The 72089-nt window shown below is 45.8% G+C and overlaps 1 protein-coding gene across 1 annotated transcript; it reads left to right on the top strand.

Moving 5' to 3' along the window:
* Window positions 1-18777: 18777 nt before the first annotated feature.
* Window positions 18778-56836, top strand: MDFI (MyoD family inhibitor). Its single transcript, XM_068265525.1, has 5 exons — window positions 18778-18859; window positions 20422-20490; window positions 32289-32396; window positions 43930-44559; window positions 56151-56836. Exons 1-5 carry the CDS (start codon window positions 18820-18822, stop codon window positions 56405-56407), a joined length of 1104 nt encoding a protein of 367 aa, XP_068121626.1. The 5' UTR covers window positions 18778-18819; the 3' UTR covers window positions 56408-56836.
* Window positions 56837-72089: the final 15253 nt, after the last annotated feature.

Here is a 72089-nt window from a genome sequence, read left to right as displayed (position 1 = left end):
CACCTCTTCCCTTGCCCCTCCCTCTTTCACCGGATTTCTTCCTCATTTCACTTATCCTTACAGTACACGCTGACTGGCAGCAGTACAGTGGCAGTACAGAAATGCTATACAGTACCACTATTCCCAGCAGCGACACAGAGCACAATGCTATACAGTGACGGGTGAGCGGTGTACCACTATTCCCAGCAGACACAGAACAGTACACAGAATGCTATATAGTGTGGCTGAACGAGCGGTGTACCACTATTCCCAGCAGACACAGAACAGTACACAGAATGCTATATAGTGTGGCTGAACGAGCGGTGTACTACTGTTCCCAGCAGACACAGAACAGTACACAGAATGCTATATAGTGTGGCTGAACGAGCGGTGTACTACTGTTCCCAGCAGACACAGAACAGTACACAGAATGCTATATAGTGTGGCTGAACGAGCGGTGTACCACTATTCCCAGCAGACACAGAACAGTACACAGAATGCTATATAGTGTGGCTGAACGAGCGGTGTACTACTGTTCCCAGCAGACACAGAACAGTACACAGAATGCTATATAGTGTGGCTGAACGAGCGGTGTACTACTGTTCCCAGCAGACACAGAACAGTACACAGAATGCTATATAGTGTGGCTGAACGAGCGGTGTACTACTGTTCCCAGCAGACACAGAACAGTACACAGAATGCTATATAGTGTGGCTGAACGAGCGGTGTACTACTGTTCCCAGCAGACACAGAACAGTACACAGAATGCTATATAGTGTGGCTGAACGAGCGGTGTACCACTATTCCCAGCAGACACAGAACAGTACACAGAATGCTATATAGTGTGGCTGAACGAGCGGTGTACTACTGTTCCCAGCAGACACAGAACAGTACACAGAATGCTATATAGTGTGGCTGAACGAGCGGTGTACCACTATTCCCAGCAGACACAGAACAGTACACAGAATGCTATATAGTGTGGCTGAACGAGCGGTGTACTACTGTTCCCAGCAGACACAGAACAGTACACAGAATGCTATATAGTGTGGCTGAACGAGCGGTGTACCACTGTTCCCAGCAGACACAGAACAGTACACAGAATGCTATATAGTGTGGCTGAACGAGCGGTGTATTACTGTTCCCAGCAGACACAGAACAGTACACAGAATGCTATATAGTGTGGCTGAACGAGCGGTGTACTACTGTTCCCAGCAGACACAGAACAGTACACAGAATGCTATATAGTGTGGCTGAACGAGCGGTGTACTACTGTTCCCAGCAGACACAGAACAGTACACAGAATGCTATATAGTGTGGCTGAACGAGCGGTGTACTACTGTTCCCAGCAGACACAGAACAGTACACAGAATGCTATATAGTGTGGCTGAACGAGCGGTGTACTACTGTTCCCAGCAGACACAGAACAGTACACAGAATGCTATATAGTGTGGCTGAACGAGCGGTGTACTACTGTTCCCAGCAGACACAGAACAGTACACAGAATGCTATATAGTGTGGCTGAACGAGCGGTGTACTACTGTTCCCAGCAGACACAGAACAGTACACAGAATGCTATATAGTGTGGCTGAACGAGCGGTGTACTACTGTTCCCAGCAGACACAGAACAGTACACAGAATGCTATATAGTGTGGCTGAACGAGCGGTGTACTACTGTTCCCAGCAGACACAGAACAGTACACAGAATGCTATATAGTGTGGCTGAACGAGCGGTGTACTACTGTTCCCAGCAGACACAGAACAGTACACAGAATGCTATATAGTGTGGCTGAACGAGCGGTGTACTACTGTTCCCAGCAGACACAGAACAGTACACAGAATGCTATATAGTGTGGCTGAACGAGCGGTGTACTACTGTTCCCAGCAGACACAGAACAGTACACAGAATGCTATATAGTGTGGCTGAACGAGCGGTGTACTACTGTTCCCAGCAGACACAGAACAGTACACAGAATGCTATATAGTGTGGCTGAACGAGCGGTGTACTACTGTTCCCAGCAGCGACACACAATGACTGGGGGGGACCCTGGCTAGCGTGGCTGGAGCGCGAACTACCCTGCCTGCCTACCCAAAGCTAAACCCACAGACAAATGGCGGAGATATGACGTGGTTCGGGTATTTATTTACCCGAACCACGTGACAGTTCGGCCAATCAGAGCGCGTTCGGGTCCGAACCACGTGACCCGTTCGGCCAATCACAGCGCTAGCCGAACGTTCGGGGAACGTTCGGCCATGCGCTCTTAGTTCGGCCATATGGCCGAACGGTTTGGCCGAGCACCGTCAGGTGTTCGGCCGAACTCGAACATCACCCGAACAGGGTGATGTTCTGCAGAACCCGAACAGTGGCGAACACTGTTCGCCCAACACTAGGTTGGAGTGAGCTCGAGATGTCTCCCAGGCACCACTGCTGAATATATGCAAATTAACCATTGTACCCTTAGAAGCTAAACACACCTCCAGAACCGCTGGAATGCAATGATGTGTCAGCTAGTGTTGTCCGGATCATGAACGATTCGGATCTTTGATCCGAATCTATTTTATGAGTCGATCATCCGAATCATCAAAATGAGTGATTCGGATCGCAAAAGGGGCGGGGCCAGGAGCGACACGCCCCCTCTCAGCGGGCAGCGGGGTCTTGGAAGCAGAGCAGAGATGGATCGCTCTGTTGGAGGGGACTCAGGGGAGCCAGCCTTGCAGGTACAGGTAGAGAGGACATGGGTGCCACTGCCAGATATGTGTAGAGCACACATACTGGCTGCAATGTGCTGCTCATTATAGGCTGGCTGTTCCGTAGTGCTGCACAGTGATCACATTGGAAACTTTTGGCTCAGCACAGCTCAGTAACTGTTTGCAGACAGTGTGATTGAAAGGCAATATAATCCTCCTGCACTGGGCACTAAACAGCTGCACTTATCTTCTGGGAATGCTTTCTTTCACTGTGCGACCTTTTCTTTCAAAGTGTACAGATGAACATATAGGTGAAATATATGTAAAGCATATGACTTCAGCATGTGGGTATTACGTGCAAACATTTCTGCTCTCTGCTCGTCCCTCCTCCCTTCCCTGTCCACTCCCTGCCCTCTGTCCATCTTCTCCCCTTCTCTGTGTGTCCACTCCCTCCCCTTCTCCTGTCCACAGACCTGTCCTGCTGTTCATTTCACCCCCGAATGCTTCTGGTAGTAAAATGATCCGAGATTCGGATCAAAGATCCGGATCTCTTCAATGATCCGATTCGAATCATCCGGATCATTGAAAAGATCCGAACTTCCCATCTCTAGTGTCAGCTTGTTAAATTGTACAGAGCCATAATAATCCAACATGCATACAGACTGTTTCGGATTGTTTGATCCTCATCAGTGCATGGCATGGATTAATTTGGCTCTATGGAGTAGGGCTTGTAAACCGAGAGGTACAGACTAACCAGCAAGCTCATGGTGACCCAGAACTCATTGGAGTGTGTAAGGGACTACAATGGTCCTAAAAGCCCCCTTACTAAGATGTTAAGAAAAACAAAAATTTGCTTTCCTAAAACAGAAAGAATTTGCGATAATTCAAGTTGGAGTGAGCTCGAGATGTCTCCCAGAGCATCACTGCTGAATATATGCAAATTAACCATTGTACCCTTAGAAGCTAAACACACCTCCAGAACCGCTGGAATGCAATGATGTGTCAGCTTGTTAAATTGTACAGAGCCATAATAATCCAACATGCATACAGACTGTTTCGGATTGTTTGATCTGGGCGAGGGGAGGTTAAAGGCATGCGGGTAAAGTGTGAGGGGTGTGTGGGGGAGGGGACACTATGTATATGACCCTCTTGCCGCACTTATGAATGATGACTCGGGTGCAATGCGGCGGGGCAGAGAATAACCCCGCAAACAAACTGGACAAGTATAAATCCGCCCACAAACTGAAATGCAAAGTCCCAAAACAACAGCTCTACCAATCCAGCGACACTCCCTTTATTACTATATAGTAGCATAGAACAGGGGAGAGGCCAGTATGATGCCTGGGCCATTCGCCAGTTACCAAGCTCCCACTTGGGCATAGCACTGACCTATTGCTTGTTCTTAGCCTCCATACTTTCCTCACTATAAGGTCATGTTAAATGTGGTGAAAATATTTTAAATAAAGCTCAAAATAATAATGCAATAATACACTTGTTTTATATAGAGTGTGACTCATAAGTAATGGCTCACATTAGTCTATGAGGTTAGTGGACAATGGGGTTTATCTGACCTTGGTCACCTATAGACAAGAGGGACAGCAGGAGCCTAATGGTGCAGTATTGTTTAGTACATGCGTAGTAAGTAAATTGTTAATGATAATACTCATAAAAGCAGTCCCTGCAACCACTGTATAGGCTTATGGGGAAATAACATTGGCTATCGGCTTTCCAGATCTTCTCAGGAGCTGGACGGCTGCACTCCTGGGAGTTCTTATGGTCAGAACTATTAAAGCTATCACCTCCTTGGGAGGTGTGAACTAACTGACACCGGGGCTGGAGACACCCTAAATATTCTAATGGTAATACATACATATAAGACGTAATTTCAATTATTACAGAGGGAGAATTATTGGATTTCACTCTTTAATGCTATTGGACCGTTGGGATTAAATGAGAAAAACAATCGCTCAGTATTTATTTAGTTATCTTATGCTTTTTCCCCTTCTTATTCATATGTGAATTTATTGCACATTTTTACATTTCTAGATATGTATTCTTGCATTTTTAATACGTTTTCCTGTATTGATTACAGGTATGGACTGCGTATTTTGCCACACTGGGTCTTTTCTTTATTGTGGGGTGGTGAGTTATTTTTGAGTTTATTATTTCTATACTAATATTTAATATCATTATTTTTGCTTTTCTCCCCCCGCAAGGATCCAGTTTACTGTCAATAAGCGGATATATTATACTAAACTCTGAGGCAGTAGCTCCATTTCCTCCTGTTTATTATATATTTAGATCACTCTGTAATATGTTTAAAATTCTCTAGATGGCACTGGAGCGCATAGGAACATATTGATGCGCCTTTTTGGATGCTTCACTGTTTTGGCCGCTTCTGCGCATGATCATGCGACGTTAGCGTCGCTCAGTTACATTCTTTACTAATTTCCATGTTTCACGCGTAATTGTATGCAACCCAGATATGACGTCAGGCCAGGCTTCGGATATGCGCTCCAGTGGGAGGAAATGGGTTCCCAAACTCTGGGCGTGCGTTTCGGCGGAATGGCGGATCCGAGAGGATGGGTGACAGCTACTAGCCTCAGAGGGTAAGATACTATTTAAATGGATATTTGGGTGCAGGGCGGGTTGTCCTGATGATGCTCCACGTTGGCTCGAAACGGCTGTAGATCTCTTACACTGCTTGTACCTTTCTCCATTGTATTGGACTATGCATTGTAACTGGATTTTTAAATGACCAGAATAAAGGTGAAGTTTTAGCTGGATGTGCACCGCCGCTGTTTCTTCTTGCTACAATGCCTGTATTACTGTGTATGGGAAAGGATTTCTTAGGGTTCTGTTGCAAAGACGCCAGTGAATTCTAGTGACTGGAAAACGTACTGGTTAAAGTAAAACTGAAGGCAACCGCTGGGCCTCTTTCCAACCGCTGGGCCTCACTAGAGTTCTTCGATCAGCTTGGTCGAATACGCCTTTGGGAGTCCAAGTGAAGGCTTCGGAAGTACTTGCAACCCCAAGAATATCCGAAGACTGAACTGTGCATGTTCGAGTCTAGACTTATACATGCGTAGTACAGATACACCTGTCTTCAGAAGCACTCGGGGACGCGCGTGCTTCCAAAGTCGTGGAATTTAAACAGGGGACAGCTGGGGACTGAGGGCACAAAGAGAGGACTGGAAAGGTTCTATGGGATACAGAGCTTTCCCTCTCTATAGGTGCTTGACCTGATTGGCCTATACTCGTTATAGCATGTTTATTTAAATTAGAAACACAGACAGAGACTCCACAGAGGTGTGGAGCCATACTTCTTAAAGAGCCATACAAGCTTATTCACTCTTTTCACCACTAGCCTAACCTGTAATCATTATGGAATGTTTTATTGTTACGCATATCAAGGTAAAATGATGTTAAGATGTGCTATAAGCTATTGGATTGTATTATAAGATTGTGATTGTTAAATTTTGTTTTCTATTTTGGGGTAAGAAGTATACTTTATTTCATGCTGTTACCTCTGTTTGAATCTCTTGTACCTTTGTCCAAGTCCTAATATATGCTCATACTCCTGACACCACTAAGGCATTTAGAAGGTTTTACTATGCTTGCATCTTGGCAACCCAATGGGTGATTGCTTACAATTGGAAGTCTACAACCCTTCTCCACTCACAATTACAACTATGCTTGGATATTTTGATGGAAACTGATATTTTGGCCCAAACCTTTTGTAAACTAAATTTTGCTTTGTATGACACAGCAGCATCTTATAGGCAGATTTCCCCTCCCTCAGTCCCCTTCCTCCTGACCGACTTTAACCCCTTATCTCACTCACTGTCACACATTTTCTCCTCCCCTTGTGTCATCTGTTGTGAGGTAAGTCCAACACTAACTTCCTTGTAATGCTGGGGGGCCATACTTTGACCACCCAGCGCAACAAGGCTAAGTAGCTGGATAATGGAAGAGGCTCCACAGATGGACACAGGAGTAATAAACAAGGGAGCAAGATTGCCCAGAGCAACTGCAGCTCTGGGCCGCCTATCAGGCTAGATGCTAAGTGATACAATACACAACAGACCGAGTCAGTAACAGGCTTGGGTCATACACGTTAATTCAGATGTCAGTCGTATTGGAAGGATTAGGCAGATTCGTAGTTGAGAGGCAGGCAAAGGTCGCTACACAATACAATATTACAATAATACGATACTGACTGACTAGAGTACAAATATATCGTGCTGATGTCCATCGCTGGTAACTGTTGCACATAAAGCGGGCACACATGCCCCAGCTCCCTTCTAACGGGTCGGTTCACCGCAAGAGCCAGGAGGGCGCACCCCGACGCAGCCTGGGCAGGCCTCCCACATGGAGAAGCCTCCGCATCACCACCAGGCACTACTGCCGAACAAGCCCCTGCAGCGCTGCACTACCGCTCATCAGAGGAGAGCCATCCATGCAAAGCCTCCCCGCAGCACTACAGCTCATCAACAGTGCCAACCACGTGGAGGAGGCAGTCCGGATCACCGCTCCACTCGGCGGAGGAAGCATGGGCTGCTTCCTCCGCCCCACCAAAGAGCGCCACCCACGTGGAGGAGCCCCGGATTACAAGACAAGACAAGATAAGACAAATAACATTTATATTGCGCTTTTCTCCTTGCGGACTCAAAGCGCCAGAGCAGAGCTGCAGCCACTAGGGCGCGCTCTATAGGCAGTAGCAGTGTTAGGGAGACTTGCCAAAGGTCTCCTACTGAATAGGTGCTGGCTTACTGAACAGGCAGAGCCGAGATTCGAACCCTGGTCTCCTGTGTCAGAGGCAGAGCCCTTAACCATTACACCATCAGCCAACTGCATTACGGCTCGGGGAAGCCGCTCACAGCCTTGGATCCCCGCGACTGGCTACGTGCCAGGACAACGCGGCATGCAAGATCCGCCGGCTGCATCTGGCCCCTCATCCTTTAGCACACGCTGCCGGGAAGTCTGCCGATGGTGTGGCCTTCTGCCGACCTTATCCACCGCTGCCCCCCGCCCTGGATCTGCGCTCAGACCATCCCAGCAGCCGCCTCCATCAGCATACTTTCTGCCACTAGGTTCCTGGCATCGGAGAGCCCTCCTGGGACCATGCAAAGGGAGCCACTGCACTTGGGCTGGTAAGATCCCTCATCACCTGCGTGATGCCTGCACACAGTAACTGCAACTGTCAAATGATCTGTTTGTGCTGCTAAGGCTGCTACTATTGCTACTATTGTGTGCTTGCTAAGGACTGCTTGCTAAGGACTGCTACTACTACTACTGCTACTATTACTTGCTGAGGACTGCTACTACTACTACCTATATCGCTGGGCTACTATTACCTATATCGATGGCCACCGTACCCTTCTGTCCTGCCAATCTGCCAGTTCACTGCCCAACTCTACTGCTGCTGGGGCCCGCGTGAGATTTGAGAAGAAGGGCTTGAGGTCAGCCATCCCCTCGGTACTTCTGGCAAATGTCCGCTCTCTCCCTAACAAACTGGACGAACTACGTCTCCTCTGCGGCAGGTACAATCAAAAAAACAAAAGAACTAGAGATCCCCCCTAAATATGATGATAACAGAGTGAGCAAAAGTACAAAAATGCCAGATGTTTGAGAAGATGCAAAAATCTTTATTCATAAGCCAACTACAAATTTAAAAACAATTAAAAACAAAGCAGCCAGACCTGGGCCAGAAATCCCTAGTAATGCAATAATAAGTGCGAGGCCCTGCATATATATATATAATATATAGAAAAAGCGGAATGTGGCTTGTCCTGGAGTCTCTGCCAACAAATAGGAAAAAATATAACTGTACAGGGCCACAAAAAACAAAATATCAAAAGGTAATATTATAGCGTGGCACTGTGTCGCAGAGATAATCCATGGAAAGCCACACACCAATGGTAAGCAAATAAATATTCACAATCACTAGCTGCCACTAACAATATCGTTAAAGTGCTTGTGCAAAACCAACAATTGATAACATCAAAAAACATGAATATATAAGATGATAGGTGAATACGACCAAATGAGGAAAGTGAGGTAGGTGAAAGAGATGATTGGTATGAGGTAGAGGAGGGAAGTTTCCCATAAGGTGCAAGAATGAAATCCTCTGCGGCAGGTGGGAGCTTGGGAGGAACACCCCAGTACTCTGCTTCACGGAGACCTGGCTACATGAGAACATCCCGGAGAATGCCCTACACCTCCCAGGCTTCAGCCTCATACAGGGGGACCATGACCCTTCCCTCTCTGGGAAGAAAAGAGGGGGTGGTATCTGCTTCTACGTCAGCTCCTCATGATGCCCCACCCCACCCGTACTTGCCAGGTTTTGCTCCCCAGACTTAGAACTTCTACTCGTGAACTGCAGGCCAGCATACTCACCATGGGAGTTCTCCTCCTATGTCCTTGTCGGCAGGGCCGCCATCAGAAATTTTGGGGCCCCTCACAAATCATCAGTCCGGGCCCCCCCCCCCCACAAAAACTGAGAAATGTGCGTAGCCATTACATGTTGGCAGAGCTAGTTGGAGGCTTGCTGTCCACAAATTAATCACGAATAACCACGGTGGATACTCGTGATTCAAGTTAGCTCTAATTGCCACAGCTGAGTGGCTAGATGCGGCGGGGTTAATTACCCAGAACGCCGTTCTCCACCCAGCGTTTCAACGAGGTGCAAGTGTCCGAATGGACGCGTTGCAAGCCTCGATATCGAGCACTTCCTCCTTCAAGCCGGAAGGAGGAAGTGCTCCATCATTTTTTTAGAACCTCCCAGTTTTATTTTCTGTTTAAAAAAGCTAAAAAAGTAGGTTTAATGCTATTGTCTCATATGGTAATGATTCAGCTTTTCCCATAGTCTCGCAGTTAGCAATCATGAGGCCCCCAACAAACCATGAGGCCCCCAACAAGACAAATTCAGCAATCATGAGGCCCCCAACAAGACAAATTCAGCAATCATGAAGCCCCCAACAAGACAAATTCAGCAATCATGAGGCCCCCAACAAGACAAATTCAGCAATCGTGAGACCCCCAACAAATCATGAGGCCCCCAACAAGACAAATTCAGCAATCTTGAGGCTCCCAACAAATCATGAGGCCCCCAACAAGTAAAAATTCAATCATTAGGCCCCCAACAAGACAAATTCAGCAGTCATGAGGCACATAAATAGACAGCATTTCACATAAATAGGCAGAATGCCCCCTTATTATGGTAGACACCTCTCACCTGGATTCTGACAGGGACCCCCAGGTTAGGTAGTGAGTGACATGGAGCCCTTTAGGCAGTGAGTGACATGGAGCCCTTTAGGCAGTGAGTGACAGGGAGCCCTTTTAGGTAGTGAGTGAGTGACAGGGAGCCCCTTTAGGTAGTGAGTGAGTGACAGGGAGCCCCTTTAGGTAGTGAGTGAGTGACAGGGAGCCCCTTTAGCAAGTGAGTGAGTGACAGGGAGCCCCTTTAGCTAGTGAGTAAGTGACAGGGAGGCCCTTTAGCTAATGAGTGAGTGACAGGGAGGCCCTTTAGCTAGTGAGTGAGTGACAGGGAGGCCCTTTAGCTAGTGAGTGAGTGACAGGGAGGCCCTTTAGGTAGTGAGTGAGTGACAGGGAGGACCTTTAGGTAGTGAGTGAGTGACAGGGAGGCCTTTTAAGTAGTGAGTGAGTAACAGGGAGGCCCTTTAGCTAGTGAGTGAGTGACAGGGAGGCCCTTTAGGGAGTGAGTGACAGGGAGTCCCTTTAAGTAGTGAGTGAGTGACAGGGAGGCCCTTTAAGTAGTGAGTGAGTGACAGGGAGGCCCTTTAGCTAGTGAGTGAGTGACAGGGAGGCCCTTTAGGGAGTGAGTGACAGGGAGGCCCTTTTAATAGTGAGTGAGTGACAGGGAGGCCCTTTAGGTAGTGAGTGAGTGACAGGGAGGCCCTTTAGGGAGTGAGTGACAGGGAGGCCCTTTAAGTAGTGAGTGAGTGACAGGGAGGCCCTTTAAGTAGTGAGTGAGTGACAGGGAGGCCCTTTAGCTAGTGAGTGAGTGACAGGGAGGCCCTTTAAGTAGGGAGTGAGTGACAGGGAGGCCCTTTAAGTAGTGAGTGAGTGACAGGGAGGCCCTTTAGGTAGTGAGTGAGTGACAGGGAGGCCCTTTAAGTAGTGAGTGAGTGACAGGGAGGCCCTTTAAGTAGTGAGTGAGTGACAGGGAGGCCCTTTAGCTAGTGAGTGAGTGACAGGGAGGCCCTTTAGGGAATGAGTGACAGTGAGGCCCTTTTAATAGTGAGTGAATGACAGGGAGGCCCTTTAGGTAGTGAGTGAGTGACAGGGAGGCCCTTTAGCTAGTGAGCGAGTGACAGGGAGCCGCCCCCCCCAGCCGCTGCCGCCGTCGTCGTCGCCGCCTCCGCTGCCTCCCCTACCTTGCCAGTGAGTGCTGCCCAGCGTCAGACCTCAAGATCAGCGGCGACCCGACCAGAGCGGGCGCTGGACGCACCCGCTCTATATGCGGAAGTGACGTCACTTCCGCATATCAGTGCGGGCGCTGGGTCCTAGCGCCCGCACTATTGTCGCCGTCTGATCGGGGTCTGACTAGGTGGAGGCGGCGGCGGTTAGAGGGATGGAGGGAGGGAGGGAGCAGCGGTCATGGGGGGTTGAGCGGCGGCCGGGCGGCACCCGCCAGGGCCGCGGCGGGGATGGGGCCCCCCTGCAGGGCCGGGCCCGTGACGGGAGTCACGGATGTCCCCCCCTGATGGCGGGCCTGCTTGTCGGAGTGTATATTCCCCCTGATGCTTACGCCAAATCTGCCCTGAATACACTCAGCAACACCATCTCGCAGTGGGAAATATCCCTCCCAGACTCACTGTTCATAGTCATGGGTTACTTCAACAGGGCAAATCTTCGACAAGAGCTGCCACGCTACCATCAGCATGTTGCTTGCCCTACCAGAGGCCCGAACACCCTCGATCATTGCTACATGCCACTGAAGAATGCCTACAAGGCTATCCCTGGGGCGGCACTTGACTCCTCCGACCATTGCCTTGTTCATCTCATCCCCACCTACAGGAGGCTCCTGGAATCAGCAAAACTGGTCGTGAAGTCCTCCAAGGTATGGTCAAGTGAGGCCAAGCTCCACCTTCAAGCCTGCTTTGATTGCACGGACTGGGAGTCCCTGGCAGCTCCAGACCTGGACGAGTGGGCGGACAACGTCACCTCATACATCAGCTTCTGTGAGGCCTCCTGCGTCCCAACCAAATCCTTCAAGGTCTACCCGAATAACAAACCGTGGTTCTCCAACAGGCTACAGCTACTGTGGAAACGTAAAGAGGCGGCTCATAAGGCGGAAAACCAGGAGGAATTCAGGAAGGCAAGGAACGCTCTGAAGAGAGAGCTGAGAGCCGCAAAAAAGGAGTTTGCTGAGAGGATGAAGCAGAACCTGCGCTCGAACAACTCACGAGCTGTTTGGCAAGGGCTCAAGGCTGCCACCAACTACAAGCCTCCCCCGCAACATGCTACACCCAGCCCTGAATTAACTGAGGAACTAAGCAAAGCCTACTACAGGTTTGAAAGGCAGGCTGAGCCTGGGGGGCACCCACCACCTCCTCCCCCCTCCCCTGCCCCCACGCACAGCGACCCAAGTGAGGACTCACTCTCTCTGGAAGTGAGGGAGGCAGACGTTCGGCACCTCCTGTCCACGCTAAATGCCAGGAAAGCCTCAGGACCCAACGGCGTGTCCCCAGCCTGCCTCAAAACCCAGTGTTCTCCCAGGCTTTTTTAGCCGGGTGCTCCACCCGGCTAGTTTTGGTGAGCACCCGGCTGTCATCGGCTCACCTCCTCCTATGCTGTAAGCAGAGTTGTGCACAGAAGCACCGGCCCTGCATTCTCTCATCACACCCCACCCGGCTACTTTTTCATGCCACCCGGCTACTATTTCTGGCCACCCGGCTGGAAACATTTTCTGGGGAGAACACTGAAACCTGTTCGGAGCAACTCGCCCCCTTCCTCTCCGCCATCTTCAGCAGGTCACTGACAGAGGGCAGAGTCCCTGCGTGCTTCAAGAGGTCCACCATCATTCCGGTGCCTAAGAAACAAGGCATCTCCGACCTCAACAACTACAGGCCTGTGGCCCTGACGTCCGTTATCATGAAGTCCCTAGAGAGAGTGGTCTTATCCACCCTCAAGCTATTCACCTTGCCTCTACTAGACCCACTCCAGTTCGCCTACAGGGCAAATAGGTCCACTGACGATGCTCTAAACATCTGTCTGGAATACGTCTACAACCATCTAGACAGGAAGGATGCGTATGCCAGAGTACTGCTATTAGACTTCAGCTCGGCATTTAACACTATATGCCCACGCACCCTCCAGAATGTTCTGGCCACACTTGGGGTCCACTCCACTCTACGGCTATGGATCACCGACTTTCTCTCCAACAGATCCCAAGTTGTCAGGCTGGGGGACATCTACTCACGAGAAGTGATATCCAACACAGGAGCACCCCAGGACTGCGTCCTGTCCCCGCTGCTCTTCTCCCTTTACACTAATGATTGCAGATCCACGGTAGACTCTGTCAAAGTCATCAAATTTGCGGATGACACCACCATTGTTGGCCTCGTCACTAAGGACAGCATCCAGGATTACCAGCAGCAGGTGGAAAGACTATGCCACTGGTGCAAGGAGAACAGCCTGGTGCTCAACACGACCAAAACCGTCAAACTTATAATTGACTTTAGGAAGTCGGCTCCTACCCCACCTCCCATCTACATTGATGGCATTGAGGTGGCCAGAGTACCCTGCGCTCGCCTGCTGGGCACCACCATCTCCAGCGATCTCAGTTGGAGGGTCAACATCACGTCAACCCAAAGGAAAGGCCAGCAGAGACTCTTCTTCCTTTATGAACACTCTACTGCTTCTACTGAACAGGTAAGGTGAAAGTCAAATGTCTGCACAGCTGTTGTCCATCCAGTGCAGCCAACCTTGCCAAAGGCATAGCAGTTGGCCACACTAGACTATTTTGCATAGTAATTGTTGTATTCCTCCGTGGAAGATGGTTGTTCCCACTTCTACTCCTTTCTCCATAAAAAATGGCCAGCATGCCCAGCCATCTAACGTCTGCAGCCTCTTATGTCAGATCTTTATAGAATGCTCAAATCTGGTTTATGTTCCATGAACTCGTTGACACATTCCGACCACACGGCTAACCCCTGTTTGAACGAGTAAAGTTACTCACACTATCTGCTTAAACTGTAAGAAAGCAAGATGGTATACATAACTTATCTACAGTAGATGTAGCTATCTGGCAGTAATTTATTCATAAGGCTAGAAACAAAAATAATTGCTTATCCTGGAAAATGCTTGGAATGTTTTGAGCGATTGCTAAAGATGAAGCATTAGTCTCAGTGCAGCAGTTTAAAATAGCACCTTGAAATTGTAAATACAAGCATGTATTTATGGAGCTTGATCTCAGAACCTGCTTATTAAGACCACAAAAACTCCCACATTGTCCCCAGAGAGGAAACGCACAGACAGACTCCACAGAGACTTCCAAACCAAGGAGCGAGAGACAAGCAAGCAGTAAAACTAGGTAGAAGAGGGATCCACAGAAAAGGTGAACATAGGACATGCACAGTGAACAGGGAGGCTGTACTCGGAGTTAAGAGCCTAGAAACGTAAAGGTATGTGATGCGGGGAGTAAATTGGTGCAGGCTGCAAAAAATCATCTAATTATGACCAAAATTGTAGGGGGAGGGAGAGATGTCTGACTTAAGCAGGATGGGGGAGGGAGTGCGAGACAGGAATGGAAAGGTTGAAATCAAAATATTGGCATTTGGAGGAATTAGATGGGAAAGAAGAACAGAAAAGTGTGAAGCGAGATGTTATTATCTGCAAATTAGGAAATGCTGGAATGTCCCACAGCAGGAATAAGGGATGGATAGAGGATATGGCACTCAGGACGTGAAAGGTAAGGGGCTCCATACATGGGATACTAATGCATACTGGCAATTTCACATTTTATTTATGGCTGGATGGAAGCACTTCCATATCAGATGTGTGAAATATATACATCTAAAATATTGTGTTAGTACTATTCCTAAAAGTGTAACTTTATTTTTTGTAACGTTGTGTTACTAGTATAGTATTTACTTTATTTTCTGCCCTGATGTCCACAGGTGCTGGAGGTAAACACATTAGTGTTACACAGATTCTGAAGTAGAAACATCACATAAACTGTACCTGAAATATTTTTCTTCTGCTTAAATTTATATGGATACTTTCTGTGCAGGCTGTATAAACAATTCTGTTATTGTAGACTAAACAGAATACATTTTTCATGCATTTCTATAAAACGATCATGAAGCACACGACTTTACAAAGTACAGTAGTACCAAATGTCACATTTTTTCCTCTTCCCAACGGAGCTCATGGTCTAAAACTCCTTGTACTCACAAGAGGGATTTAAATAGAGCCTAGTTTGTAAAAGCTCAATATGTTTTTTTGTTGACTGTAGAAGGCAACAAGAGCACACAGAGGAAACCCACAAAAACATGGGAAGGTAAGGGAAACTCCTTAAACAGACAGCCCAAGCTTAGATTTGAATTAGGGATGTAGTAGATGCATCTAGGATGGGAAGGACAGAGCGTACCATCCCTGTGAGGACTACATAGAAGCCATCATCCTGGACTCCAGTACAAATTCCTCCACCGTCTAGGTCCAAAACAATTAACAATTAACAAGGCCTCACCCTTCACTGGCCCTGAGGAAGCCCATGTGACTAGTGGGTAAAACGTTTGGGCTCCCCCCACTGGCTTGCCTGTCGATCCATGCCTGCTTGGCTGGTATCTGAGCATGGGACCTTTTTCCAATCAGTTAGCTGTAATGTGTTAGGCTGCACTGCAGGAAAAGAGTGGACTTGCCTCGCTACTATAGGCACTTTTTCACATTGCCATTATGGGGTGTTGTGTGTAGAATTCCGAGGAAAAAAATGAATTTAATCCATGTTGGAATAAGGCTGTAACATAACAAAATGTGAAAAAAGTGATGCGCTGTGAATACTTTTCGTGCGATGTGTGCATGATAAGCTGCCATTTCAGCATGAACTTTGTGACCACAAACTCACAATATATTTGAAATACCCGCCTGGATCTGCCAGTCAGCATGTGTGACATGTGTGAGGGTGATGGGATTATGCGTGTGTGATCAACTGGTAACGTCGATTTTAAAAAGGTGGTCAGTCATGTTTATACATTTGTATTAATAAAGAGCATTTATACTGTGATCACTGCTTGAAATTGTTGTTCCCCTATTCCCTTACTATGCTAATATGTATATCCCAAACAATGTACAGTGATGTCATGCAATGTGAGGTCTTTTATTTTCCTTAAAGGGGAACTTCAGCCTAAACAAACATACTGTCATTAAGTTACATTAGTTATGTTAATTAGAATAGATAGGTAATATAATTTTTTACCCACCCTGTTTTAAAAGAACAGGCAAATGTTTGTGATTCATTGGGGCTGCCATCTTTGTCATGGGGGCAGCCATCTTTTTGGTTGAAAGGAGGTGACAAGGAGCAGGAGACACAGTTACAACTGTCCTGTGTCCTGATAACCCCTCCCAGCTGCACACGCTAGGCTTCAAATGTCAAATTCAAAATGAAAAAAAAAATTGCACCAAAACAGCAGAACGAGAGCAACAACATCAGAAATCCCATCATGCTTTGCACAGCATCAGGGGAAAAAAGCCCGGGCAGTTTTCTTCTGTGCAGCTAAAAATGAGGCTTAGATAAGAGAAACAAAGTTCTGATGCTGTGAAACTGTTAAAGAAACACCAGGCCTTTTCAGTGCTGCTGAGTCGATTTTTAGTCCGGAGGTTCACTTTAACTGATATCTGACTAGGCCTTACCCTGTCTGCAAGGAAAGAGTGCAGAACTAGTACTTAAACTACTACTGGCAGAACATTTTCAGAGGGTTTTGCAGCCAATTTAAAGTAGATCTTAGCAAGTATAGAATAGTACACATTTTTATAAGATTCAAGAGTAATTCTGCTCAACCTGGGGCAAGGACATTATTAAAAACTAGGTCCATTAACAGGAATTAGAGAAAAAATGGAAAGCAATTGTGATTTGTAAGGAGCCTCTTTTTCCTGGCTCTAGAGATTCGTCCTGGTTGGTAATAAACTGTTGTGGCTTAAAACTGTTTCTTTGCATAGCAGGTAGAAGGCAGGAGTGGCAGATGGGAATGTTTGTATTGCTGCTGCACACAGTTTTTTCTGTCTGGCTGCTAGCAGTTCTGTCAAATGAATCCATACATATCCCATAAGGATAAGAAAAAGTGGGGGGAAGGCTGCGCATCCCTAGACACATGCTGCAATGGAATGGTTAATCGCACAACCATACACCGCCTCTATTAGACTGAAAAATGCATGCCCTGCATCCAAAACAATGCTAACATATATTACGCTAGGAGGAACTTTAGCTTCCAGTATGGTTTGCATGCAAAGTATGCAGTACTAGACACTTGCGCCACGGTGAGGCAGACCTCCGGGGAAGTGACCTAACCTAAATTTAAAACCTTGGGAGCAGCTAAGCAAAAAAAACATGTAACTTACATTTTGTTGGAGAGCGAGGAGAACGCCAGCGCATACCACTAAGGCTGCATCTGAAATGACCACCAGCTCAGTGTGCAGCACCTATATTTGCATCTGCACACTTCGCATTCAATTCAGATGCAAATCATATGCGAATCTGCTATGCAAACAGGAAACTCAGAAGGATGTGTCTAGGGATGTGCAGCCTTCCCCCCACTTTTTCTTAACTTTGTAACTGTATAACTATCAGGTTAGCTGCTCCCAGCCCCTCCTCCTGAGTTTCCTGTTTGCATAATAAGTAGTAGCAGATTTGCATATGATTTGCATCTGAATTGAATGCGAAGTGTGCAGAGAGTCTATATAGGTGCTGCACACTGAGCTGGTGGTCATTTCAGATGCAGCCTTAGGGGTATGCGCTGGCGTTCTCCTCGCATATCCCATATGGAATTCGACCCTCAGCGGATTATTATCCAACAAAATCCATTTATTTAGTTAATATATTGACTATTACAGCATAACATGACCAGCACAACGTTTCGGGCGAGGTGCCCTTTTTCAAGTGCTCCATGTCCAGGAATACAAAATTTATAGAAACACTTCATACCACCACATCCATCATTGGGGGGCGGGTTCCAAATGTCATTGCATCATCAACCCTATGAACAGCTATTGCTATAGGAAACACTTGAGAGTAAAATCTTTGTTCAGGCCTCCTGGAGACTGCGTCCCCACCTTGTCCATCCACCACGCCCCAGGAGTTCTCTCACATAATCCCTGCCCTCATGCATGTGGTGGTATGAAGTGTTTCTATAAATCTTGCATTCCTGTGATGAACATCGAGCACTTGAAAAAGGGCACCTCGCCCGAAACGTTGTTCTGGACATGTTATGCTGTAATAGTTGATATATTACCTAAATAAATGGATTTTGTTAGATTAGAATCCACTGAGGGTCGAGTTTCTTATGGGATATATGTATAGATTCATTTGACTGAAATGGAGGATTGGTGACCCTTCCTGGCATAGGAACTCCCCGCAATACACTCATCGCCTGAAGCCCACAGACACTTTCTAGTATCGTGCTAGCAGTTCTTCACCCATTCACTATGACATCACCAGATTACAAAAAATGAAAAATTATTTTTACCATATTTTTCATATTGTAGCCCAGATGGTGTATTAAGATCTCTGCCTGGAACTATGTTTTAATAAATTCACAATACAGATACCATTTTTGGGGATTTTTTTTTTGCAAAGGACTACAGGACAATGTAGATAAAGTTGTGGCGTGGAACTGAACCTGGGACTTTAGGGCTGTTAGCCACTTAGGGGCATATTCATTTACCATTGCTTACGCTGATAAGCTAGTGCACATTGCACAGTTAGCATTATGTGAACATTGCTAGGCTAATGCACATCACGCTACTTAGTGCGTTATAAGGAGTGTTGCCAGCAAGGGATTGTTACTTGATTCCTTAGGCATCAGTGCTGGGGCGACACTGTACAGACTAGTCATTAGCTTCTAAGCTAACAATGTGTTCTGTTTCTATGCAGGAAGGCGGAGGGCCGACGGAGCGGCACGCAAGTGACATCACATGGAGGCCAGGGTGAGAGAAGAACAAAGCTCTCAGCCGGGTGAGGTGGGGGCTGCTGTACACATGCTCGATTCTCCACAGAGGCGGTTGTTCACAGCCAGCTTGGCTGAGTTTCATCTAGACAAGACACAGAACATTTACATTGTGCTTTTCTCCTGGCGGACTCAAAGCGCCAGAGCTGCTCAGTAGGCTGTAGGAGTGTTATGGGGTCTTGCCCAAGGTTTCCTACTGAATAGGCACTGGCTTACTGAACAGGCAGAGCCGAGATAAGAACCCTGGTCTCCTGTGTTAGAGGCAGAACCCTTAAAGAGAACCCGAGGTGTGTTTAAAGAATGTTATCTGCATAGAGAGGCTGGATCTGCCTATACAGCCCAGCCTCTGTTGCTATCCCAAATCCCACTAAGGTCCCCCTGCACTCTGCAATCCCTCATAAATCACAGCCGTGCTGTGCGGCTGTGTTTACATCTGTAGTGTCAGTCTCAGCTGCTCCCCCGCCTCCTGCAGAGCTCTGGTCCCTGCCCCTGTCCCTTCCCTCCAATCAGCAGGGAGGGAAGGGATGCAGGCGGGGACTGGAGTTCTGCAGGAGGCGGGGAAAGCAGCAGACTGACACTATAGAGATAAACACAGCCAGCTCTGACAAGCTGTTTGTCAGCAGCATGGCTGTGATTTATGAGGGATTGCAGAGTGCAGGGGGACCTTAGGGGGGTTTGGGATAGCAACAGAGGCTGGGCTGTATAGGCAGATCCAGCCTCTGTATGCAGATAATATTCTTCAAACCCACCTCGGGTTCTCTTTAACCAGCACACCATCCAGTTTGTGTACAGGGATTTATACCGCTCATATTACTTAGGTAACACAGGCTACTTTGTTAATGTAAATAACAGTAAAATTGCCAAGAATTTCCTGCGTACAGCAACTTTACTAAAGTTTACTTAATATGTCTCTATGTGGTTAATAGCCCAGATTCAGTTCCAACACTATCTACATTGTGCTTGCTTAGAGTTTCCTCCAAGTATTTCAGTTTCCTCTCAGCCTCAGAACATGATCCCCCAAATTTGGCTCTAAACTGTGGTAAGGACGTTAAACTGTGAGCCCAGCTGAAGAATAGTTACTGTAGTTATGTTGTAGTTATGTGAATTGTTTGATGTGAAATGCTGTGGAAATTATTTCAGCACTTTACCCATGAATAATAATACGATAATAAGATTATTATTATTATTATGTCACTGCTATTGCTAACAATTAATGCATTCAAGTTTAAACTCTTTTCAAAGTTGTGCCAGTAACATAGAGTTTTTGATGAAGTGATGTATAAAAGTCTGTTTTGACATACCTTTAAAGTTTTTTTGTGTTGATTTCCTGACCATGATACACATCCTACATATTAAATTATATATTAATAATATTAATGAAGCATTCTCTTTCCTTATGCTCACTGCAGTAGAGTTTAGATCATAAATAATATTATGATTAATTAATTAATTATTTACTTAACTTACCTAGTGCCTAGAATCATTCATAACAGTCAAACAGTGTATCATTTTAGCAATTTGTACACTGCCTGAACCAATGCCTAAACCTCTGAATTCACTTTCATTGTAGCCCTTTCCCAGATGTCTTTAAAGACGTATTTTCCTTCTGAACACAACTGCACAGCCAGACTGGATACAGGTGAGTGTTGACTCCTTTTATACTCTGTCACAATATGAATATGAAATTGTATAAACTACTCGTGTGCATAGAACTTCCTGGGATTGATGTGCAGCGTGATCCTCACAAGTGCATAAAGGTGCGTATGCACATTTACCAAGGGAAACCTGGTTGCAGGCATAAATAGTGGGTGGTCAAAAATGGCTCTATGGGAATTCACTAAACTGAATTGAGGCAATGGCGCACCATTTGCCTACTCAATGACAGGTGAAATTGATGTGTCAATGCATTTAAAGCATTTTGTTAGGAAAAATGTTTATAAAACATTCCCACAGTGTTTACAGGTTTTATATGAAAAACATGGTTAAATCAAATCGATTTTAATAAGAAATGTTATTAAAATTACTGTATATAAAAAAAATAGGGGTTGATTCACAAAGGTTACTTATTTTCACCTCAACTATAAGGAGTGCTAATGCAGGAGATAAACAAATAAGGAGAGACAATTCATGAGGTAAATAGTTAATGAGAACTAAACCACGATTTAAGTCAGTTAAGGAGTGTTATACAATGAATTAAGTCAGTTAAGGTGAGCTAAACCATGAGTTAAGTCAGTTAAGGAGAGCTAAATTGTGAATTAAGTTAGATAAGGAGAACTAAACAATGCGTTAAGTCTGTTAAGGAGAGCTAAATCATGAGTTAAGTCATGTAAGGAGAGATAAATTGTGAGTTAATAAATAAAGTGAGATCATTTAACAGCAAACTTTGTGAATCAGGCCCATAGTGTCTCCCACCCAGCCCCATTACGCCTAGTCTTTCAAACTATACCAGTGGTTGTGGAGCCCACCGATGTCAGGATCTGACACCTAAGCAATACCCCCCACATGGTTTACAACATTGAGGAAAAAACAGTAAAAGTGTTTTGCAAAGCCTATCTCCCACTTTGTTACTGAGGGCAGAGGGCTCATCCCCACCTTGTGCTAGGGGAAGTGGGAGTGAATACTGTATCTCAACACATGCAAGGGTTAGCCCCGAAGGCTTATGGTGGAATCTGGGAGCCCCTTTTAATGATAAGGAGACCTCTTGATGTCTGCCTCTTGCATGTAAATAGGTAAAGCGGTCATTGTTGACTCCATGCCTGTTTATATAATAAAGGAAAAAGTGAAAACAATCAAGATTATATCATTAATGGGTACCTAAATGTGGTGGTAGGGGTCTGAAGGGTGGCAAGATACAAGAATCCATAATTGGGCATATCACAAGCTTTCAGTACTGCTACTGCTCCAATATATCTTTCCGCCTCTTTAAGATCAGGTCCTGAATGTTTCAACAGATTAAATAAACTGGATCAGTGGATTATCTCTATTCTTCTACATGAAAAAATGTCTTCATTCAAAGAGCAGTACGTTTGTTTAAATTATTGGGGTCAGCATCAGCCATTCCAAAAAAATCCTGGGTTTAAGTGGAGAATGGCAAAAGTCCTCTTTTAGCTCTGTGCGGTTAAAATGTGCGATCATATCAGAAAGAGGGGGTACTACCCCTGCTCAAGAAACCCTCCCTCGACCCCTCGCTACCCTCCAACTACCGTCCTATCTCCCTCCTCTCCTTTGCCTCAAAACTCCTTGAGCGTCTGGTTCACAAACGCCTGACCCAGTACCTCAATGCCAACTCACTGCTAGACCCATTCCAATCTGGATTTCGGCCTGCCCACTCAACCGAAACTGCTCTCACCAAAGTGGTCAATGACCTTGCCTTAGCTAAAGCTGAAGGTAAATACTCCATTGTCGTCCTCCTTGACCTGTCAGCAGCTTTTGACACAGTAGATCATCCCCTACTCCTCCAGTCCCTCCAGTCCTTGGGCATTCACGATCTCGCCCTGTCCTGGCTTTCATCCTACCTCTCCAACCGCTCCTTCACGACCGCCTTCAATGAGTCCTCGTCCACCCCCAACCACCTCTCAGTGGGAGTCCCCCAAGGTTCGGTCCTTGGCCCCCTACTGTTCACCCTAAACACATCTTCCATTGGCAAGGTTATCTCCTCCATGGGTTTTAACTATCATCTGTATGCAGATGTCACCCAGATCTACCTCCACACCCCTGACATATCCACCACTACCATGGACAAGGTCTCCTCCTGCCTATCAGCCATCTCCTCCTGGATGTCCGTTAGGTTCCTGAAACTAAATCTAGACAAAACAGAATTTATGATCTTCCCACCCCGGCCATCCACGAACCTCCCAGATGTGCATGTCACTGTTAACCACACTACCATTCGCCCTACCTCTCAAGCCCGCTGTCTGGGTGTCACCCTGGACTCCGCACTCTCCTTCACTTCCCACATCCAAAACCTCACAAAGTCCTGCAACTTCCACCTTCGTAACATCTGTAAGATTCGCCCTTTCCTGACCTCTGCCACCACCAAACTCCTCATCCATTCCCTCATAATTTCCCGCCTTGACTACTGCAATGCCCTGCTGTCTGGTCTCCCTATGACTCGAACAGCCCCACTGCAGTCCATCATTAATGCGGCAGCCAGAATTATCCACTGCTCCCATCGCTCCACCACGGCAGATCCCCTCCTAGAATCCCTCCACTGGCTTCCTATCCAGTCCAGAATCAGATTCAAGATACTGTGTCTGACCTACAAATCTGTCCACAAAACCTGTCCAACCTACATTTCCGATCTTACTCAGAGGTACACACCTAGCCGCTCACTCCTCTCTTCCAATGAACTTCGCCTAACCGTCCCCCGCATCACCCAGTCCCATGCACGCCTCCAGGACTTCTCAAGAGCTGCTCCAACACTATGGAACTCCCTACCTCCACCCATTAGGGCAGCCCCCTCCTTCAACATCTTCAAGAAAGCCCTCAAAACTCACCTTTTCACTCTGGTCTACTACCCCTCACAAGTGCTTTAAACCTACAGCTCTAAACCTACAGCTGAACTCTGGTCCCCTACCATTCGTGTCCTTACCTCTCCCTCTAGATTGTAGGCCTTTGGGCAGGGTCCTCCTCCTTTTGTGTCCTACCTGATCTTGCACCTCCATTACTGTGAACCCATACTATGCATCTGAGTGAACCTAACTTGCCTAATCTCCATGCTCCATCCAGTGACTGACTAAGCATTACCTGGTACTCATACTATGGTGTGTGATCTGGTTTTCCTGTATTCCTGTATTGTCATATTGCTGTATGTTAACCCTAAATATTGTCTGTAACCTAAATTAATGTTCAGCGCTGCGTAATATGTTGGCGCTTTATAAATACAATAAATAAATAAATAAATAAATATGTCTTGTTCCTTGAATATAGCAATTTGAATTGCAGCCAGTGGAGTGCCGTCTTTTTTTTCTGTTTTGGGGTATCCAGAGGATAACCTGGAACAGGCCATGGAACGTGTAAACGAGAGACATGTCTAAGGGTCAATAAGAAAAAGAAGAAAAATGATGAAAAAGTGCGACTTATTACGACATGCGGTTCACATTGGTCCCAACTCAGGGGGGTCCTTGAACACCACTGCCATGTCCTCAGGCTGGATCCTGAATTATTGGATATTGTGGGCCCTTACCCATTAATGACACCCAGGAGGGCACCAAACCTAAGGGATTCACTAGTAAGGGCAGAGGTGTATTCGAGGGCACAGGATAAAAATGCAGGTCCCCTTTCAACAGGCATGTAGCCATGTGGGCCATGCAGATATTGTAGGCTGGTAGACAAGACTAAAAAGTTTGAGAATTCCAAGGGGAATAAAGAATTTGAAATTAGAAGCTTTGTAAATTGCAATACAGAAGGGGTCATATATATGATCTCGTGTCCCTGTGGTTTAAAATACATAGGGAAGACAAAAAGAGCCCTAAAAGAAAGCATCGGGAACATGTTGCAAATATAACACAGTTGATGAGAAAAGTCCATTGAGGACACATTTTGCCCTATTTCATAATAGTGATCCGGAGTTCCTTAGATTTAAGGGGATCATTAGGCCTAGAAAAAGTAATAGGGGTGGGGATCATGAGAAATTGTTATATCAGATTGAAAATAGGTGGATCTACAATTTAGGGACATTTGTACCTAGAGGATTAAACACAGAATTAAATTTGATTCACTTTTTGAAAGAATATTAATAAATGGGGTCTGGAGGAATGGTATTTATTGGAAAACTATTTCAGGGTATAATTTATGTTTACATAATTGGTAAAATCTGATTGCATTCCATCTGCTCTTTTCTTCCCCTTCTACACCCCCCTATTAAGTTCTGGGGCAAAAGATCTGGGCAAAGTATGAGAGACTGTGTATGGGTGTTATGTTGTGAGACTAGGTATTAGAGATCAACTATTTATGTCTCCACTTAAGAGAGTATACTCCCAGCAGTTTTCATCTAAATAATGTGGATATGACTTTAATGATGATTCATGACGATGCGGTGGAACTATGTGTTGAAGGAAATAACGAAAATTGAGGAGAAGATAGAATGAGAGACACTTTACCATGCAGATGCAAATAAAAGAACTGTGAGAATCTGATTGAAATAAAACTAATGTAATAAAGCTATTAAAGGGAACCTAAACTGAGAGGGATATGGATGTTTCCTTGTAGATGTCACAAGAGCCCTTAGTGGTCTGACCGCACTTAGCCTTCTAAACGGTGCCAGCGCACAGATCGTGCGAACTCTGGTCGCAGTCAATGCGCAGGAACCGTTAAGAATTAGCCGCAGACAAACCAGAAGGGAGCCTGTGAGATGCGGGTAATTACAACGTACACACGATTCCACGGTATCTGCCACCACCACTGGTATGGGCCAGTGGACCCGATTTACTGACTGACTAGTCCTGCGAATAAAACGGACAGTGAATGACTTGGAGAAAGTCGTTTATTCACGCAATATAAATAATTAATATATACAGATAATTATTAAAATCACAATTATTAAGACAGTAATAGCCAGTATGAAATAAAAAGGGAGAAAATACTTATGGTTTGTGGAAATATGTCCTTTTGTGGGAAAATCAGAAAGTTCAAGCAAAACGGTTTCAAGTTCTTAAAGCTCTTGGTTTCAATCAAAGTTCAGCAGAATTCTTTGTTCCAGGTTACAGAAGATACCAATCAAGATGGCCGCTAGCACATGTGTCCTTTGTTTCAGATGGGTCAGCAAAATGGCCACCAGCCCTATGTCCTCTGGCTGGCCGCAGGATGTTCTCAGATGGATGGAATGGGAGGACTCGCAGCCTGCCTGCTGGCCAGGTGCTTTTGATGAAGCTGGTTTGGGGGTGTGGCAATGCCGGCCCCTCTGAGTCACCAACCAATGCCAGTCCATTCCCTCTGAGAGATTTTAGGGCTAAACTTATGAAATGCTGTAACTCCTGAACCATACACGTTATATTTAGGGGGGTAACAGCTTCATACTTGGTGGAAAATACAGATTAATATGATATCCGACATGGCTAGTGCAGCAGATCAGGGTCCTGGGTAGATTCATACCTGGATTGTAGGGGCCGCGGGCCCCTCTCGACTGGTATCAAGAGATCCAGCATGACCCTACGGATCCAATGATACCGCTCTCATAACCACTCTATTTATTGTATACTGTAAATGGGCAAAAGATTATATAGTAAATTCATTTCTTCCTGCTAAGGCTGGAGCCAGGCTGACTGGAGTCCAGCTGTGTCTGCTTCTTGGGATCTCCCTCTATGAAAGGCCCTGTTGGCTCCTTCAATTAACATCTGAATGTGAGATCAGCTTAGACAAACTTTGAGTTTACACCTCTGGCTTAATCAGCAGTCACAGGGCCAGTCTTCTTGCCAGCTGCTAACAGGGGAAAAAAACTGCCTATTTAAAAAACCAGGAATGTCAGTCTCTAAATCGCTGGCCTGACTACACTCACGGGCAATCGGCGCAATAAACCGATTGCGTTCTCGTTTCTCACGGCTGTTCCGTGACACCTCCCCTTCCTGATGCTGTGTAGGGGGTTGTCAGCAAGACATCCGCCGTAGCAGCCATTGGCGCTGTTGGGTCTAGTTCCCCCTGACACCGGGACAGCCCATCAGCGTTCCGGTGTCGGCCAACCTGGCTGACGGGTCTCGGGTTGCCGGTGCGGCGGGAAAATCTATTGGAGCCTGTGGCTCGGTTCCCCTGGACCGGTCGCGGTCTGCTACCCTCAGGGTTGACCCGACATGGACCGTTCTGGACAGGGCGTTTGCGCCACTGCAGTCGGACGTAGTGTCTGCCGGGACTGCCGACAACGGGCAGTGGGTTGGTTAGGTCAACAGCCAGCCCACGCAGGGTTCCCCTGCTAAGTGGCTGTGGACCCAAGGGAACCCCGCGGGAATCCCTGGACCTTCCCAGCTCCGGACAGACGGCACATGCCCTGCAGTAGTTCGCTACATCCCTGTTCATCCGGGGCCAATAAAACTGTTTCCGAATACCGGCAAGTGTCTTGCGGACACCCGAGTGCCCTGTCAGAGAATTACCATGTGCGGATTTCAGCACATGTCCCCTGAATGCACTCGGGACCACAAGCTATTTGGTATTCACATGGGATCTACCTGTAGGGGGCTGTACAGACTCACTGTACAGTCTCCCACCTTCCCAGTACACCTTGAAAGCGGCCCCGTCTGCGAGGGGCTCAGCGGCTTGCTGCCTGAGCACCTCCAGGCTTGGGTCACTTTGTAGTGCGGCTGAGAATACGGCGCTGTCAATTTCAGCCAACTGGCTCATGTCACACGATGCCAGCGGCTGAAAGGTCTCATCCCTGCGGTCAGAGGAGGGGGAGGAGGCCGGAACCCCCTCCACCTGTTCTGAGCTTGGGTTCTGAGCAGTGCAGCTGCGCGGTACTGCTAGCACAGGTACACTGTCAGAATGGCACAGACGGACATTACTCAAATCATCATTGCATGCAGTAATGACATTGACAGGTATAGACATTTTTTCATTACAGACAGGTTGTACAGTAAACTCAGGTACAGTTACAGCATCATCACAACAGACAGTCTGTACATCAAACTCAGGTGCCTTTGAAGCAGGCACTGTTGAACCGGGTACCCTTGAACTGGGCACATTCAACCCACCTCCCCCTGGTGCTCCCCCAAGTGTATAAAGTACCTGGTGGTGGGTGGCGAGTCCGTCTCCTTCCGTGAGCGACAAGGCGGTCGTGGCAGGTTCATAGTAGGACACAAGCTTGCCCAAATCAGTCCCCAGCAACACAGGGACTGGGAGATCCTTCATAACCCCAACAACCCTTTCTTGGATTCCAACCCCCCAATCCATCTTCACCCTCGCGTGGGCTATGTGAAAAAGGGTGCCCTCTACTCCAGTAAGGGCAAGGGATCGGCTGGAGCTGATGCTCTCCTTTGGCACAAGGTGTGAGTGAACTAACCTGATGTCAGCTCCGGTGTCTCGAAATCCGGTGACAACTTTGCCGTTCACTCTAACAAGTTGCTGCTGGTCGGTTCGGTCGCGGATTTCCTTTCCGCGGGCAAACAGGACAAAATCTGATGATCCAGGCTGTGGTTCGCTGGCGGGTTGCCTCTGCTGTGGGTGAGGTACAGGTGATTCAGATGATCCAGGTGTCAGTGGTGTCTGTCTCCGCTCCGGACAGTCGAATTTCATGTGTCCGGGCTGGCGGCAGTAGTGACAGGTGACCTCTCCAGGCGCTGCAGCCCTGGGTGCAGAAGCTGTGCTGGGTGGCCTCTGTGGCTGACGGCTCACAGGGGCAGGAGAGTCTGCCGAGGTATTGGGCTGACCTCCTCTCCAGCTGGATGGGACAGTTCTGCGGGTATCAGCCACCCGGGTAGTTGCAAAAGTCTCAGCAAGGTCTGCAGCGACAGTGGCTGAAGCCGGCCTGCGTTCTAGCACAAACTGTCGTACATCAGCAGGGCAAATGTTCAGAAATTGTTCCAGGACTATCAAGTCCTCCAGGACATCATAAGACCCTTTGGTGAGGCCTAGAGTCCACTGGCGGAGTGTGGTGAGCAAGCTGCTGACCACATCTCGGTACGAATCAGAAGACTTTTTCTGCCAGGCCCTGAACTTTTTCCGATAGGCTTCTGGCGTCAGCTGGTACTTGGTAATGATAGCGTCTTTTATAGCAGCATAATCATTATCCTTCTCTGCAGGCAATTCTGCGAAGGCATCAAGCGCTTTGTAGCGCAGCAACGGTGTCAGATGCCTGGCCCACTGGTCTTGGGACAGACGATACTGACGGCATGCTTTTTCGAAAGATCGCAAGAACAAGTCAATGTCTGTGTCTTTCTCAATATTAGCAAATTTAAATTTTGCACTTACGGGTGCTGCAGCTCCTTCAGCAGGGAGGCTGGGCGGTGAACTCCGGCTGGCCTGTTGAACCTTTGCCATGTTGAGCTCATGCTGTCGTCTCTCCCGCGCCTCTGCGGCATCCCTCTCCGCGTGGCATTCAGCAGCAGCAGCAGATTGGCGCTCCTCACGCATGTACTGCAGGTACTAGTCCAGGTCCGTCTCCATCAGCTGTCGTAATGCCTGCTGCATTATCGGATCAGTACAAACGGACAGTCCAGTACTGGCCGGTTCCAGGCGAGTACCTTCAGAAACTCTGGGATTGGGGTCCACACTGACATTTTCCTGCGTAACTGTTGATGCAGGGCCCTCAGGATGCACAACCTCTGTACGGTCAGGAGTCTCAGTCTCTGGTTCCCCTCGATTGTCAGATGGGCTGGTATCCACTTCAGCGGACACTCCCGGCTCCCGCAGTTGCTGGGTATCCCATTGAAACAATTCCGTTACCAGGTCCCCTTGTTTCTTGCGGCCGACATCAATGCCTCTCTCTTGGCAAAGATTTTGCAGGTCCGCCAGGCACATTTTCTTGTAGTTCCCGGACATTTCCACGCCAAATAAAATAAAACTTTTGGGGAGGGGTACTGGCTACACGGTCTCTCTGTATATATAAAAAATATATTGCCTTCCAGCTACACCAACGAATTAGTTTGCTTCTTGATAGCGCTAGCGCTATCTTAGATACTTTCAGCACAACACAGGTCCCAACCGCTGCCTAACACTGTCACAAGTCTGACCGCACTTAGCCTTCTAAACGGTGCCAGCGCACAGATCGTGCGAACTCTGGTCGCAGTCAATGCGCAGGAACCGTTAAGAATTAGCAGCAGACAAACCAGAAGGGAGCCTGTGAGATACGGGTAATTACAACGTACACACGATTCCACGGTATTTGCCACCACCACTGGTATGGGCCAGTGGACCCGATTTACTGACTGACTAGTCCTGCGAATAAAACGGTTAAACACACGGTATTCTGTCTAGCCAACAACAAACAAACAGTAGCGTATCTTCAGAGACCCGGGATCAGTTCTGTGTGTGCTGATAAGCAGGGTAGCGGACAGTAAATGACTTGGAGAAAGTCGTTTATTCACTCAATATAAATAATTAATATATACAGATAATTATTAAAATCACAATTATTAAGACAGTAATAGCCAGTATGAAATAAAAAGGGAGAAAATACTTATGGTTTGTGGAAATATGTCCTTTTGTGGGAAAATCAGAAAGTTCAAGCAAAACGGTTTCAAGTTCTTAAAGCTCTTGGTTTCAATCAAAGTTCAGCAGAATTCTTTGTTCCAGGTTACAGAAGATACCAATCAAGATGGCCGCTAGCACATGTGTCCTTTGTTTCAGATGGGTCAGCAAAATGGCCACCAGCCCTATGTCCTCTGGCTGGCCGCAGGATGTTCTCAGATGGATGGAATGGGAGGACTCGCAGCCCGCCTGCTGGCCAGGTGCTTTTGATGAAGCTGGTTTGGGGGTGTGGCAATGCCGGCCCCTCTGAGTCACCAACCAATGCCAGTCCATTCCCTCTGAGAGATTTTAGGGCTAAACTTATGAAATGCTGTAACTCCTGAACCATACACGTTATATTTAGGGGGGTAACAGCTTCATACTTGGTGGAAAATACAGATTAATATGATATCCGACATGGCTAGTGCAGCAGATCAGGGTCCTGGGTAGATTCATACCTGGGTTGTAGGGGCCCCGGGCCCCTCTCGACTGGTATCAAGAGATCCAGCATGACCCTACGGATCCAATGATACCGCTCTCATAACCACCCTATTTATTGTATTCTGTAAATGGGCAAAAGATTATATAGTACATTCATTTCTTCCTGCTAAGGCTGGAGCCAGGCTGACTGGAGTCCAGCTGTGTCTGCTTCTTGGGATCTCCCTCTATGAAAGGCCCTGTTGGCTCCTTTAATTAACATCTGAATGTGAGATCAGCTTAGACAAACTTTGAGTTTACACCTCTGGCTTAATCAGCAGTCACAGGGCCAGTCTTCCTGCCAGCTGCTAACAGGGGAAAAAACTGCCTATTTAAAAAAACAGGAATGTCAGTCTCTAAATCGCTGGCCTGACTACACTCACGGGCAATCGGCGCAATAAACCGATTGCGTTCTCGTTTCTCACGGCTTTTCCGTGACAGTAGACAATACCAGTTGCCTGGCAGTAGTGGTTGAATCACACACCTGAAACAAGCATGCAGCTAATCCAGTCTGACTTCAGTCAGAGCACCTGATCTGCATGCTTGTTGATGGGCTGTGGCTAAAAGTATTAGAGACACAGGATCAGCAGGAGAGTCAGGTAACTGGTATTATTTTAAAAGGAAAAATCCATATCCTTCTAAGTTTAGGTTCCCTTTTAGGAGTTAATGAAATATTGCTGGAACACAGAACACGGAAAGGAATTCAAGGGAGACCTGTCCTTGCAGGCCACCATTGCATAATCATACTGAGGAAGCTCACGTGTTAGTGGGCATAACGTATGTGGGCGGGGCTTGGATGACGTTGGCTGGAGGAGAAGCCTGGAACGTACGCATACCTAATACCCAAGCGGAAAGCCTGGCGGCGGTAAGCAAGCCAATCCACAGGTACCTGTTAGCCGCGGGACCCTGCGGTGGTCTGCACGGATTCTCGTCAGGATCAAGGTAACAACTCTTATGATACCTGGTGATGCACAAGTTATTGAGAAAGCATATGGACTATGCCGGAATAAGTTTAAACCATAGGAGGGAGCACGCTGTTGAAGTCGAAGGCTGTAAGAGAAGCAGTATGCACCTGCAAAGCAGAGACTTGATGCAAGCTAGGTAAAGCAAGTTTAGGGACACTTATGTTAGCTTTTTGAAGTCCCACAAAGACTATTGCTTATAGCACTATTGGTGCACTCTCAGTCGCTTGCACACACGCGCACCTACTAGGATCGGCCAATCCAGATTGGAGTGTGATAGTGAGGAGACTGTTGGTATGCTTGATTCCAGGAGTACTCCTCGGTGTTTGATGCCCACGTCTTGCTTTTAGGGATTTAATTTTTAGGGGGATGAAGGTTACGCTATTTTTTTTTTACTAATAAAGTATTTTGGCATACAGTTTTATGAGTGGTGGTTGTTTGTATTGTGACTAGTCTTCAGATTTTCAACCAACCTTCCTCCATGGTATTCCATCGGGGTGAACCCTGCCTTAAGGGACCTGTGCACCAATTTTGATACATTTTTGTGCACTTCATAGAGCCCATGCATTGACTTCAACCATTCACAACTTATTCAGCCAACCTGAGCATTTAATGTTACACTGTTCCTATGCTTTGATGATAAAAATAAGGTATGATATTCTTCCTGACTTACCTCTGAATATCACAATGCTTCCTCACCTTATTTGTATCAATTTAAATGTGTTCTTCATAAGCAGGTTAATTTAAAGGGAACATTTCTATGTAACAAATCAAACAGGAAAAAATATTTTGCTATTGCAAACATGGTTTGTAAGATTCCCACAGTTTTCCTTCTGTACCTTTTCAGAGTCCAGGAGTGCGGAGCAGGTGGAAGAAATGTCTCAGAGTAAACAGAAGTCATCAATCAACGGAGTACTGCACACATCAGGAATAATGGAGCCTGGGCAAGGTCCATGTAAGAGTTACGTTTTTGTGTGAAGCATACACAATCTTTCTAAAGGCAAACCTGAAGTGAGAGGAATACAAAGGCTGCCATCTTTTTTTCCCTAATAAAGCTGCCAAGCTGAGCTTTTGGCTTTAGTTGCTTTTGAGACAAACACCTGCAACAAGCATGCAACCAGTGGAATCAGACCAGAGTGAAAGCATCTGATCAGCATGCTTATTCTGGGCCAGTGACTTGTAGCATTAGCAGTGGTGCTCATCCGGATTCCGGATATCTGAACTACCCAGATAATACCAACTTTTTCCACTATCCAAACTTTGAATAGAAATTCGGATATTTTTTAAAATCCGAATAGCACTATTCGACAAACTCGGATTTCCCATATGAAATCCGAATAGTTAGTTCAGATATCCGAGCAGAAGCCAAAATCACCTTCAATGGCAAAAATCCATTTCGAAGGCAGTCAGGCCGAGAGAGAGAGAGAGAGAGAGAGAAACACCTCCGAAAGGGATTTTGACCATTTGAAGAGACTTTTGGAAGCCATTTTCAGGTCACTTACGGTTTTCTATCTGGATGTCCGAATCCGGACGGATATTGGGTTCGGATATCCGAGTTTACTCGGATAACAAAAAGTTCAGATATCCGATTCAGATCCGGATATCTGGGTATCCGGATCAATTCGGATTTTGAAAAGGGGTATCCGAGCACCCCTGAGTATTAGAGGCAGAGCATCAGCACAGGAGTCAGCCTTCATGTTCCTCTAACCTTATGTTCTCTTTAAAAATGTTGAATAACAAATATATACCAGTATATACATTGGAGGAAGGTGGCAGAATTTTTGACAAAATAACTTAAAACAACCCTGAAGTGACCTAAAAAAATAATAGTTAGATACTCACTTATGGACAGGGAAGGTTCTGGATGCCATAGAGCCTCCCTGGTCCTCTATCGGTATCCTGATTCCACTGCTGTCCCCCGTTGAACCTTTGGGAGTACTTGAAAGGCTTCAGAAGCACTTGTGTCTCTCCAAGTGCTTCTGAAGACGGGTGCACCAGTACAGTGCATGAGCGAGCCCAGGCTTGCACTAGGGGTTTACTCACCTTTGGAAATACTCAGGGACACAAGTACTTCCAAAGGCTGCCTAGAGAGGGCCAAAGGCATATTCAACCTGCAGGTCGATTAATTTTAATAGGGGACAGAGGTGGAATGAGGGCACGGAGAGAGGACTGGGAAGGCTCTATGGGTTCCAGAATCTTCCCTCTCCATTAGTGAGAATCTATTTTTAGGTCACTTTAGGGTTGCTTCAAGGCTCTCCTGGATTCCAGGATTGCTGTTCTGTTGGGCACAACTATCAGATGGCATTTCACCGAATTATCTCTGATCCGCCCTCGCTTACTGGCTGGAAGATGTATGATGTATAATGATGAAGCTTCTCCATTCCAGTCTTCAGCACTCACAGATATTCTAAGCCAAGGCTTTTCAACCTGTGGTATGCGTACGACCGGTGGTACTTTGCTGTTGGCCAGGTGGTACACACCAGGTTTGCCTGCCACTTTATTGCCTGCATGCCACTTGTCCTGGTCCTGTCCTGCCTCCACAAAGTTTGGCTCCTCCTCCCTCGCTCCTTGCTGTGCTGCTCTGCAGCATACTTCAGACCTCAGATCAGTGGGGAAGAGACAGCCAGGCAACCGGTGCACAGTGATGGTGCAGATACAGAAAGGGACATCACTGCTCACTTCCTGTACTTGAAGTATACGCGCCATCACCATGCACCATTTGCCTGGCTGTCTCTTCACTGCGGCTGGCTTACCAATGATCTGAGGTGTGAACTATTCCACAGGGCAGCACAGCAAGGAGTGAGCAAGGGGGGAGACGAACTTTGTGGTGAGTCACTGCCTAGCTCTCAGCTCTCTGATGGTGGGACTAGGCTACCTATAATTATGCAGGGGGGGGGGGGGGAGGGAGAACTGTAATAACAGTGCAGGAGATTTGGCGTAGCCGGCGCCATCATAGGCCGAAATAGGAATTACGGCTATATCGGCGCACAGTCAGTAACATCGGCGCCATCAGAAGACAGTGCTGAAGTTGCTTTTAAAACACTGCCATTTGGCTTCCAGCAATAGCCGTATACCAGCTGTATCCTGCGCCCAAGTCTCCTAGCGGGCAGTTCATGTGTATGCGGGGGAGGGGAAAGAGAGGAACTTGCAAGACTAACTATATTGGCAATCTACCTACAGATTGCCGATACTGACAATATGAAGGTTTGCAATCTAATTGTAGTCGTTTTCCCCACCAATGCCTCCTACTTTTTCCCTCCCATATGCCCTCTTCTTAAAGTGTACCTGTAAGAAAAAAGTGCTCCGGGGGTACTTACCTCAGGGAAGGGGAGGCCTTTGTATCCTAAAGAGGTTTCCCCCTTCCTCCACAGTAGGGATCCAGCTCTGGGAGCCCCAAAGTTCTCCTTGTCGGTGTGTGCGCATGCGCAGTAGTATTTGTTTTCCTTGACTGCAGTGCTTGAGTTTAGGTCTTCTTTAAAGAGGTTCTGTGGGATTCTAAAAATCAATCAAACAAGCTGACACTTATCTGGGGCTTCTATCGGCCCCCTGCAGCTGTAATGTCCTGTGCTGTCCTCCTACGATGCTCCGTTTCCCGCCGCTGGTCCCGGTTTAATATTCATCTAAACAGGCGAATAATGTTAGCTCCTGCTCGCGTCATCGGGAGCTTACTGCACAGCCGCAGTGTAATAACTTGTGTGATTACACTGGGACCGGCGGCGGGGAATGGAGCATCGGAGGATGGCGCGGGACATTACTGCTGCAGGGGGCCGATAGAAGCCCCAGGTAAGTGTCAGCTTGTTTGATTCTTAGGATGCAAAAGAACTCCTTTTAAGTGAGAAGAATACAGTGGCTGCTATATTAATTTCCTTATAAACTGTATGAGTTGACTGGCAGCCCTGCTAATCTATGTCTCTGCAGAAGTGTCTGAATCACACCAGAAACAAGCATGCAGCTAACCTTGTCAGATCTGACAATAATATCAGAAACACCTGATCTGCATGTGCTTGTTCAGGAGCTGTGGCTAAAAGTATTAGAGGCAGAGGATCAGCATGATAGCCAGGTAACTGGCATTGATTAAAAGGAAATAAATATGGCAGCCTCAGTATGCCTCTCACTTAATTTCTCCTTAAACTGCTCACTTTTTTCACTGTAGTGGTCCTTTAAACAGTTGAAATTTGACAGTTGGAAAATGACAGTTTAAATAAGACAGTTAGAAAAGGACAGTTGAAATTTGGCAGTTAAAAATGACAGTTGGAAAAGGGCAGTTAAAATTTGACAGTTAGAAAATGGCAGTTGGAAAATGACAGTTGGAAAATGGCAGTTGAAAAATGGCAGTTAAAATTTGACCGTTGGAAAATGGCAGTTGGAAAATGACAGTTGGAAAATAGCAGATAAAATTTGACATTTGGAATATGGCAGTTACAATTTGACAATTGGAAAATGGCAATTGAAAAATGACAGTTGGAAAATGGCAGTTAAAAGTTGAACTGTCATTTTTCAACTGTCAAATTTTAACTGTCATTTTCCAACTGTCATTTTCTAACTGTCATTTTTCAACTGTCAAATTTTAACTATCATTTTCCAACTTTCATTTTTCAACTGCCATTTTCCAACTGTCAAATTTTAACTGCCATTTTCCAACTGTCATTTTTCAAATGTTGTTTTTTAACTGCCATTTTCAACTGTCAAATTTTAACTGCCATTTTCCACCTGTCATTTTCCATCTGTCATTTTCCAACTGCCATTTTCTAACTGTCATTTTCCAACAGCCAAATTTTAACTGTTTTTTAACTGTCAATATTTTCCAACTGTCATTTTTCAACTTCCATTTTTCGACTATCCTTTTCCAATTGTTTCCTTCTTCCTTTCGTATTTTATTTATTTCGCAAACACAAGCCTTGAGGTCCTCAATGTTGAATGTTGATTTGCCACCTCATTTTGTGTTTTGAGGGCTACATTTGTATCACGATTTGCACAATTTAAAACTGGCTATCTCTAACAGTGACAGGTGTCAGATATGGTGGCTGGATAGTGCAATGGTTAAGGGCTCTGCCTCTGACGTAGGAGACCTGGGTTTAAATCTTGGCTCTTGCTATTCAGTAAGCCAGCACCTATTCAGTAAGGAGTTCTTTGGGGAAGACTCCCTAACACTGCTACTGCCTACTGAGTGTGCTGTAGTGGCTGCCTCGCAAGCGCTTTGAGTCCAACAGGAGAAAAGCGCTATACAAAAAAAGGAATTATTATATGGATAACTGTGGAGAGGGAGTGGAGGAAAAAGCCTATGTTGGTGTTTTATCTTCCTAACTTGCTTCCAGTCTAATGACCCATTTATTGGCTTCAACTTTCAGAGTGGTTCTCTTTCCAGGCTAGCAGCACTTGTAGCCACCTTTGAAACTTGTCCACACTTTCTCTACCTTAGTGTTTGGTACTTGTGTTCCGCTACGATGGTGACCCTCTTTTTCTTGGGCTACTTCAAATGTATTTATTTATTTATTATGCATTGTGGTGATTTATTGTTGCGGAGTTGTTTTTCAGATTAACTTGCAGTTTTTTTTCTTGAGAAAGAGGTACTTTGTTACTTTGAAATGTTGGATTATCTTAATTACAGAATGAATTACAGATCTGTTTGTACCAATTTTTTGGAGTGCCATTTACTTCTCTTTACAAAAATGTATGGCACGTGTGTTGCTCTGCGTTGCAGTATAATTGAAATGAGACAGCAGTGTGTTGGCACAGAGATGCATGCAGCAGTTCATTATCAGAACACAGCACAGCACATGAGAGTCTGTAACACATGACTGAAATAAGCTCAGCAATGCAGCAGTACGTCCTGACCTTTACGGTTGTTATCAAATTGCCATTTAAAGGACCACTATAGTGAAAAAGTAAGCAGTTAAAATCTTTCAGAACCGACATGTTTTGGACTAGTCGAGTTCCTCATTGGGGATGCAAAGGGTTTTCTTTGTTTTTTAAAATAATTTCCTAAATGGCAGTTGCTAAGTCTAACTGCCAAAATAGGACCAGCCAGCATCCCTACTCGCACACTATTTTGGCAGTCAGACTTAACAATGGCCGTTCAGCAAATGCTTTTGAAAACAAAGGGAAACCATGAGACTCCATCGTGAGGAGATGGACTCGTCCAAAACCTGTTGGTTCTGTCAGCTTTTGAAGCGGACCTAAACTGAGAGCTGCTCTAAGGAGATAAGCAACAGCATCATAACTTTAAAGAAAAACATTTCTTTGTTACAACTTACACAAATCTTACAAAAACCCTGAAGTGTTTACTTTCTGGTGTCCTAGGAACACAAAAGAGTTAACCTCCTGTGTTTACATATTAGCCCAAACTATGGCATAGAGTGGCACACCTGACAGCGCTACTTTACACTTGCTATTTACTTGTTGATAAGGCCTAATTAGACAGGCTATTAGACCAGGGCTTTGCACCTGTGGTACGCTTGCCACCTGTGGTACTTTGCTGTTGAGTATTAGTATCCTGCTTTAGCAGCTGAGTTGTTCCTCTACCGGCCCTCAGGATTGTGTTATATACATCTGGTTGCTACAGAGGTCTTTTCCACCCTCTCATGCTCCTGCCTTGCATTTCCCTCAGGATTAATAGATAGTGCTTTGTGCATTGGGCCTGACGAAGGGCTTTGTGCCGGAAACGAGCGTGTCGTTGCCTCTCTTGTATTGCACTAAGTTGTTATATTCCTGCTTTGGAAGATATTGTATATCCATAAGGAGCTTCTCACAGAGAGTATTTCTGGAATTTTTTATGAACTTGTGTCAGTAAAGCATTTTTGATAATTTGCCATACCAAAAAGACTTTGCATGAACTATTTATGGTCCTTTCTATCTACAACGGTACTTTGCTGTTGGCCAGGTGGTACACACCAGATTTGCCTGCCACTTTTCTGTCCACCTGCCACTTGTCCTGGTCCTGTCCTGCCTCCACAAGGTTTGGCTCCCCCTCCCTCGCTCCTTGCTGTGCTTCTCTGCGGCATACTTCAGACCTCAGATTAGTGTGGAGGAGACAGCCAGGCCAACAGTGCACAGTGATGGCGCAGATACAGAAAGTGACATCACTGCTCATTTGAAGTATACACGCCGCCACTGTGCATCGCTTGCCTGGCTGTCTCTTCACTGCGGCTGGCTTACCGATGATGAGGTGTGAACTATTCCGCAGGGCAGCACAGCAAGGAGTGAGCAAGGGGGAGGCGAACTTTGTGGTGAGTCACTGCCTAGCTCTCAGGTGGTGGGGCCAGGCTACCTATAATTAAGAGCGTGGGGGGGGGGGGGGGTAGAACTTGTATGGCTACCTATATTGGCAATCTACCTCTAGATTGCCAATACTGACAATATGTAGGCTAGCAATCTAATTGTAGTCTTTTTCCCCACCAATGCCTCCTACTTTTCCCCTCCCAAATGCCTTTTTTTCTTACAGTGTACCTGTAAGAAAAAAGTGCCCCGGGGGGTACTTACCTCAGGGAAGGGGAGGCCTTTGTATCCTAAAGTGGTATCCCCCTTCCTCCTCAGTAGAGGGGATCCAGCTCTGGGAGCCCCATAGTTCTCCTCATCGTTGTGTGTGCATGCGCAGTAGCTGCTCTCTGTTCAGGCTCCAGCAGAAACAGCCAAGCCCGATTGCATCCAATCTACTGTGCAGGCACACTGGTGGTAATTGAACGTTTTCAGGCAATAAAAGTGGTACAATTAGTGGAAGGGTTGAAAAGCCCTGTTCTGACATGCAGTACAATTCTCTCTGCTGCCCTCCATGAGAAATTAGTTATTTTATCAGTATTAACAAAATACTAACAATATTAACAAAAATTAACAAATGATTTCTTGGAACTGAGGAAGGGTGTATTACTTATGAAAGTGAATATTAAAAAAAATGACTGGTACTACAAATACAAAGGGTAATAAGGGTATCAATTAGCGATATTCAACTGTTTTGTTGTTGTTCATTTATGCATCTGCATTATACGGTGTCAGGGTGAGCATTGATTGGGGTAGGGGAGTGAAAGTCATCTAAAGCAGAATCGATTGGTCATCAGGAATGTGTTCGTTATAAAAAAAAAAAATCCAGTAAAAGCTCTCATAAGGGAAAACATGTTTTTACTTACATGACATGCATTGAAAGTTTGTTTCTATTAATTAATAAAGTTATTTTTTAATTAGCACATAAGTTCACAGCATTCAAGAAGAAAATATGAAGAGATATTGTTTTCTTTAGCATCTAGGTTGATGACTTAAAAGTGTGATTCTTTACCAATATGCCTACTAGGGCAGTTTTTAGGCTAAATTGCTCCCAGGGCGAGGGTGTAAAATTTGTAGCGATAACTCACCGTCCGGGCTCCAGATCAGGCATGTGCAGAGGGAGGGAGGGGGGGGGGGGGGCTCTGGGTGCTCAAGCAACCACCCCTTTTTAAAATACCCCTTCGTCTGCAAAAAATGAACCCCGCCCATTGCACGCTATAGCCACGCCCACCACCCACTGGTAGCTCCTCCCACATCTGGAACACTTTGGAGTAAAGAGTACAGGATTTCTAGTGTAACCATCCCTGCAGCTGTGTGGGAGCAGGTAAGATGGTGTCTCCTTGACTGCAGTGACCTCTCCCCTCCCCCAGCATTCACAATGACCTCTCCCTTAACCCTGCACCCATAGTGACCTCTCCCTTTACCTAGGACCCATACTGACCTCTCCCTCCCTAGCATTAGCACTGCACTGATCCTGACTCCCCCAGTACCCACATTGACCTCTCCCTCCCTCAATTACACCATTCTTGTCCCAATCAGCATCCATAGTGCCCTCCCTCAGCACCTAAATTGACCTCTCCCTCCCCAACACCCCCAGTGACCTCTCCCTCCCCAGCACACCCAAGCTCTTCCCCTTCCTGCAGCACCCACAGTGACATCTACAGGTCTCTACTTCTCTCAACATCTACCCACACCCCTTTTCCCCATAGTTGGCACCCATTACTCACATGACACCAAGTACCTGCACCCAGGCCTAACATTGCACCCAGTACTCACACCTGCATACAGCTTCCAGATGGCACCCACTATCTGCACCAAGCACTCACTAAACCAATACCCACACCCAAAGTACCTGCATTTAAAACCCACGTGACACCGAATGCCCACCCATAGCCAGCACCTAGTACAGTCATGGCACCAAGTATTCGCACCTATGTCACACCCAGTTCCTGCACCCAGCACCCACATGACATCCAGTACATGCACCCAGATCTCACATGGCACTAAGTACTTGCAATCAACACCCGCATGACACTTGATACCCACCCATAGCCCTAACCCACATGACACCCTGTACCAGTGTTGCCAACTCATCCCTATCATTACTGACACATTTAAGTTATACGGGTTCTGGGGCTACTTACACATAATCAGTGCCATAACTGCATCTACCTAGCCACGAAACCTGGATAATTCATATGTGTCAGTAATTAAAGGGATGAGTTGGCAACACTGCCCTGTACCCGCACCCAGAACCCACATGGCACCCAGCATCTGCATTCAGCACCCTCATGACAACCAGTACCCCCAGTGGCATAGCTAAGGAGCTGTGGGCCCGGATGCAAGTTTTACATGGGGCCCCCCAAGCACTCTGTACATAACAATTGATACGGCGCACCAAAATCTGCCAATGGCAACTACAGTGTCAGAGGTGCAAGAAGGGGATGAGGAACAGTTTGTTAATGATTACCAATATTCAAAGTATCTATAGAAGTGATTATTATGAGCACAGGACATATAGAGAGCTAAAACTGCAGTTGAGGGAGGGCCCTTCGGGGCCCCTCTGGCCCAAGGGCCCCAGTGCGCTCGCAACCTCTGCAGCCCCTATTGCTACGCCTCTGAGTACTCCCTAGCCAGCCAGAAACGAGGAGGGGAAAATGTGTGGCCACAGGTGATAGGTCCGACTGACTCGACACCATTGAATTCAGCCAGTGCTTCTGTGACTGAATGTATCTGTCAAGCGGAGGAGCTCAGGGGTATGCTTTGGGACAGTTTGAGAGCCGGGTGGTGAAGGCCACATGTCACTGCAGAGCAAGGGGGCTTGGGGGAAGGTCCCCCACCACTTGTAGATACTACTGATTTTTTTTGGGGGGGCGAGGCCCTTTTTTTAAATTTGAGCACCCCTACTTAAGAACTCTCTGTAGGGCCCTTCTCCAGATGCTGTCAACTCACATGCTACCGGGTTGCTCTGTACAGCACCGCTGTGAGCACTAGCAGTGCACCCAGCCACAGCAGCACGTCACTTCTTAAATGGAGAGGGGAGTGGAGAGGGCCCCAGGGAGAGAGAGGGAGGAGTCGTGCCCCCCTCCCCTTGGCTGAGTCCCATTGTGTGGCTGCTCCCCCCTTCTTCATTGCGCCCCTTCTCCCTCACAAATCCCCAGGCGATTGTGCGCACTGCCCGGCCTTAGAAACGGGGCTGATGCCTACCACTGTATAATATTTGCATTGGTGAGATTCAGTAGCAACATGATAACCATCCAGTTTGGAGTGAGGATGATTTAATTTATTGGTTACTCTGTTTCCCAACCTTCTCAACATTATTTAACAAGTATAAGGGCTGATGCTTATAAAGTAAGTGTTAAATAAATAAATGAATAAATATTAGTACAGCTTGTAATTTCACCCCAACAACAGAAACCAAAAAGCTGAAAAGGCCTAAAAGTACAGTTCAGTGACAAGACAATATACTCTGTACAGCGCTACGGAAGCTGTTGGCACTGTAATAATCTTACCTGTCAGAGAGCATTCACTTGCTCATCGGCCTTGATACTAATCAGTATGGTGGTTCTTGGTCCTTATCCTAGTGAGATAGTAGTTTCGTGAACTACATTCATATATTGCGCATCAGCCCGATATATTATGTACTCCAGTCAGTTTAGAACTGTATAATAAATATATATATATATATTGTAATTATAGTAATTATTGTTTTTCTGTGTATGATCCGGCAAGTTCACCACTCTGATTAAAGTCTCGTCCCTTTGTACCTCAGTCATCTGATACCCGTTATAGACCTCGGCTAGCCTAACGACCTTGTCTCTGTCTCGTCCCTTCTGTACCTCAGCCATCTGATCCGATGTGTACGACCTCGGCCTGAATATTGACTTAGCACTTGTCTTGACCCTCTTGTACGGTAGCCATCTGACTTCCTGTGTAACGATATTGCCTGTTATTTGACCTAGCTCTGTTTAGTCCTACTGTACCACACTATTCTGACTTCTCGTGTATGACCTAGCTTCAACCTGACCTCGAATTGTTGTATTCTGTGTGCACGCCAAACACCCAGCGTCACAGGCGCTATATAAATACTAAATAATAATAATCTATGTGTATTAACAGTAGCATATGAGGAACTGTTGAACTCTGGTCCATCTCAATGCTCTGATACATTTCTTGAACCTAATAATATAAAATACAACCATATGTGTACATATACAAAATATTATCCAATCAATTAAACTGTTGGAAAGACTGTGTTTCGTGAACAAAGATCTCTCCTTCAGGAGTCCAGTCAAAGTAAGATAGAGAAACATATACTGAAGGCTCGGAATGTAATGAAGAGCAATGGACAATGATTGCAGCCAGCATAGTGGTCAGTGTCATTTCTAGCCAAGTCTTATTTGGTTATGCTAACATCCTCACATAAAGTGGTGGTACAGTGTGAGAAGAACTGTAAGGTAAATTAGTGTATTTGCAGATCTGATGAATATTAAAGTTACAGTCTTAAATGCCAATCCTTCAAAAAAAAAAATCACTGTTAGAGTAAACAAAGTGCATCCTGTATGGCACTAAACCTTTATTTTAACATTACAAGTGTCCTGACATGACTACCTCCATCTAACTTACAATATTGGATCTAACGCATTGCATCACTTTACAGCCCACTCTTATGACAGACTGGCAGGGACAATAATCAGGGAAGAAGCGATACATTATGCTGAAAGAAATAGCAAGAAGCTGTATAGAAGTCATCTTGCCATAGCCCACACACGTCAATCCAAACTGTGCATCACTGGATACAAGGGAGTAAAAATAAACATGAAGGGACTTCTTATGCATTTACACTGGTTAACAGGCTCGGCAAATCCTTAGTACTTAAAGAGGAACTCCAGTGAAAATAATGTAATAAAAAAAGTGTTTCATTTTTACAATAATTATGTATAAATGATTTAGTCAGTGTTTGCTCATTGTAAAATATTTAAAATCCCTGATTGATATTCTGACATGTATTACATGGTGACATTTTTACTGCTGGCAAGTGATGTAGCTGCTGCTTGTTGTTTTTTACAGTTGGAAACAGTTGGAAACAGCTGTAAACCGCTATATCCCACAATGTATCGATCAGAGCTTGTGATAGTGCTGCCGATTTATCATGTGAACAAAGCCTAAATCAAAAAGTGTTTTTAATAGCACTTATCTTATATTTTATTAATAATAGAACCTTTTCCTTGCAGGCGTTTTTACTCCAGCTCCTACTGTGACACAACCGCTTAAGATGACCAACATGCCGCAGTTCCCTCCTGAAATGACCAACAGCCCACAGTGCTGTCCTGAAATGACCAACAGGCAGCAGTACCCAGCGGAAATGACCAACAGCCTGCCATGCACTCCTGAAATGACCAACAGGCTGCAGTGCCCTCTGGAAATGACCAATAGCCTGCAGTGTACTCCTGAAATGACCAACAGGCAGCAGTGCTCTCCTGAAATGACCAACAGGCAGCAGTGCTCCCCTGAAATGACCAACAGGCAGCAGTGCTCTCCTGAAATGACCAACAGGCAGCAGTGCTCTCCTGAAATGACCAACAGACAGCAGTGTTCTCCTGAAATGACCAACAGGCAGCAGTGCTCTCCTGAAATGACCAACAGGCAGGAGTGTTCTCCTGAAACTACCAACAGGCAGCAGTGCTCTCCTGAAAGGACCAATAGCCCACAGTGCCCTCCTTTCACAGAAAACATTCTTGAAAATGTTCCCAAGAACAATTCTCAGAAAAGAAGGTCTTCCCAGCCACATCTAGAAAAACAGAGCAGTCAAGCAAGTAAAGATGGATTTGAGCCTCCTTATCTCCCACCTGGTGCTCAAGAAGGTATGCTAACTGCGTATGACTTCACCCTATCATGTCGTTTTTTTCTTTGCATTTATCTAACATTATTATTATGTCTTTTTTACTTGGAACTTCTCCTTTCAGTCCATTTATCGTACATCTACTTTAAAGAATATGCAGAATACCATTACTGATTTCCTGTAAAATAAATCCATTTGTTTGTCCACTGTGCTGCTACTCCTTCTTTTGCAAATTGTAATTAACCACCTCCTGCCAATCATACAATATATTTACATCGTTTCTGGCACCGTATTTGCCATAATGACAAGAATATGAGCCTGAAGCTCAGATGAGCAAAGTAGTGGCACCAGGGAGGCGCCGATCCCCCCTTGCTCTGCCCCCCACCGATCCGCACAGCTAAAAGTATATCATGCTTCCTGCTGCGATCTCTGAGGGGGAAGGGCTTTTGAAACCACACCCCCAGCATAAAAAGCAACTAATTACACTTTCTATAAATGTTTTATTCACTCCGTTTACCTTTAGACATGTTTTTAATATCTGTGCAGTATTAGATGAAAAAATGACACAATGTGGAAAAATATATCTTTATTACAAAACTGAATATCACCACCATACATTGTAGCAGCAATACAATTTAAGTTTTATAGTAAATGGAATAAATAGCCAAGGTTGATTAGGGTTTATTATTTACATAATTTTTCAGCTAGTTTCTTCTTTTTATTTTTAAAATGTATAGGAAATAAAATAATTCCTGGGGAAAAAGTACCCAAAGAAAGTCTAGTTTGTCCTGAAAAAAAACAAAACGATGTATATATCAATAAGGTGACATAAGTAGTGATAACATTATTGCTGATAAAATAGGGGCAAAGCTAAAAAATGTCAAAACAGCTCTAGTTCATAAGGGGAACATCTCCTCTGTGAGATTGTTGCAAGCAGAGATCAGGTCCATGCAGAAAAAGTGAACAGTATTTTCACTTTTTAAAAAAAAAACATGTTTATCGGCAGAGTCATGAGAATACAAAATTAATATAGTTAAAAGATACCACATCCTAGTCAAAGACAGTATCATACGAGCAAAGGGTAGGACATACCAATACAGTATAGAGACTATTCCAAACAAGAAAATGTCACTGTTCATATGGTACGTAGTCACATAATACAGTTGAGGTATCAGGTGTTAGTATTAGGATCATAGGAAAAAATTATTTTAACAGGCAATAAAACCACTGGTAAATAAACAGAAACAAAAGTCAAGGGTTATTCAGTGCCAATCACATCATGTTCTGACATCATTGTACAGTAGAGAAAGCATTAAGTGGTCATAGTTATGGGGGAAGATGCCCATTTAGCCCATACCTAATAACATTGTCCTGGATACCCACTATGAGTATATACAAGTTTAATGAAGGGTAACATGTTATTCACTTGTGATAGCCAGTCAGATATAACAGGAGGTTGTGGGGTAATCCAAGTCATTGTTATGACTCTATGAGCATTAGAGATGGCCCGAGCGGTTCGCCCGCGAACTTATTCACGCAAACTTCAGGTGGTTTGCATTCGCTGTGAACTGCGAACTATATGCGAGTTCGACCCGCCCCCTATTCTACATCATTAGGGTCAACTGTGACCCTTTACATCACAGTCAGCAGGCACAGGGTAGCCAATCAGGCTACACTCCCTCCTGGAGCCCCCCCCTCCCCCCGCCCCTTATAAAACGCAGGCAGCGTCAGCCATTTCACTCACTCGTGTGGCTGCAGTAATTAGAGAAGGGAGAGAACCTGGCTGCTGACATAGGAAAAGCTTAGTTAGGCTCTTGTGTTAGGCTTGTTAGGCTGCTCTTTCTTGCTGATCTTATTGCTAAAAAGCACTCCTCATCCTCAACAGTTCTTTTGAGAGCTAATGTTGTTCTTGTGATCTATTTTTTTGTGTGTGTCCCACAAACACTTGTGTTGAATATACAGCCCTGTCAGTCAGTCGCAGCTGCTGGTGGGACCTTGGCCCCTTGGTAATTCCTACTGTGCCACTGCCAGACCCAGCACATTCAGTGACTACCTGTGTGTGTGACAGCTGCACATTTGTAATGCCAATCACTGCATACCCACCTGTTCAGTACACCTACCTACCTACCTACCTACGTGAGCGCACACAGTGTCACTGCACCTGTTCACGGTAACTGTGTGTGTGACAGCTGCACATTTGTAATACCAATCACTGCATACCCACCTGTTCAGTGCACCTACTTACCTACGTGACCGCTAGCAGTGTTATATACCAGTCACTGCACCTGTTCATGGTACCTGTGTGTGTGTGACAGCTGCACATTTGTAATACCAATCACTGCATACCCACCTGTTCAGTGCATCTACCTACTTACGTGAGCAGGTCTGTTTGAGGTCGTGCTGTTGTGATTTCATGTGGCCCTGGACCAAAGTACAGTGTTCAGAAGGCGCGTGCCATCAATCCCCAAGATTGTCAGGACGTAGTTCGTAGTTGACTATTTAACAGAGAACACCTCATCTTCCTCAGCTTTCGCACGGAAGCTTGACATATCTTCCTCCTCCTGCTCTGATTCTGGCACCCCATTTAACACTCAGTCGGCCGCCACCAAAGCGCCATCACCCCGGGGCTCAGCGGTGTGGAAATTTTTTTGTGTGTCTGCCTCAGATGAGAGCAATGCCATCTGTACTCTCTGCCACCAAAAATTGAGCCGTGGAAAGACCAAGACCCGCAGAGGGACAACTTCCTTACGAAGACACATGATGACAAAGCACAAACTGCAATGGGATGACCACCTGAGGAAAAGCAGCACACAAAAGCAAAGCCACACACCGCAGTGGAAGATATCAGGACGCAATTATTTCTCAAACAAGGCGATACCCAAACTGTACTGTGATGTTGAAAGGCAAGTGGTGTCATCTATGGCACACAGCGTTGGGTCAAGGGTCCATCTGACCACGTGGTCTGCAAAGCACGGTCAGGCCTGCCCGAAGACTAAGTCGGTCCCCACACACAGCATCTCTGCCTGCACGCCGTGTGACTGCCTGCCCCAAGACTAAGTCGCTCCCCACACAGCATCTCTGTCTGCAGGCCGCTTGACTGCCTTCTCCGCCACCACCAACAGGGTCCAGGACTCCAGGCGGATTCCCCTTCATGATCGTTACCTTGCCGCGGTGAAGTCGCTTGCGTATCACAATGAAGCAATGACTGCTGGCTATATGAGTGTCTGGAGGGGGGGGGGCGCACCCAATAAGGTTGATAGCAAGCCTGTCTGAAAAATTGTCTTTGGCCAAGTCAGATTTTTCAAGGAGTGATTATGGACAACAGGGGGACTAGGAGAGGAATGCACAATGCACAGAATGTGGATCAAGCATGGTAGGACTGTGTACTGTGTTAGCCATCAGTAAAAGCAAGGAGTTTTGAATCAATAAAATTAGTTTTGCCAATAAAAGGTATCATCCTGATTCAAAACTCCTTGGATCCAGCATGAACACTCTTCTGAGCTTACCTTGGGTCATGGGCGTCCCTACGTAGGGCAAAATGGGGCATGCACACTCCCCTGGCCAGCTGCTAGTGTGGACTGTGGGGAAGGGGGGATACCTCCCCCCTTCCCTCACTTTTGGAGCTCCCCCTCCCTTTCACTCCCCCCTTTAGAAATCAGCGGTGCAGGCGGCAGCGGCGGGACACTTACTCTATTATCCGGCGCCAGTGACTCTCTCTCAGTGTGCCGCTGCTCTGGTCTGGACTAGACCAGAGCAGCGGCGCACAGATACAGACAGCTCACTCGCGCCGGGTAATTGAGTAAGTGTCCCGCTACTGCCGCCCGCACCGCTGATTTCTAAAGGGGGGAGCGAGAGAGAGGGTAAGCCCCAAAGGTGAGGGAAGGAGGGGGGAGACGTCCCTCCTTCCCCGCTGTCCACACGCTCCCTTTTCTCTCTCTGCTGCCACTGGGGACACCTATAGATCTGGCTATCTAAAGTGGGAACACCTATAGACCTGGCTATCTATACTGTGGGGCCCCTGTCACTACCTGAACTGGGAGGCCCTGTCACTAGCTAAACTGGGGGGCCCTGTCACTACCTGAACTAGGGCACATGTCACTACATGAACTGGGGGGTACCTGTCACTACCTAAACTAGGGGCTCCTGTCACTACATACACAGGGGGGTCCCTGTCACTACCTGAACTGGGGAGCCCTGTCACTACATAAACTAGGGGCTCCTATCACTACCTGAACTGGGGCACCTGTCACTACCTGAACTGGGGGGGGGGCTGTCACTACCTAAACTAGGGGCTCCTGTCACTACCTGAACTGGGGGGCCCTGTCACTACCTAAACTAGGAGCTCCTGTCACTACATACACTGGGGGGTCCCTGTCGCTACCTGAACTGATGGTCCCTGTCACTACCTAAACTAGGGGCACCTGTCACTACATACACTGGGGGGCACCTGTCACTACATACACTGGGAGACTCCAGTCACTATCTGAACTGGGGGGCTCCCGTCACTACCTGAACTGGGGAATTCCTGTCGCTACCTAAACTGGGGGGCCCTGTTACTACCTAAACTGTGAGGCTCCTGGCCCTACCTAAACTAGGGGGCACCTGTCACTACCTAAACTATCCAGGCCAGCCAGCCCAGCATCACCACCAGCCAACCAGCCCAAAATCACTGTCAAAAAGGCCACAGCATCACCGCCAGCCCGGCCACAGCATCACCACCAGCCAGGCCACAGCATCACTGCCAGGCCTTTCAGCCCACACATAATCCCCAATCCAGACAAAAACAGTATTGCCAGGCCAGACAGGCACAGAAGCCAGTAGAGGGGAATTCAGACGCCAGTTGAGAGGTGTCTACCATATTAAGGGGGCATTCTGCCTATGTATGTGAAATGCTGTCTATTTATGTGCCTCATGACTGCTGAATTTGTCTTGTTGGGGGCCTCATGGTTACTGAATTTGTCTTGTTGGGGGGCCTCATGGTTACTGAATTTGTCTTGTTGGGGGCCTCATGATTGCTGAATTTGTCTTGTTGGGGGCCTCATGATTTGTTGGGGGCCTCAAGATTGCTGAATTTGTCTTGTTCAGGCCTCATGATTGCTGGATTTGTCTTGTTGGGGGTCTCATGATTGCTGAATTTGTCTTGTTGGGGGCCTCATGATTGCTGAATTTGTCTTGTTTAGGGCCTCATGATTGCTGAATTTGTCTTGTTGGGGGCCTCCTGATTTGTCGGGGGCCTCAAGATTGCTGAATTTGTCTTGTTGGGGCCTCATGATTGCTGGATTTGTCTTGTTGGGGGCCTCATGATTGCTGAATTTGTCTTGTTGGGGGCCTCATGATTGCTGAATTTGTCTTGTTGGGGGCCTCATGATTGCTGAATTTGTCATGTTGGGGGCCTCATGATTGCTGAATTTGTCTTGTTGGGGGCCTCATGATTGCTGAATTTGTCTTGATGGGGGGCCTCATGATTGCTGAATTTGTCTTGTTGGGTGTCACATGATTGCTAACTGCGAGACTATGGAAAAAGCTGAATTATAATCATATTAGACAATAACATTTAAACCTACTTTTTTAGCTTTTTAAAACAGAAAATAAAACTGGGAGGTTCTAAAAAATGAATACATTTTTCAGGAGTAGGATGGAGGAAATTGTTCATCTTCACAGTTTATTTTCAACTTGGATTTTCCATAATGTTCATGTATGAGTTAAAACGTTTGTATTTAGTAAATTGCTGTTGGCACTTTGCGATAGATAAGTGACTTTTGGGTTGCAGTTTGGGCACTCGACCTCCAAAAGGTTCGGCACCACTGTCCTAATCTAATGTCCCACCATTGCTAAGTTCATGTAAATTTGTCTTCACCTGTGACCACACCCACATTCTGGTCCATGACCCAACCCCTTCGACGTAACCCCATTTTTCAACGTGCTACGTGCATCCACACATCGTGCCCCGGAGCCGCACCACTTCCCCCCCCCCCCTTTTTTGCCCCCCTCCCCCGGAAAATTTTCTGTGCCCATGCCTTGGGTAGCTTTGCCTTGGATCAGGTGTTTAAATCCTTTCTCCAGGCACATCTGAAAATGTAATCTAAACGCTTCAAGTGTACCAGAGACAAGTGTTGCTAAATGATTTATACATACCTGGGGCTACCACAAGCCCCCTCCAAGCTGATCGCTCCCTCACCGCAGTCTAAAGCCTTCTAAATGGTCTGGTATCAGTCCCATTCTCCCCAGCCAGTCGGCACAGGCTCAGTGTGGCCAAGCACGCTCCCCGTCTTGCTCGCTGCTGGCAGCGTTCTGTGCCTGCACAGTAGTACTGCACAGGCGCATAATGCTCCCAGCGATGGGAGTACGGCAGGGCAGGCCAAGCGCATGTGCAGTACACCCAACTGGCCAGGGAGAACGGGACTGATACCAAATAATCCAGAAGGCTTTAGACCATGACGAAGGAGTGATCTGCGTGGAGGAGGCTGGAGGAAGCCCCAGGTATGTATAAATCATTTATTCCCCTTTATATCAGGGTCACTTTAATAATCAGAGTGAACAGATGCCAAATTTTTGTGTAAAATTAGGCTTATGCTCCTAAAACTGACACTTTGACCAAATGGCCAGATGTGTATGAGTTCAGAGAGTAAAGCTGGCCATACACTGACTAGGCGGATTCCCCGCCGATTGACAGCAGATTCAATCACTGGGATCGAATCTGCTGTCAAATCGTTAACGTTAACGCTAAATTTCGATCTATTTCGTCCCGAAATAGATGGATCCCGTCGATCGCTCCATGCGGGAAATTACCGATTGCCCGCGGGTAGAGAGCGCGTCGCTAGCGGCGTTCTAGTGCCCGACGACTGACGCAATACAGCTGCAATACATTACCTGCTCCGCCGGCGCATATCCTCCCGGTCACCGCTGCTCCGTCTCTGCGCTGGGCTCCGGATCCAGCAGGCTTCACTTCTTCCTGTCCCGGCAGGAAGTTTAAACAGTAGAGGGCGCTCTACTGTTTAAACTTCCCCTAGACAGGAAGAAGTGAAGCCTGCCGGACCCGGAGACCAGACCAGAGCGGAGAAGAAGACAGCGGAGACCTGTGGAGCCGCGCCGGCGGAGCAGGTAATGTATGCGGGGGGAGGGGGGGGGAGCGGCGGCAGCACCACCACCACCACCACAGATTGTGAACGGTTTCAGGCTGAAATAGATTCACAATCTGTTTGCAGTAAAGGCAGTAATACGATCCCTCTCTGATCAGATTCGATCAGAGAGGGATCTATCTTTTGGTCGAATCTGATGGCAAATCGACCAATGTATGGCTACCTTAAGATTCAGACTCTGTGGTTGGGGCTACAGCTAGAGCTTGAATTGAATCATTCATCTTTTCAGACTACAAAGGGAGAGCACAGGCTAGATCTGTATGCAGAGGCGTAGCAATAGGGGTTGCAGACGTTGTGACCACATCAGGACCCTTGGGTCAGAGGTGCCCAGAAGGGCTCTCCCTCAACTGCAGTATTAGCTCTCTATTGCTCCTGTGCTCATAATAATGACTTCTATAGATACTCTGAATAGTGGTAATTGTTAACAAACTGCTCCCCATCCCCTTCTTGCACCTCTGACACTGTAGTTGCCATTGGCAGGTTTTGGTGCACCGTATCAATTGTTATGTATTGAGTGCTTGGGAGGCCCCAATGTAAAACTTGCATCGGGGCCCACAGTTCCTTCACTACGCCACTGTCTGTATGAGAAGATTGCAGCCTATAGGAATGATGATCTTCAGTTCAGGAAGTACCAGGTACTCTATTTGATATGAACTAATCAAGGAACATAAAAAGAAATTACACAAGGTCTGCAACTGATTTCCTGCACAGACTTAGGAAAATGTGTGCCTGTAGTTAGGCTTTAGCCACTTTAGCCCACAGGCCATTTTACCCGTACGGCCAAGAACCATTTTCAACTGTCAGCGCTCCTCCCATTCATTTGGCCATAATTTTATCACTGCTTCTCACACCTGAATGACCTCTATCTTGTTTTTTTTCGACACAATTTCAGCTTTTTGTGGTTGATACTTGTTTTCAGTAATTATTTCATTTTCTATGCATTTTATAGGGAAAAAAACAAGAAAAAAAAGAACTACACTATTTCTCCAATTCCATCCCTATAGTTTTAAAATAAGCAATGCTACTATAAATAAAACCCAACCATTTTGTTTTCCGGTTAGTCCTGGCTTTCACAACATTTAAATTATGTTCCTATTACAATGTATGGTGGCACAAGCAATATATTATTTGGAAATAAAGGAGTATTTTTTCTTTTTCTGTTTTGGGATTCTTTTTTTGCGTCTGATCAATAATTACAAGTCCTTATTTAATAAAATAATAGTAATATACCCTTAATTCCACGCACTGCGATTGGTTCGGGCAACACTCGTTTCCCTTCACCAATCGGCACCACATAAATGCCGACAGGAACTAGCGGCGCACACCTGCCGCAGTAACACTGCAGCTGTCTCTTCCAAGCAATAGTTTAAATGCTGTAATTCCTTATCAGTGAGGATTATGCTATAGTCTGACTAGGTTTCACTGGAGAGAAACTTGAAAACATAAATGTTTAACTTTTACGGGCAGAAAAAGAAGAAAAGGAGCACAGCCTTGTTATTTGTGTGCTAGGCACTGTACATACACATATCTCTCATCACAGCACATGTCACCTCGGGTACACTTTAAATTCTTTTTAACTTGCCTTACATGAATTCCTTTAAAAAAAAATCTCTTACATCCACTAGTTAAATTTTACTTTTTAATCCAAATCTAAAAGAAATATATAAATTCCCAGGTGTAGCAGGATGAGTGAAATTTAATATTCAAGCCCAACTAAACCCAAATTTGAACAAGGCACATTCTCAAAGCAATCATGTTAATTAATGTAAATGATATGACCTTTGGAACTGAAATTCTGAAATTCAAAACTCATTGTGGATGGTTTAGGAAGCCGAGGGATTTTCTATCTACAGTCTCTCTGCATTGTGTAGTCATATTTGCAGGGTGAAGTGCATCTTACACAGCAGGTGAGCAGCAGTGGTGGCATGCACAGTCTATTGCAGTGACATGATCATCAGGAGCTGTGCCTGACTACATTAAACTGCATAGGTAAAAAGTGCCCCATTATCCAAAACTCAGGCATCTGGAAGTCTCAACTAATCGGCATCCCTGAGAAGGATCACGAGGGCTGAACCTTAGGGATCTCATCTCAGAGCATCAACAACTTACTGATCCTCCGGGCACCATCTTATAAGCATCCTGCAGCTCCCAGTGGCTTTACGGTGTCTATGCACAGCTCCGTGTGTGTCATGTGACCCGATGCGGGTCAGGTGACACACCGGGAGCCGAACACGGAGAACGCCAAAAAGCCGCTGGGAGCTGCAGGAATCATAGCAGACAGGGACCAGAGAATCAGTAAGTTGTTGCTGCTGCTCCAGGGGAGGTTAGTGTTATTTTTAGCACTGTTTAAAGCAACTAGCAAGCATGTTTTTGGCGTCAGGCAATGCCCATCTGTGCTGAATACTGGGGAGTTTTCTGTATTTACCAATGGAGCACTGCATTGTCTGCTGATCAGGTCGCTCACATTAGTTATCAATTGAATGTTTGGTTACTCTTCAGTTCGATGCCAGGTGATCTACTTTTTAAAATACTTGTACATGTCTGTTGGGCATAGAAAATATTTAAAGTGAAAAGAAGTGGATCCTATATCCATGCCCTCGGTCTACCGCTGTCTCCCCAGAGAAATTATTTAGCTGGCAGGCTGAATACGTCTTTGGCTCTCCTCGGGTAGTCTTCAGAGGAAGTCAGTGGTGTCCCAGAGTCCTTCAGAAGGCAATCACATCTGAACTGCCCATACGCAAATCCTTCCGCTTCCGAAGACTTCTGAGGAGCCCGATGGTATGAAAAGGGGACAATGGTGGAACAAGGAGATGGAGAGAGGACTGGGAAGGTTCTATGGGATCCAGAACCTTCCCTCTTCTTGAGTATCTAAGTCTTTTTTTTTATAGGTAGCTTAAAATTTAATAAAACATATTTACAATGCAATCAGGATGGCCAGGAATGCAGAACCCATAAGCATGAGCAATACTAGCCCACATACCTTTTAACTTTGATAGTTACGGTACCTTGCATAGAGAGGTGGAAAATACACTGACAATGTGAAATATTACAATAAATGACATAAACATATCTACTTTTTAATTAAAGTCTGTAATTAAAATTCAACCATGTTTTCATGTCCAAATGCTTTGTCTACCTTTTATTTATTTATTTTTGATTTTTTTTGCTCTTCTCTTTTGCTTGCAGAACTTTAATTGAAAGTAAAAAATAACACAGCAAATGTTGAAACTGAGAATTTTTTTAAATATAATTTTTAATAATTTGACTCATTTTAAAGGGACCCTGAGCAGTCAATAAAAATGAAATTGTGACTTACCTGGGGCTTCCTCCAGCCCACCGTAGGCAGCGTGGTCCCACAGCATCCTTCTAGCTCCTTTCCCGGGGCCTGGCTGGCAGCTCCCTCATTATACAACATCGGCCTGAATTGCCCATACCCGTCATCATGCTGGGCGGCGTGAGAGTCCTGTGCATGTGCAGTTCTCTGATATGGAACCGCACATGCGTAGGACTCTCACGCTGGCCGACGTGATGACACATATCAGCAAAGCGGGAACAGCCCTGATGATTTCAGGCTGAAGTCGTACAATAACGGAGCTGCCAGCCGGGACCGGGAAAGGAGCCAGGAGGACGCCGGGGGACCTCGCGGCCTACAGTGGGCTGGAGGAAGCCCCAAGTAAGTCACAATTTCATTTTTAATGACTGCTCAGGGTCCCTTTAAATTTGATGCCAATAGCACATTTAAAAAAAAGTTGGGACAGGGCATGTTTACTTTTCAAGTTGCATCATCCCTTCTTTTAAGAACAGCCTGCAAATGTTTTAGAGCTGAGGAGATAAATTGCAATTGTTTTTAAAGTGATATGCAGTCATATTCCTGCCGGATATAAGATTTCAGCTTTTCAACAGTACGGGGTCTCCTTTTTTATTGTGCGACAGGTCAGGACTTCACGATGGCAAGTTTAGCACTAAGATTCTTTTATTATGGAGTAATGCTGTTGTAATAAGTGCAGGATGCAGTTTAGCATTATCTTGCTGAAATAAACAAGACCTTTTCTAAAAAATACATAATCCAGATGTCAGCATATGTTGCTGCCAGATGGAAACAAGGCAAAGCATTTAAAACACTAAAGAGTTTCTAATTTCTTTCCACACTATCCCAAAAAATCAATATATTTCTCTCTTCCAAATTCAGGCTTTAACAATAACATTTTGCAACGTAAAAACGTAGCTTCACTGAGAAACAAAGCGTACATTCGCTGTGTCGTCATGTACGTAGTGAGTAGCTGGAGAAAGGCCACCAGTGGCAGAAAGCCAGGAGTCACATGCTGCTCACAGTCAGTGTAATTATTATATACTTTATTTTCCTATGTATAGCATGAGACCCTGGCAGCTATTTAGTATGAACCTAGACACAATTAGGAGAGCTCCTCCACCTTGGATTCCACTCTCTCCTTACAGTTATGATTTTGTTTTTCAGATTGCTGTGTACACTGTGCCCTGGCTCTTCTCTTCTGCCAGTTTCTTTCCCTATGTAACCTGCTTCTGGACCTCCTGACATGTGGTTCATGTTCTGCTGACTCGGCTGGATTCTGCTGCTCTTGCTGTTCCATTGGTGGTTGCCCAGATTGTGCTGACTCGTGCAGCACTGACTGCGGCATTGTGGACGCCTGCTGCGAATCTGGTGACTGCCTTGAGATTTGCATGGAATGCTGTGGTCTCTGTTTTTCCTCTTAATGGGGCATTGCAGAGGTTGGGCAAGGATACATACAAATAAATAATGTGAATGACGTTCCAATTCAGACTGAAGGGAAGATGCAGAAAATGGACAATTCTGATACTCCAAATATCATAACTGAACGCAGAACCTGAACGCTGCTGAAGTGGAAAAGAACTGAGCCATTTAAACTAATCCACCTTCTGAGCCATAATGTATGCCTAAAGAGGCTTGCATAGAAGTACTGGGTTGCTGGAAAGGTTATTTTATATATAATACTGCAATAGAAAATTCTACTGAAAGTTTTAACAAATCCCATATAGCACAGCACGGTCAAGGCTTGGATTGAAAGGATCACTTGTAATACAGCTGCCCACTGGAACCAGGCATGAGACCTAATTATGTAGGCATTACTCGGGCTAATAAAAGTGTTTAAAAAGCATGCATCAGTAGAATTTCACAATTGTCTTGATGCTCACGTTTCCAACAGCCTATGCACATTTTAAAGGAAACCTGAAGTGAGGGGTATATGGAGGCTGTCATATTTATTTCCTTTTAAAACAATACTGGTTGCCTGGCAGTCCTGCTGATCATTCTGGCATTAGTAGCATCTGAATCACACATCTGAAACAGGCATGCAACTAATCTTGTTGGATGTTTGTCAGAATATCTGATCTGCATGCTTGTTTAGAGTCTATGGCTAAATGTATGAGAGGCAGAGGATCAGCAGGGCTGCCAGGCAATTGGTATTGTTTAAAAGGAAATGAATATACCAGCCTCCATATCCCTCTCCCTTCAGGTTCCCTGAGTTACAGACTACCCATCAAGCTCATGGTGAACCAGAACTCACTGGAGTGTGAAGGGGCATCAAAAGACCAAAAAGCCCTCTTACAATTAGTTTGCTTAAAGCCAGATGCAGCATCATGGACATCATTCGTATAACATGCATAGTTCTGCAACAGAGGCGGTCCATGGCTGTGTGGGTGGAATTAATGTAGAGTGTCTGTGTCACTCCTTATTACAGATTGCGGTTTGATACCTTCCATTATCTGCATTGGATGTTCTTATATACTATGTGCCTCTGAGGAAGCGGCCTTTGGCAGCAAAAACACGTCAGGCAACCTCTTTTATGATTTGGATTTCTGAATTCATGTCTACATGCTATAACCGCAATTTAGAAAACGTATGACTGAAGAATAAAAGTGATATTGTTCCTATAAAACCCTGCTTGGTGTTCAATGGACTTTAGCTTAGAGAAACTCCCATAACCCCCAATGTATTACCTTTGTGAGGTACCCTGCTCCAATCCAAGATAAATCACTAGAGGTAGAAATTGGTCAGTGGGCAAATCCCTGCAGTTGTGGGCTTTTCCTTCCTGGCCATCCAACCATCAAAGAGCTTGCACAGAGAGAACATATGGAAGGGGGAACAACACATATAAATATGTCTGGACCTAGGACAAGTTGGAATGTTGCAAGTGTGGAGTTAAATGATGGCACATACAAAGACAGCTTGCAAAATGTGCATGTGTGTTGGTGGGGTATATGGGGGGGATAGTGCACATAAAGAGGGATACACAGAGAAAGGTGGTATACAAACAGAACCTCTTACATTAGTAAATGGAATGCTGAACATAAAGAAAGGAGGGCTGTACATAGAATACGGGCTGTGCATGGAGAGGTTTTCCACATGGCATACAGCATAAACATGGAAGTGGATGCAGGAACGGCTGCAAGTGAAACAAGGTCTGCACCTGGCAACAGGGGACCATGCAAAGTATTCTGCATGTGAAAAGGCATCACTTTCACCCGGACCTCTATGGGGTTTGGTGAGCACATACTTGGTAGTGTCCTTTACAGCATGGTTCCTCAACCCTGTCCTCAATGCCCACCAACAGTACACACAATCACAGGTGGGGTAATTAGTGTCTCAGCAGAGCTGATTATCTATCTCTGTGGATTTCCACAAAACATGCACTGTTGGTGGGCCTTGAGGACAGGGTTGGGGAACACTGCTTACAGGACTAATAAAGAACTGAATCAAAAACACAGACAAGGTGGGGATTTATTTATATAAGAAGCAGAAAATATTGAAATGCAGGGACATTATACAGCTACACACATTTTCTGAGGAAGGGTTAAAGAATCCAATCTTGAAAAAGCCTGAGGCTGGTTTCTGACTGTATATTGGAGGCAGCAGTGCCATGCCCACTCCACCAAAAACAGGCCTTCGGGGATTACCGCATTAGTACGCAATAATCCCCGTCTGGCAGACATCCAAACAGGAAGTGACACTCGCTTTCACTCACTTCCTGTTTTTGAAACGCCGAAGTGGGTGCAAGCATATTGTAAAAATATGGTTCCGCAGATGTGCTGCACCGCTGCTGCCATCATTTTTAAAAATCCATGAGACACCTTAGACTTACATGACTTCCTGTCGGCCGCAGATCGCCGAAGGAGCCACATGGTAACATAAGTATTTAGTAGCATTAAATGGGGTACTTCCAGCACACCGCAGGGAATGTGATTTAACCCATAGACTTACATTGCCCTGCGGTAGCAGTGCGGTAAAAAGCCGCAATGCAACGCCCCAGTGTGAAAGGGGCCTCGTTTGGATTTCTGAGAGCTATGTTAAACTTTTTCCAAGAAGTACAATGAACAATGGGAAAGTACTAGGAAGAGATGTCCAAGTATTGACTAATTATTAGCTTCAGGATTAAAAAGGTGTCTTATGCTATGTACACGATACAATTTTCTGACAGATTTACTGTCAGATCAATTATATCCAACAGGTTCGATCTGATTTCTGATTGATTTTCCAAAGAAGTGAATGGAAAATCGATCGGAAATCAGATCGGACCTGTTGGAAATAAATTACCTGACAGTAAATCTGTCAGAAAATCGTATCGTGTGTATCTAGCATCAAGACAAGACAAGACAAGTAACATTTATATCGCGCTTTTCTCCTGGCGTACTCAAAGCTCCAGAGCAGCAGCCACTAGGGCGCGCTCTATAGGCAGTAGCAGTGTTAGGGAGACTTGCCAAAGGTCTCCTACTGAGTAGGTGCTGGCTTACTGAACAGGCAGAGCTGAGATTCGAATTAAGGTGGCCATAGACCTCTCGATCTGCCTCCAGATTGACCATCAGACAGATCCCTCTCTGATTGAATCTGACATAAGAGGGATCTGTTGCCTGCCCACATTGAAGACAGATTTCAGAATGAAATCTATTGGAAATCATCCTAACGCTGCCACCTGCCAGGCATCCAAACCCAACCACCTATGTAATATGCTCTTCCCTGGGCCCTTGGTGAGTGCTACATGTCACGCCACCTGTAGTGATGTCAGTACAAGTGGTGGGGTCACATGGTACAGGCACTCAACACAGGAGGAGGCAAAAAGTCACACCAGCTTGGCAGGTGAGCATGGAACACTCACCACAGGCCAGGGGGGTACACATACACTTGGGGGAGCCCGGGTGGAGGTCCAACAGTCATCAGGAAATCAATGTCATTACCACCGTACACCCAATCAAGCCCTTGCGATATTCCAGCATGTCTGATTGATTCTATGAATCGAATTTGCCTGGAAATCGATCTAAACGATTGATCAATATCTGGCAGATTTGATCATTATTATTGAATCGGACGGATATCAATGCCGAAAAACTAGTAATCTTTGAGCACTCTTAGTTGCTACCGGACTTGTTTTTTGTCCTTTATAATACTGATAACTTTTAAAGATTATTAATGTGGATTTAGAACATTTTCAAGGATTCCATAAACTAGCAAAGTATACACAAAGGATTGAAGGAGCACCCACCGGATGAGTTGGCGTGCCCTGACCCCTACTTCTGTGTCCCCAGGAGTACACTCAGATATCTTCAAGGAGGAGTCGACACCGCTCAAGTAATTTATAGCTCTTTTAATGTGTGGGCTGAAGCCCACACATTAAAAGAGCTATAAATTACTTGGGTGGTGCCGACTCTTCCTTGAAGATAAGCTAGCAAAGAGTCATTTACTTTAATAAAATACCCCACATGCATCAGTGAATTTACTGTACATGAATTATTTTACTTGTTACTCAAATTCTGAACGCTTGAATCATTGAACTGTGACTTAAAATCCCAAACAATGTTTACAATAAGTGAAGAACAGGAATCTTGCAGCACCTCTGCCCACTACTCTGATAAGTGGGTAGGAGCATGATCAGCTTTGCATGCAAATGATTCAGAATCGCTGTGGCTTTCACTGATTCAACATTGGCAACAGATTTCATTTCACTGCTCACTAATTAGTGCTAAGCACTCTGCTAATTATATTATGCCAAGTAATTAAGCAGCAAATTAACTTAGTGTAAGCTGAGAATTAATTAGCAATCCGTATGAAGATTGAAAATTCAGTGTTGCAGTTGTTTGAAGACACTGATCATGTTTAATAAATGGCAGCTTGTAGGAAAGGGCACAAGCATGTCATTAGCCTTTGTAAATTCTCACATGTATGCAGATGTTTAGGAGGACACATTTTCATTAAACCTCCTGTAAACATGCAACAGATGTTCACAACATATACAGGGCAAATGATATTAGCAAGTGTCTGCCCAAACTGACAGCGTGGCTTGAACCTTTGCAGTGAAGCTTTATTTCAGGAAGTGAGCGCAGCTAACAGGAACAGATACAGCAACAAAGGTAACCTTTTTCTTGCAGAGTTGGAACAGGCTAAAACCCTAATCAAAAATTATTTCACTTCCTCATTTCCTGTCTCCAGGACACAAAGGGTTAATATTAACAGCGTGGAGGGGAGGTTACAAATATACTTATCGTATAGTCATTAACCCTTCACCAGCCACTGCTGGTATGTATGGCCCAAGATACTGGCACTGAAAAATAACTTTCTTAATAGGGATGATCAATGAGATGCAAATTGTTCTGAAATTATGCAAATTTTATGCAAATGTATGCAGTTTGAAAATAGACCAATCCATTTAAACCCAGGTTTAAATTGATTGGTCCATTGTCAAGCTCCATACATTTGCATAAACATTTGCATAAATTTGCATCAACCCAGAATAATTGGCATATCTGTGATCATCCCTATTTCTGAATGAATGTGACCACAGCTTTAATATACACCGCTCGACCCACCACCAGATCGACCATTAGATAGATCACTCTCAGCTCAAATTTGATCAGAGAGGGCTCTATTGCCTGCCCACACCCTGCAAACATAAGAAATCTATTGGAAATTTTCCTAGCGCCCCCTCCCCAGGCCCATGCTGAGTGTTGTAGTGCACCTGTCATACTGGTGTGACTCCTTGCCTCCTCCTGTGTCTGGCGTCCTTTTGGATTGCCTGTACCATGTGGCTCCGCTGCATTTAGTGACGTCAGTACATATGGTAGTATCGTGTGGTACAGGTGCTTGTGGTGACAATTCAAAAAGACACTAGACACAGGAGGAGGCCAGGATCATGTTGGCATGACAGTTGAGCATACAACACTCACCATGAGCCCATACACTTGAGGGATCTGTCGGTTGCTGTTACTATCACGCACTCAATTCACCTCTTGTGATGAAGATTTTCCAGCACGCTTGATCAATCTTTTTGACTGATTAAGGCCAGAAATCAATTTAAACGATCAATCAGGTGGCTATGTTGCAAAATCGATATCTGCCAGATCATTATTATCGAATTGGACAGATATTGATGCGAAAATCGAGTAATGTATGGGCACCCTTAATACTGAGCAAACAGTTGAGTGGTCACACATCAAAGGGACATTGTAGGTTTGTAGTGCCCCCATAGTGACTCCCGTTTTTTGTTTTTTCTGCAGTCTCTGCTGTCCCCTTAGGAGTCTCAATAATGTAGAGCCCTTACATTATGTTCCCCCACTCCTCCATTTTAGTATTTACCCCCCCCCCCCCCCCAAAAAAAAAATATGCCTGAAGAAGGGGACTAGATCCCAGAAAGCTTGCATCATTTAACTCTATTAGTTAGCCATTAAAAGGTATTATTTCTTACAAAACGTTTTTTTTCTACCTATATACTCCATTTTAGTAGTGATAGTGCCCCCCCCCCCCCCACATTTATATTGCCACCATTTATGCTCCCTCCTGTTATAGTGCTGTACCACACATGCTGTGAAGAGAGCTCATCTATAATGTTCTCTATTGTAGTGTCCCCTATCATATTGTTCCCTCCTCTAATGATATAGCTCCGTCCTGTTATATTACCTGCCATTATAGTGCTGCTATATGTTGTAGCAACCCCCATTATAGGTTTCCTTCCATTATAGTACCCTCCATTATAGTAATTCCTCCTATTATAGGGTCCTCCATAGTAGTGTTTCCTCTTTAACCACTTGAGGACTGCAGGGCTAAACCCCCCTAGTGACCAGGCAATTTTTAGCTAAATTGGCCACTGCAGCTTTAAGGCCAAGCTGCAGGGCCGCACAACTCAGCACACAAGTGATTCCCCTCCCCCCCTTTTCTCCCCACCAACAGAGCTCTCTGTTGGTGGGGTCTGATCGCTCCCCCCATGTTTATTTTTTTTAAAATAAATATTATTGTTTTGTTTTTTTTCTTAAAAACCCCTGTTTCTTTAAGTTTATTCCCTCCCTCCCTCCCCACAGCCAGCCAATTATGGCGATCGGCTGTCATAGGCTTCTGCCTATGACAGCCGATCGCTCTCTTGTCCCCCATGGGGACAGCTGTGTCACACGGCTGTCCCCAGTGCAGCGCTGCTGCTCATCGCAGCGCTGCACCTAGTAAATAGACGGTGTGATCGCCGTCTAACAGTCTCCCGAGCGGCAATAGCCGCTCGGAGACTGAAGGCGGGGCAGAGCTCCGCCCTCCGAGCATGAGATGCGCACGCACCATGCGCGCGATCTCATGCAAAACAGAGTCCCAGGACTTTACGCCAATTGGCGTTAGGCGGTCCTGGGGCTGCCGCCGCGGCCACGCCTACTGGCGTGACGCGGGCGGCAGAAGGTTAATGTATAGAGCCATATAATACCAAAACCCTTCATGTCATGCTCTAGAGACCAGTGTTCCCCAACCCTGTCCTCAAGGCCCACCAACAGTACATGTTTTGCAGAAAACCACAAACATTCACAGGTGAGGTAATTAGTGTCTCAGCAGAGCTGATTAACTACCTCTGTGGATTTCCACAAAACATGCACTGTGGGTGGGCCTTGAGGACAAGGTTGGGGAACTCTGCTCTAGACCTTAAAGGGAAATTTTATGGAAAGATAGATAGTAAAAACATAGAAGATGGATCATGAAATGATTGATACTTGCCATGTAATTCATTCATGTTGCTTGATCCTCCATGAGCCTGCAGGTCAGCATCTTTACTGCTAGCAGGAATTACCCCCCCCCCCCCCCAAAAAAAAAACAGCACCAACTACCCTTATCTATAAACACACAGACTAACAATGTGGTAGGCTAAAAGGTTGGAGATACATACTGTATATATTTTTTCTTTTTCTTGAAGGATTGGGAGTACTGTTGGGATTAAGTTTAATTTTGCATTAAAGCTTCTCTTCAACCCCCTGAATAGCATAGCTGCCAGCCCATGCCCACCCCGGTCAAGGTTTCCAATTCTTGACAGCCCAGACTTCAGTCCAACTTTGATTGTAAGGTCGTTTCAACTGGTGGTCTGAAAATGGTTAAAACTTAATAATAATAACTTCTCAAAGAAATCTCAAATTGGCAATCAGCGTGATACTTTTGGTTTATTGAAGTTCTTTAGGTAGATGCCATAGAGTTAAAGGCTTGGCTTTGCCTATAGCAGATGAGAACGAACAACTCTGTTCCTCTGAGTCTTCCTGCCATTCATGCTCAGACTACACATGGATTCATTCTATCTCCAAGCCCTGGATTTATACATACAGGATCTTCTAAAAAAATTAGCATATTGTGATAAAGTTCATTATTTTCTGTAATGTACTGATAAACATTAGACTTTCATATATTTTAGATTCAAATACACACAACTGAAGTAGTTCAAGCCTTTTATTGTTTTAATATTGATGATTTTGGCAAACAGCTCATGAAAACCCAAATTTCCTATCTCAAAAAATTAGCATATTTCATCCGACCAATAAAAGAAAAGTGTTTTTAAAACAAAAAAATTCAACATTCAAATAATTATGTTCAGTTATGCACTCAATACTTAGTTGGGAATCCTTTTGCAGAAATGACTGCTTCAATGCGGCGTGGCATGGAGGCAATCAGCCTGTAGCACTGCTCAGGTGTTATGGAGGCCCAGGATGCTTCGATAGCGGCCTTAAGCTCATCCAGAGTGTTGGGTCTTGCGTCTCTCAACTTTCTCTTCACAATATCCCACAGATTCTGTATGGGGTTCAGGTCAGGAGAGTTGGCAGACCAATTGAGCACAGTAATACCATGGTCAGTAAACCGTTTACCAGTGGTTTTGGCACTGTGAGCAGGTGCCAGGTACTGATGAAAAATGAAATCTTCATCTCCATAAAGATTTTCAGCAGATGGAAGCATGAACCCACTTTTGAACCAGAAACAGCAGCAGAAGCGCCTGACCTGGGCTACAGAGAAGCAGCACTGGACTGTTGCTCAGTGGTCCAAAGTACTTTTTTCGGATGAAAGCAAATTTTACATGTCATTAGGAAATGACATTAGGAAATCAAGGTGCCAGAGTCTAGAGGAAGACTGGGGAGAGGGAAATGCCAAAATGCCTGAAGTCCAGTGTCAAGTACCCACAGTCAGTGATGGTCTGGGGTGCCATGTCAGCTGCTGGTGTTGGTCCACTGTGTTTTATCAAAGGCAGGGTCAATGCAGCTAACTGTCAGGAGATTTTGGAGCACTTCATGCTTCCATCTTCTGAAAATCTTTATGGAGATGAAGATTTTCATTTTTCAGCACGACCTGGCACCTGCTCACATCGCCAAAACCACTGGTAAATGGTTTACTGACCATGGTACACATGGTCACAATATGCTAATTTTTTGAGAAGATCCTGTATATGTTGGTGGTAGACCAATCACTAAAATCCTCCTGGAAGAGAGACTGCAGTACCTCTGGATGATAAACAGTGTTCAAGAATTTGCATGAATGAAAATAAAATAAGTAATTGTGGTGGTATACCCAGGCATGGCAGAATAGCAGAGGCGGGACAAGGTCCTTCAGCACCCAAGGCTGAGACACCAAAGTGCGCCCCCCCCCCATCCCTCCCACCCCAGCTGTCACACACTGATTGCTATTAGACTAAGAGGGCCGCAGGGCCCCCAACCTCCCCAACACCTTAATCTCTAGTTATCTGGCTTGCAGTCACTGCTATGTATCCACTTTTCTTATTTCTTTCTGCTTCAAACACAATTGGGAATGACAGCTGAATGAATTGTGCGCCCCCCTCCTACATTGCACCCTGAGGCTGGAGCCTCTCCAGCCTCTGCCCGGCCCTGCAGAATAGCATTTACTTTAATTCTTACCCTGATTTTTTTAGGGGCTGTGAAGAAATGGGCAATTTAACAGGATCCATCTGAAAATGGTGCCTGCGAATAATGGCGCACGGTGTTGCCGCTAATCCGTTTGCCGCTTATCGCTATTTACCGGTAAAGCCTTATTGTTATTTAGCGTTAACACACAGAACCCTCTCTGTACCTATCCCTAAACACCCCCCTGGTGGTGCCTAACCCTAAGACCTCCCCTGGTGGTGCCTAACCCTAAGACCCCCCCTGGTGGTGCCTAACCCTAAGACCCCCCTGGTGGTGCCTAACCCTAAGACCCCCCTGGTGGTGCCTAACCACCCCCCTGGTGGAGCCTAACCCTAAGACCCCCCTGGTGGTGCCTAACCCTAACCACCCCCCTGGTGGTGCCTAACCCTAACCTTGACAGTGTTACATTAACCACTTGATGACCCACCCTTTACCCCCGTTAAGGACCAGCGCTGTTTTTAGTGATCTGTGCTGGGTGGGCTCTGCAGCCTCCAGCACAGATCAGGGTGCAGGCAGAGCGACCAGATCGCCCCCCTTTTCTCCCCCCTATGGGGATGATGTGCAGGGGGGGTCTGATTGCTCCTGCCTGCCTGAGGTTTGCGGGGGGGGGGGGGGCACCTCAAAGCCCCCCTCCGCAGCGAAATTCCCCCCCCTCCCTCTCCTACCTGTCATCCCCGGTGATCCGGGCTGCACAGGACGCTATCCGTCCTGTGCTGCCAGTGACAGGACGTCCCCTGTCACATGGCGGCGATCCCCGGCCGCTGATTGGCCGGGGATCGCCGATCTGCCTTGCTGCGCAGCAGCGCCGTAGAATGTAAACAAAGGAGACATATGTCTCCTACGTTTACATTTAGTCTGCGAGTCGCAATCAGCGGCTCGCAGGCTATTCACGGAGACCCGCTCTGTGATCTGACAGGCAACGGCCTCTCGCTCGAGCGGCCTTTCCTGATTAATTAGGGAGGCACCTGGCGACGCAGATCTCCAGCTACCACTTTGCCGCCGCACGGTATGAGTGTGCGGTTGGCAAGTGGTTAAATCCATTCACCATTTTGCAGTTAAATAACGTCTGCAGTTTGGCTTATGTAAGGCGTTATTGATAAATAACGTTACTGTGGGCAATAACGTCTACTGTTTCGCAAATGAACGGCACTATTGATAAATAAAATTAGTGTGTGTCACTATTGATAAATAATGTTAGTGTGTGCCATTTTTCTTCTTTTTTTCCCTGTGCGCCATTATTATGCAGTACTAACGATAAATAGCGATAAGCGCATCTTTTTAATGTGGCGCCATTTTTATGCATAGGCGCTGTGCGCCATTATTCACTGATCCGAATTTAACACACCTCCTTATTTTCAGTGGAAATCTAGGACATCTTTAAAGGACACCTGACCCCTGCAATGCTCAGCTACATATGTCAGTGTGTGCATCATGGGGTCCTGCTACTTACAGGTCCCTCTATTTGGTCGTTTCCCCTCTGCCTCCCATTTGTGGCTCTGATTTGGTATGCAATTGATAGTATGTCTGTTCTACAGAGCACCAAAAATGGCTAGCATGATAGGTAGAGCCCGTTATACTGTTTTTACGTTTTCAGTAGGGATGGGTCCAGACCATGCTGGATTGGCAATGTTTATGTACATAGCAGATCTGATTGATGATCCATTGTGTCTGTCCACTATGTTTTAGTATATGTTGGTGTCCATTGTGCTTTTTGTCAATGGAGGATAGCAAAGGTGTCCAGGAAGACTGTATGCAGCACAATGCTTCTAGTCACTATGGTCAGCATGGTGTACTCCAGCCCTCACTCTGCTTCTAGTCTATGGTACATCTTCCTGTAGAGCCCCACACTCCTCACCTGCCTGTTATCATGCACAGTAAAATTTGTTCAGGGACCAAATTGGTGGCTCTGCGTTGTAGGATTTCAGTACCCATTGCTGGGGACTCCGTGCAAATTACATGCAAATTGAATGCCACTAGGAATAAAGCCTGGTACAGACTTTCAATTATGATTGGCCAATCACTGACCACATATACAAAAGACAGAATATTTATAGTGCGCTTTTCTCCTGGTGGATTCAAAGCGCCAATTTTACTATCTCCATGTAGTATGAGGGTCAAAAGATATTGAATGCTATGAAAAGATTGTGTAGGTAAAACCTCATACTACATGGAGGTGGTAAAATTGGTCAGTGATTGGCCAATTATAATTGAGAATATGTACCAGGCTTAAAGCGGAACTGTAGATACGAATTAAACCCATTTTTTCACTTACCTGGGGCTTCCCCAAGCCCCCAGCAGCTGTCCTGTCCCGCGCCTCGATGAGCCTCTGTTCTCCCGCCGCTAGCTACTTTCGGTTTCGCCGCCGGACTACTGTGCCTGCACGGCCCTGGCCACGCGTATCCTTTCTTCGCGTTCCCTGCTATTGCAGAGGGGAACGCGAAGAAAGGATATGTTTGGCAGGGCTGCGCTGGCCTCGACTTACAAGTTGAGGTACGGAACGGAGAGGTACGGAACAGAGCGGCGGCGGGGGGAATGGAGACTCGTGGAGACTCGGCGCGGCACAGGGCAGCTGATGGGGGCTTGCAGAAACCCCAGGTAAGTGCAACAATGGCCTCAATTCACTAAGGCCCAGTGCATACCAAAACCGCTAGCAGATCCGCAATACGCTAGCGGTTTTGGGAGCTGATTTCAGAGCGATTCTAGGTATGTTTAGAGAGGTTTTCTAAACATACCTAGCGGTTTTGGGTGCATTTTTGTGTAGCAGATTACACATATTGTTACAGTAAAAGCTGTTACTGAACAGCTTCTGTAACAAAAATGCCTGGCAAACCGCTCTGAAGTAGCGTTTTTCAGAGCGGTTTGCGTTTTTCCTATACTTTACATTGAGGACGAAACGCTTCCGAAAACCGCAAACGTGCAGCAGGAGGCGCGTTTGCGGCTTGGCAAAAACCTCAAACCGCCGGTGTGCACCATCCCATTGCAATACATTAGCCAAGCGTTTTTCCAGGCGGATGCGGCCGGCGGATCGCTCCAAAAACCGCTCGGTGTGCACTAGGCCTAAGATCATGCTGGAGATAATAAGGCAAGAGAAAACTTACCTCCACACAGTGAGAGAGTTATCTTATCTCTTCATTCCTTAAGTTACCTCCTCTGTAATTAATTTACCTCCTCTGTAGTTATTTTACCTCCTCTGTAGTTATTTTCACACGCAGTTAATTAACAGCATGTCTAACTCTGGAGTTATTTTAAGGATTGGAGAGTTAACTTAAAGACGGAAGAGTTAAATTTAGGTTTGCCTGAGGTAAAATGTTTCCTGAATACGACATGCCTTATCACCATGGTAACAACCCTAGAAACGTTATTAAAGACAGGAGATAAGCTTAGTGAATTGAGGCTATTGTGTTTAATTTGTATCTACAGTTCCGCTTTAAGGCCAGCCAAATTCACTTCTTGCTGCTATTCCAAGCTGCACACTATTTGCAAGAAGTTTGCATGCAATCTGGAATTATTTGCACCTCATTAACCATCTCTAGGAACAGCAGACAATTTTTAATTAACCTGTCCAGGTTTGATGGATTACTTATGATATCCCTTTTGGAGACACCTTGCTAAATCAGGCCCAGTGCTTAGCTAATGTGTAACAAAGAGCAAATACAGACCGCTTATAAGTCCAGTCAATCCTGGGGCTATCTTTGCGTTCAAAACATCGGAGGAAGCATTCCAGAAATCTATAACATTCATACAAAACAACCTTCCAGTCAGTCCCCTGTAACAGAAATATTTACATTATAACTTCTGTTCCAGAGTGGGAAAGATACTGGAGACTACAGTCATTCATAAAGGTATACAAGTACAGAGAAAAGCATCTGAAACGAGCACAGGGCAGCATGTTAATAGGTTACCAATTAACAGTTTATTGCAGCTGGAACTGAATCTGTACTTTTTCACCAGTGCCAAAGAATGTCATAAATTATCAAAGCAAATATACAGCAGCACACCCAAAGTTTCCCAGAATAAAGTCTCCATAAATGATACCTAAAGAGTAACAACTTAAAAAAAATGTGTAGCAGCTAGAGAATTTCCAGCTTCAGTACTGGTAGTAGTTATCCAGTTAATGTTTGTGTATCATTTCCAGTGATTTGTAGATGTATTTGTAGCTGCTTCAGACTTCTGTTATGAAATTATTGTTGAAGAAACAATACTTTCTAAGTAATACTAAATAAATTTATACTCTGAAGAAACCATCAGAAGTAACTCTCTAGTTGTAGTCCACACAAACCTGAAACAGGAGCTCCGAGGATGTAGTGTGTTTGCCTACAGGAGTGATGGCTAACCTTGGCACTCTAGCTGTGACAAAACTACAAATCCCATCATGCCTCTGCCTCCACAAGTTATGCTTAGAGCTGTCAAGAGTATTGCAATGCCTCATGGGACTTGTAGTTCCACCACAGCTGGAGTGCCAAGGTTACCCATCACTGGCCTACAGGAAAAATGCAAATTTCAAAATCGCCCTCAAAGCGCTTGGGCAATCATTCCCTATGAGAGAGTTCACGATTGAGTGGTTAGTTTCCGATACGCTCAGCAAAGCGCTGCCTGTACAATCTTTGGGGTAATTTCCCTATAATAGCAGGTACAGGGAAATTGCAAAAAGCACTTGGTATAGCGATTTCCCCAGCGCTTTTAAGAATACATTTTATTTATTCTTTTCCGGGTCAGAGTTCACTTCCTAACTTGCGTCAGGAAGTGAAAAAACAAATCGCTCTGCTAAAGCGCTTTGAAAAGCGCTTTACAAAAAAATGAAGCCCGCATGTAAGCACCGGGAGGGGAAAAAAAATTCACTCACAAAATCGAAAATCACTGGAGTCAGCGATTGCGATTTTAGATGTCAACAAAGCCTTAGGCACTGTTTCCAACGATGGCTGAACTGTGCACTTTAAGAGCAGTTCAGCTTCCCAGTTGCTGGCCACCATCGCCTTGTGGCTGCAATTACATGCAGCTGAATGTCAGTATTTGTAACATCGCGCATGTACAAAAGCGTAAAGCATGCAGTGGAGCACGATACACTGGCTTCTAGCCAGAGGGGTTAATGAGAAAACCAATACACTCAGCTAAGACAGTCCGGCACTTGGGATCTCTTTGCGGTGAGAGATTGTACTGACCCTAGATTCTCGGCACAGACGTCTCCAACCGGCCACCTCAGCAAAAAACACTCTAGCGCAGGGGTCAGGAACCATTTTGGCTGAGAGAGCCATAAACGCCACATATTTTAAAATGTAATTCCGTGAGAGCCATACAATATGTTTTAAACTGGACAGGGCCGGCGCTACCATTAAGGCAAGGGGGCAATTGCCCCCAGGCCCCAGAGATCATAGGGGAGCCCCAAGGATCTTCTATTAAAAATGTGATTAAGCCTGCCGCTGGGTCCTGCATCATGTGTGGTGCAGATGGTGGAGGTGAGGCAGTAGTGGCAGGCAGAGGAAGATTTCAGGGGCCCCAAGTGTCCTCCCAAGTGCCTTCACCCCATATGCTGAATGGTGGAGGGCTATCTAATCATGGGGAGCACGTCTATTCTGGGAGGGGATACCTAATCCTGGGGGGCACATCTTTCTTTCTATACTATAGACTGGGGTGAGATGGTATTCTATCAGTGGGGGGGGGGGGTCATGGGGCCCCAAGTCACTTTTGCCCCGGCGCCCCATTGGAGCTAGAATCAGCCTGAAACTGGGACAGCAGGGCTCGTGTCCCTGTTGCCATGGTGATATGTATACAGTTGATCCGCCAGGCAGCAGCAGTGACAGACACTTCTCTTGGATTTCAGCAACATCAGCAATTTCCCCGAGAGCCAGAGAGGAGAAATGCCAACTAACAGCTTGTACAATTAGCTAGCTGACTTGGGGGTTGATTCACTTTGTAGGACGAGATCCTACAAAGTCGCTGGACCCGACAGGAGCAGCCATTGTTTGTTTGGGGTAGCGCGAGTAAGTTAGTAGAGCATGCTACAGCAGTAACGTGCCTACTTTGAAAATGTTACTTGCGCTGCCACACTAAGCTGCGCTGCTTGAGTAGTGTAGCTTAGTGAATCAACCCCTACTGATTTGTATGCGAGCCAGATGTAGCCATCAAAAGAGCCACATCTGGTTCCGAAGCCATAGGTTCCCTACCCCTGATCTAGCGTGTGTATGAGATGTAGAGTTGTTTAACCCTATTCTTTCTTCACTTTATATTGGAGAGCATC

Source organism: Hyperolius riggenbachi, chromosome 2 (assembly GCF_040937935.1).
Source record: "Hyperolius riggenbachi isolate aHypRig1 chromosome 2, aHypRig1.pri, whole genome shotgun sequence".
NCBI lineage: Eukaryota > Metazoa > Chordata > Amphibia > Anura > Hyperoliidae > Hyperolius > Hyperolius riggenbachi.
The sequence above is the reverse complement of the archived record's forward strand: the minus strand, read 5'-3'. Positions and strand labels throughout refer to the sequence as shown.

What these genes read in the sequence shown, in the direction of transcription:
- MDFI (XM_068265525.1), top strand. Translation starts at nt 18,820, where the DNA reads ATGGAGGCCAGGGTGAGAGAAGAACAAAGCTCTCAGCCGG. An exon ending in GGAGCCTGGGCAAGGTCCAT is followed by an intron (nt 32,397 to 43,929) that starts GTAAGAGTTACG and finishes TTTTCCTTGCAG; the next exon opens with GCGTTTTTACTCCAGCTCCT. An exon ending in CCCACCTGGTGCTCAAGAAG is followed by an intron (nt 44,560 to 56,150) that starts GTATGCTAACTG and finishes TTTGTTTTTCAG; the next exon opens with ATTGCTGTGTACACTGTGCC.